Raw genomic sequence first — 53373 nt, forward strand, 5'->3', positions numbered from 1 at the left:
TTGATTATTAATGATGATGGTGATGATGATGATGATGATGATGATGATGATAGTTGTTGTTGTGATGGCAGTTAAAAACAGGAAAAGATAAAAGTGACAGGTATCCTGTGAGACGGAGAGAGAGAGAGAGAGAGAGAGAGAGAGAAGTGTGAGAGTGAGAGTGAGAGCGGGACAGAGACAGATAGAAAGAGACAAGACAGAGAGGGAAGATTCGGTGGAAACCGCATTTACATACAGTCGGGGTTTCATGCTCCACGTGTGTGAAAACCCCACTGACCCAATTTGTAAGATTTTATTACTCCTGCTTTGATGTCCTGGTCGCACACGCTTTGATATGCGCGCGCGCTTTCCGATGTAAATAACTGGCGTCACTAAGAATGTGACACGGCCGACCCCTCCTCTCAAGTCCGGCCTGTCAGCCCACCGACATGTCTGAGGAAAGGCTTTGAAGTGCTAGGAACTGGAAATAAAAGACAAAAGGGCGGACACTTCAGTGAGCGGCGCATTTTCTGTGTGAAACTTCTTCGGACTGAGGCTGAAGAATCTAGACCTGCAGCTTCCCAAAGCGCAAAGCCTACTACTGTACTAAACCCTGGGTACATCAGATCACACACCCTACTACTGTACTAAACCCTGGGTACATCACACACCCTACTACTGTACTAAACCCTGTGTACATCAGATCACACACCCTACTACTGTACTAAACCCTGTGTACATCAGATCACACACCCTACTACTGTACTAAACCCTGTGTAGATCAGATCACACACCCTACTACTGTACTAAACCCTGTGTACATCAGATCACACACCCTACTACTGTACTAAACCCTGGGTACATCAGATCACACACCCTACTACTGTACTAAACCCTGGGTACATCAGATCACACACCCTACTACTGTACTAAACCCTGGGTACATCAGATCACACACCCTACTACTGTACTAAACCCTGGGTACATCAGATCACACACCCTACTACTGTACTAAACCCTGGGTACATCAGATCACACACCCTACTACTGTACTAAACCCTGTGTAGATCAGATCACACACCCTACTACTGTACTAAACCCTGGGTACATCAGATCACACCCTACTACTGTACTAAACCCTGTGTATATCAGATCACACACCCTACTACTGTACTAAACCCTGGGTACATCAGATCACACCCTACTACTGTACTAAACCCTGTGTAGATCAGATCACACACCCTACTACTGTACTAAACCCTGTGTAGATCAGATCACACCCTACTACTGTACTAAACCCTGTGTACATCAGATCACACACCCTACTACTGTACTAACCCCTGTGTACATCAGATCACACACCCTATTACTGTACTAAACCCTTTGTACATCAGATCACACACCCTACTACTGTACTAAATCCTGTGTAGATCAGATCACACACCCTACTACTGTACTAAATCCTGTGTAGATCAGATCACACACCCTACTACTGTACTAAACCCTGTGTAGATCAGATCACACCCTACTACTGTACTAAACCCTGTGTAGATCAGATCACACCCTACTACTGTACTAAACCCTGTGTACATCAGATCACACCCTACTACTGTACTAAACCCTGTGTACATCAGATCACACACCCTACTACTGTACTAAACCCTGTGTAGATCAGATCACACACCCTACTACTGTACTAAACCTTGTGTAGATCAGATCACACACCCTACTACTGTACTAAACCCTGTGTACATCAGATCACACACCCTACTACTGTACTAAACCCTGTGTACATCAGATCACACACCCTACTACTATACTAAACCCTGGGTACATCAGATCACACACCCTACTACTGTACTAAACCCTGGGTACATCAGATCACACACCCTACAACTGTACTAAACCCTGTGTAGATCAGATCACACACCCTACTACTGTACTAAACCCTGTGTACATCAGATCACACACCCTACTACTGTACTAAACCCTGTGTAAATCAGATCACACACCCTACTACTGTACTAAACCCTTTGTACATCAGATCACACACCCTACTACTGTACTAAACCCTGTGTATATCAGATCACACACCCTACTACTGTACTAAACCCTGTTTATATCAGATCACACACCCTACTACTGTACTAAACCCTGTGTAGATAATAATCATTATTATACAATTAACAGTTTACCGAAATATCATTATTAAAAAACATTATTTTTGTATTTTATATATAATTGCATGGGTGAAAGTTTCAAGTGCTTTCCAGTAATAGCTTATTTATTTATTTGTCTGTTTGTTTGTTTAACAACCAGAATAGAATATGCTAGAACATCTGTATATTTAAGGGTTAGAAACATTATTCTATTTTATACTGCCCTATTCTATTCTTTATTGTTTTTATTCTATTATTTAATAATATTCTAATATTCTAATAATTGAATAAAAACATTAAAGTCTAAAAAGGTACATATACAAATAATATAAAATAAATATATATATTATTTGTATATGTACCTTTTTACTGATAATAAAGTCTACTAAAAAATTTACTCTGTGTCTGATCTTTGGCCATTGTCCTGTTGGCCACCCCAACAATAAAACCCCCTCTTATGTGGACGGAGGTGTCGGGCCCTGTGCCGGGGCTGTAAAATCATACGCTACTGTAGTATTGCCCACACTCCAACACCCCCCCCCCCCAGGTACTTAGCAAACACGACGTCATCAGCCGTGTGGCCGACAGGTGAGCTTTACCAGGAAGGTGAGTGTTTAGTTAAAGTAAAACTCGCCTTTGCCCCGCGGCAGCTGACAGCAGGCTCCGGGGGCCATTATGTACCAGGCAGTCAGCTCGCCAGGATGTCCGTGAGCTACCTGTTGGAAAGGGACGGCGGCGCGATGTACAGCAACCCCACGCGGCACGTCAACCTCGGCTACAGCCACCAGAACGTGTACCCGTCTCCGCCGTACTCGGACTATGCCAGCTACCACCATGTCTCAGCAGTGGGCAACGAGCACCATCACGGAGCCCAGAGCGGCGGCGCGTGGAATCCCATGTACGCGCCTGCGCACGACGAGTGGCCGCTGTACACGCACGGCGCCACTCACGCGCCATTCCCGAGCCTCGGGCCGGTGAACGCGGGGAACGTCAGCGGCTTGGTGGCGCCGCAGGAGCAGCGCAGCATACCCAGTATCCCCGGTCCTCCTCAACTGTCCCCCCTGTCTGAGAGGGAACAGGCAGAGTGGGCAAGACGTACTGGACCTCCCGTGAGCAAAGGCGAGTTTTCCATGCGCTTTATGCAGCAATATTAAATTCTTATACTTATTTATGAAACTTTTTTTTTTAAAAAGTTAATACATAAATCTCTACACCAAACACTTTCCATGTCAAAAAAAAAAACAAACAAAAAAATTCCACCATATCTTATCTCTCTAATTATATTTCAATGTTTCCAATTACCTTTGACCCCATCACCCTAATATTCTTGGGACTTTTTCAAGACACTAAGCCAAAGGATATGAAAAGACCAAGAGTTATTATAATAATATTAATTTAGGACCTATTTATATTTCAAAAAACCTTTGCAAAGTTTCCTAGAGAATTTAATTTGCTTCAAAAAGAAATGCCCTAAAATATCTTCCAGGAAGCTTTTGTTACTAGAGTGCAGTTGTGTAGAAATTCACATTCAGGTATTTTCCTGAAATAAAAATTGAATATTGCACTGCTTTCACAGCACAGCGCTGCTTTAACAACAACGACTTTCACCTTGGACTGGACTGAAACTGAAATCCACTCACCTGACCACCTGCTAACGAAAATAAAAAATCTGAACAATAGGTGTATTAAATCACTCAAGCAATTAATGGTATCTTGAGTCACCATGTAGCATATAATTTAGACGTTATTAGCAATTTTCCACAGCCTTATAAGTGTTTCAGGGTTTATGAGGTTTATTTGAGGGTTTATAAGGCTCAGGGTTTATGAGGTGATAAGAAAGTGCTCCTCTTCGATCTAGCGTGTGTGTTGGTGTCTATGTGGCTCCCAGAGGCCTCATTATTTGTGAAATAACTTGTTATTTGTGTCATTTACTAAAAAACTTAAGAATGATCATTTTATAGTCCATTTAATGACGTTATTATCAGTTTAACAAAATATCAATTACCAAATAACAAAGAGAAATTCTTTTCAAAGTTTGTCCAAGGTCAGAAACAACAAACTTGAAAGAGTTGCGGTTTACATAACTGATCCTATGGCTAATTTAATATGTATAAAATGTTTCAAAATTGAGGTTATAGTGCAGTATTTATATTTGTGTTTATTTAACCTAATTGGTTTATTTGTTTATGCATTTATTCATTTATTAGAGGCTACCGAAGTGTGTCTCTATGACCTTAAGTATCCATATAGCCTACTTTATAACACCTGTTATGGGGTTATCTTTTGAGTAGTATATGAGTTTTGAGACCTCATATAGCAAGTGTTACCAATTAACCTCACAACTAAGGCTTTACTACTGTATTTTATCATTTTATTGACATGCACTATTTTACTCTATCCATGAACCACAGATTGTGTTAATGAGCCATTAGGCTACTGGTAAAATAATAGTAAAACATTTCTGGACATGAGTATTAGGCCATAGGAAGATAATGCATACTGTTAGACTAGTATTCAGTATATAGAAACCTGGTTTCTGGTCAAATTTAACATACTGTTTGCGTTTAACTAAGTACTATCTTCTTCTTCTTTCGGCTTTACCCTTCAGGGGTCGCCACAGCGAATCATCTCTCTAACTAAGTAATATCTTGATTTTTTTTTAAAAATCAGGGTTGAGGTTAAAAATCTGGGATCTTTAGGGAAAAAGTTTACATCCCACCTACTTCACTTCCTATTACACCTCACACCACCTGACTACAGTGTTTGTGGTCTTCTTTCTGGCTTTGGACTCACAAATCTTTAGAGCTCCCCCTTTTACAACAACACTGTGCTAGTCTAACTCCATGGAAATAGTGCTAAATAGTCTGTTGTGAAAAGGATCCACATGTCTGTAAACTACTTAGCTCATACAAAGTGAATCCCTCCAAAGTGAGCAAAGCTCCTTTATTTTGCTTACAAGTGCATAAAATAGGAACTCTATATAATGGCTTCACCTACATGTATGGTATCTGAAACACGTCGGCTACGTGTGCTCAACAAACACTAATTTTACTAACTATCTCATCAGAGCTCTGCCTCATTTCACTATGTATCTTTCTCAGGCTCAATTTACCTCATGTCTGTTTGAACCTCGTAGTCAGGAAGTGTTATGCTTGCTAGGAGAAACATGCTGGCGTCCCAGAGTCGCTGCTCTAACAGCCATACAATATTATTATGTTGCTAAGAAGTATAACTATGGTAGCTGGTCAATCTCTAGGTTAGTGGAACTCTAAAGCAGAAAATTTGACATTTGATGGTGATGTGGAGCATCCTAAAATTTGGAGACAAAATGCTCTAAATAAAAATAATAATAATAAGTAATCAGAAACAGAAGTGTTGAATAATTAGGAAAAGAATCATGAACATGATTCAAAACTACTGATATGTATGAACAAAGAAATCATTAACCCTCACATCCTGGGCCAAAACATTTTTACCACCCTCTTAAGACCTTCATAGAAAAAAATAATAATAAGCAGAGGAAGAGGAAGAAGAAGCAGAAGAAGAAGGAAAAAAAAAATTTCAATAGTAATTTATTTAATTTTTTTTTGCCTACTTTTATCAGATTATCAGTCCAGATCAAGCTATAGGAAGAGGCTGTGAGTCAGTGTTTCCTCATAGGTTATGGTGAAAGATGAACGCATGTAAACCACACTACAGTCAAGTTGCGTGTCCAAAGGTGGTGCAGTGTTGCCCAACATTAGTGTATTATCCATCACTGGGTCAAAGCACAAGGCGTCCTTGAACGCAGCAGCCTGTCTCCTGGTGAAAGATTTTCTGAAAAGCTAACAGGAGAAGCCAGGCTGTCTGATGACATGCAGGCCGCACCCTGCTGTGTCCACTTCAGGAGGAACCCACGAACGCTGATAACACTGACAGGGGTGCATGTGTGTAGGTGTGTGCGTGTGTCCGAAGACAGATAGCCAAAGTGTGTGTGTGTGTGTGTGTGTAGAGAGAGAGAGAGAGAGAGAGAGAGATATGGCAAACGGCTACCTGATAGATCAAGAAACTCAAGGTAAATGAGGAAATAAGATATGAAATTCATATGGCGTCAAAATTCACGTTTCAACTTTGGAACATTAGTCACTGAACATTTAGGAAATAGTGATTTTCCATGCACTATACAGTTCAATACAAGTTATCGGGCCAAGTTATGAGTTACGAATAAAAAAAAAAATGTCCAAGCCTTCAATCTAGTGTCCATAATCAGCTCGCTGTGTCTAGGAATAAATGTCACTCATACTACACATGTTTATATAACACATACACAAGTGTCTAAGTGTGTGTTTCCTGTATACATGTTTGCTTCAGCCCATGTGCTTGGATTAACATGCCGGTAATAGCATGTCTTATCTAACAGGTTAGACTTATATCAATATATCATCAGCTCAGCTTCACGTCGGGACACATTCAAGATCAATTCCATTAGTGACTAAACCAGCTTAAGCACTGGGTGTATATATTTGTTTTTGGCCTGTTTTTCCACAGTGCAAACAAGATTTGATAAGATTTACCACAAAACGTGAGCTGGTATTTGTGGAGCCTGTGAAATATTTAAAGAGTACAACTTATAATGTAAGGTATATATTATATAAATACAGACATTACATAAAGAAAAAACTTACACATAGGAACATTATACTAATATTGGGTAAAGCCTCAGTTTGCTCTCAAAATAGCCTCAGTTCTTCATGGCATGGATTCCACAAGATGCAGGAGAAATTACTTTAAGATTCTGGTCCATGTTGACCTCAGAGAGTTTTTCTGGTGCACTTTCATGCCATAAACTTCCCGTTCTGCCGCATCATGAAGATGTTCAATTTGATTCGGATCCGTTTACTAGGAAGGTCACTAAAGGACGCTGAACTCGTTGTCATGTTCATGGAACCAGTTTGAGATAACTTTTGCTTTGTGACGTGGAGGATTATCCTGGAAGTAGCCATTAGAAAATGCTAAATTGTGGTCATGAAGTGATGCATATGGTCCACATCAATACTCAAATAGGCTGTGGAAATTCCAGCAATGATTGATTGGCATTAAAGAGCCGAAATTTTGGCAAGAAAACATTTCCCACACCATTACACCACCACTACCATCCTGGACTGTTGAGGCAGGTTGGGTTCATATAGTTTCATGATGTATGTACCAAATTCTGACCCGATTATCTCTGTGCCTCAGCAAGAATTAAGACTCATCAGATTTCTGTCTAGTTTTTAAAATGACAAAAATTACAATTATACATAAATGATAAAAATGTAAAATACATAATACTGAAGTAAATAAAACATACATGTAATATATTGGATCCTTTTAAAAATGGTTAAAGACAAGCAGGAAACTGTTGTCTACCAGGACAATCATTTAAAAATATAATATGATGAAAACATTGCACATTATTTACACATTCATTAAATAGGACTTTCCGTGGTCTGATTAATTTTTTATCAGAATGACGTAGTTAATAATTGTGGCACATAGGCTTGCTCTTGCAGGCAAACAGAGGCTTTTTGTATTTCGTGTTATTACTCTGTGTCATAAGCAAATATTAATAGACAATGTGATGTCAGTCATTGGAAACTGATACTTCAATGTGGAGGCATGTACAGTAGTTTATATGGTCTCTTACCTGTATTGAGGCATCTGATGTTCTGTAAATTGCCAAGCTGACATTTCATATCAAATCGTTTGATCTGCATGTGAATGGGAAGTGTTAAAAGTACACAAAATCTTGAAATGGAAGTAAATGTAATGCAGCATAAATGTTGCAGCATATTCACTCAAGCTTTTAAATTGACTTAATTTATGAAAACTTAGATCAAAAATATAAAGATTCACGGAAAATGCATGCACCTTAGATCCCACACTAAATTTTGTTATCAGCGATTAATAATTTAACAACAACTTTCATATTTTAAACATTTCACTTTAGCTAGCCTAACTCAGACGATACAACTGAATGCAAGTAGTTAACTTTCAGAATACATACAATTGTTTTGATTACTACAAAGTGTTTAGATAGATTACAGTGATGGGTTTTGGGTCTCATCCTCGCTGTTTCATCTGTTCAAAATTTAGATTTGTTATGAATTTAGATCAGTTTCTTGAAGTTCTTGAACATCTAAAGAAAAAATGTAATAGATTAAAATATAAAAAAATATATAAATATAGAAGTGTAGTGATGAAGTGTTTGAACGTGTATTGAGTAGAGTTTAGATATTGTTCTTCTGAAATGTGACAAATGGTAATATTTCAATTTTTATATTTTAATAAGATTCTCAAAAAGTGAGATTTTCTCTTTATGATATTTTGCTGACGTTAATTTTTTTTGCATTATAGGAGGGAAGACAAGGACAAAGGACAAATACAGAGTGGTGTACAGCGACCACCAGCGCTTGGAGCTTGAGAAGGAATTCCACTTCAGCCGCTACATCACCATCAGACGGAAGGCTGAGCTCGCCGTGGCTCTCAACCTCTCCGAACGCCAGGTGCATGAGACCTCACTACTTACAGAGAGCAGAAAAAGGATTTTTATTGATAAATTAATTCAAGCTGTAGACATAACACTGTCTGGACTGGCATTCAAACTGGTAAACATGTTAACTGCTGCAGTGAATGTCTTTGTCTAAAGGTAACTCTAAAGTGACAAGTTGACAAAAAAAAAATCTAGATTTGGATTAACCTATGAGATTAATGTAGCTAATGAGACATGAAATATATTAATCATGGCAGTTTGATTTTTAGGATCAGCTTTTTAAAATGATTTTTGGATTTAAAAATCGTCAATTCAATTTAGTTACTAATTGTAGGCTATAATGTGAGCATATTCGTTTCTTTTTATTCTTTCAAATATTTATTCATTAATTTTTTTATTTAATTGTTTAATTGTAATTAGTTTTTCATTTTTAGGAATTTTAGTTCTAGGTTCAAATTGAAAGGTCTGATACAGGCAAAACATGTTTAATGCTTTATTCAAGATTATCAATTAAAAAAGTCAGTCATTATATCTGGACAAATATGCCAGATATATAAAATGGGACTAATGTAAACAGAAAGATAAGTAAGTCTTCTTTTTTAAAATTTTCTTTTCTTTTCTTTTCTTTTCTTTTCTTTTCTTTTCTTTTCTTTCTTTCTTTCTTTCTTTCTTTCTTTCTTTCTTTCTTTCTTTCTTTCTTTCTTTCTTTCTTTCTTTCTTTATTTATTTATTTATTATAATTAGGTTCAGAGCCATGTGCTTCCTTTAGTTTACTTGTTCATTTTAATAAAAGAATGCACTTGAACATTGTAAATTTTCATTTTCATGTATGTCTTTTTTTTAATGAATGAACACAGATTTTATTTTTGGTTGATGTTTCAAGGCTTTTAATATTAAATGGATTAATGGACTAATGTCTTTATCTGATCTGACACTGGTAAATATCTACTTTTGTACTGTTCTCTACCTACTAACAGGAACTTGATTTCTGTTCCTCTTGATATTTTATGTTAAACAGGTAAAGATCTGGTTTCAGAACAGACGTGCCAAAGAGAGGAAGCTGAACAGGAAGAAGATCCAGCAGTCACAGCAGGCCTCCACCACTACAGCCACTCCACCGACCATCGATATCCACACAAGCGCTGCTATAGTCGCGAGCACTAGCGGCAGCTTGCTGACAGAGACGTTATCTACGGCTATTAAAGAAGAATACTAAAAACTGCTGATAGCAAGAGGTGGAACATGCAATGTGGACGTTAAACTAAAGAAACCAAACGTTTACACTACACTCTCAGTGATATCACTAAGAGCACACATGAAAATTTACCACTACACAAGAAATAACAAACGAATGAAGCACAATATTTTAATTGCTTTTCAGTTATTACAGAAATTGCCATCATGATTAAACGGGAAGCATAAGCTCCAGGGAAATGCAGCTGTTTTGAAACCTTTGACAATTATTAATGATGTACCTTTTTAGACAGACTTTTGGTCTATATTTGATGTTGTTTGAACTGTATGTGTGAAGTGTTTTGTACTGTGTGCCAAACCAATTAGACTATTAACTATTTGGAACAAGTAAATAAACTATAAATAAGATGCATTAATCTTTGTACACAGAATAAAATTTAATATTGTAAAACATCAGAATTCTGTAATCCTTAAAAACAACAAGGAAAGGAAAGGCAGAGGAGGGGACGTGTCTTGCGTTTTATGGCTGTAAGTCATGTCATTTGGTAACGCTAAGATGGTAAATAAATGCACGGCTGTCATGTGAAAAAGATTGGCTGCTGAACACCTGCCGTGTGGATAACGAGGATATGGAGGAATGTTCCTTCAGCAAAAGGAGTTACTTTGACCTGTTGGTCGTTAAGTGCTGGGTGTGGCGTGGCCAAAGTTGCTCGCATCGTTTCATATGATTCATCTCATTTAGAGATACAAGATACGTGATAGTTTTCCACATTTGGCTCCACGCGATGCCACGTCTACAAACACAACCTTTGCTTTGGAAATACAAGATTGTTTTTTTTTTTAATGACACAAATTCAGTGCATACTCTGCGTTATGTGGTCTTGTGTGTAATAGATTTTAAAGAGTACAGACTTAAAAGTTCAGTCGAATGAATGCAGGAACAGGAATTACAATGTATATGGCAATTTGAAACATTGCATGAAAAATTTTTATATTAAATCAAGATAACCAAGATGACATGATATTGCTTATGTTATGATAATTCATCAGTTAATTCCATTTATATTGTACAATGCCTCGTCAAAGATGTGAAAATCCAGATATAGGTTTACAGTTGAGGTTAAAAGTTTACATACCCCTAGGCTAAAGATATTCGGCCTCTGTTTTCTACCACTCCATGCATTTTGTGTTTTTTTTTTTTTTTTGGCGTCCTACAGAGTAGTTTAGAGTCCTACACTGCTAAGCCCTGCAAAAGGCTATCGTACAAGGAAGAAGCTCCACTTTTTTTTTTTTTACTACCAAAATAATTACAGCCAGATAGTAAGTGTATATGTGTTCAGCAGCCATTTGGAAGTGTGGACTCTGGTCAGATGAGACACACATTCAACTGTTTGGAACTGTTAATGATCAGCACTATGCACAAAGGAAAATGTGATGGGCCACATTTATTTTAAACCAGAAAGGGTGAATAAAATTCTAATAAGATCTGAAATAGTTAATCAAATGATGTGAAAGGAAGGTCAGTCATAGATAAATGTCAACTCCATGACTTACTCGGGATGTTCTCCTTAACGACGGAGCAAAATAATAAATAAACAGCACCGGGGCTGACCTACATATAGTTTATAACTGCTCAGAGCGGATACGGTGTGCTGTACAGATTATCCAATACAGCACACCCTTACAGAAAAGCCACATTAACATTTCACTGTCATTCCACAGAAAGGGTGTGGTCTGACCTTTTATGATGGGGTTAGATGCGATGACTTAATCGAGATACTAATCTGTGTCCAAAAAAAGCGAGCGTTTGCATTTGTAATAAGTTCCACTCTTCTAGGAAGGCTTTTCCAATAAATTTTGATGCGTCACTGTCGGGCATAAGTGAGATCAGATACTGATGATGTAAGAGTGAGGAGGTCTGGGGTGCAGTCTGTGCTCCAGTTCATCAGAAAGGTGTTCAGTGGGATTGAGTCAGAGTCAGAGCTCTGTGCAAGAGTTCCTCCACTCCAGCTTTGGCAAACCAAGCCATCATGGAGCTCATTTTGTGCACATGCTGGAACATTGTTCCTCAAAGTTCCAGCGAGAAGAAATCGTATTGCTACGGCATAACTCTGTGAGAGAACTCTGTGACAACACCATCAGGATAATCAGGTGTCCACATACTTTTGGCCACACAGAATATAAGTGTACAGGTGTTACAGATTTGATCCCATTAGCTAATAGTAACTTATAACAAACTGAAGAAGTCTACTATTATGCCTCTAAATCAGGGGTGTCCAATCTTATCCAGGTGTGGGTGCAGGTTTTCATTCCAACTGAGCAGAAGCTACACCTGAGTTTACTGAAAGCCCAGATCTACTGATTAGCCAGTTGGAATCAGGTGTAGCTTTTGCTCGGTTGGAACCCACACCGGCCCTTTCTGGATAAGTTTGGACACCCCTGCTCTAAATAATGAATACCGTTGGCATGATGGAAAACGTTTGCTCATCTGTTTGTTTATTGTGGGGGCAGGGAATAGTTCACTTCTTTGTTAGCTTTTTTCCGTATGTAAATTTCTTACAGGACTATTGCTTTTCAGATATTGTCCACATGTATGTACCATGCAGGTGAAATGCATTTTACGCAAATGCAATTTTATGTTCACCCATACTATATGCAGATGTTCACATAAACACTTATAAAACATGTCTCACATCCTATATATCAAAGCTGTACATTGCAGTTGAGGTAGACTTGACTCATCTGTGTCAGTGCTTCGGTGCTTGCGTGTTCACCTTCACACTGCTCGTTGTATCTGCTTTCTTTTTCCTTAATGATATGCAATGGCTGTTTACAGGAACAATGTCGAAAACAGAAAGGCTTAGTTGTGAGGTTTGGTAATGCATCAAACATTAACCATGCGGAAGCTGTAAAGAGCTGCTCTGGATGAGGTGATAATGGGCTGTAAAGATAATGTACCTCTGCATTCTGATACTTTTGACCTTAGACCCTATTTTCTAATCCTGTCGGCCACTTTAAAGAATTAAAGATAAATTGAAACTTTGAGGACCTTAAAAAAATGAATTCCCTTTCAAGTATTTTTTGTGATATTAGGATCACTGAGCTGAGTAAAAAGCTAGAACGTAGATTGTATTTTTACATGTAGGCTTCTATAGCAGGAAGAGAGAACTCTTCCAGCTACAGTATCTTTTTCTTGCACATGTGTACACACTCGTACACAGCAGCTCACACAAGACTCAGTTCTAGTTTGTGACAGCTCCACACGCTTCATGTTATCTCATAACGTGAATCATGGCATGTCAACTCGCTCTCTGTCCTCTATAACCTTAGTTTACCTTCGCAAAATCAAGCCTGGCCTTGGTGATTATCTGCTATGTGGTTTGTTATCAGTAATAATAATAAAAAAAACCCTGATACATATTCATCCCGTGTTGTCCTGTGTTTTGTTTATTGGCATTTTCACACGGAAAGAGGAATATTCATCGAACTACAGGACATCGAGCTGTACGCTGTGTGTTAGGTTGCTGAAAGGATCGACTAATCGTGACTCTCTTCATGGAAATTTACAGAGAGCTAAATCTGTGCTATGTCCTTAAGCTGAATTATTTATCTGAGAGACATCACGTAGACACAGTATAATGAACTTTCATGTCACAGGGTGCAGGATAAAAGAAAAATACTTTCAGTTAAAGCCCATATTTATGAATTATTCTAAATCTTTAATGTTTGTAATGATCTTGCATTTTACTATAATAATGCTTCATAAACTTCTAATGAAGTTACTTACTTACACTATAAGTAAGTTAATATAGTTAATATAAAATATATTTTATATAGTTAATATAAAATAAATAAACCTGTAAATAATTATAAAGCAGTTGTTAATAATATTATATATCTGTTAAGTTACTACCAATTAAAAAAGCATTATAAATATTTTAAATCTCATCAATGAGATTCCAGTTGCTTTACAATGAAGAAGTATACCACATTCATTACCAACTTACAAATTATTAGAACATGCATTGCATCCTGGTTAAAGATGATCTGAAGTCTATCCAGGGAACACCGGGTGTAAGACGGGAATACACAGTGGAGTATGGGGAGTATGGACACCAGCCCATCACACCATGTGCACACATTCACACCTAGCAGTGAATGTTTTTTTGGAGGACTGAACATAACAAAGAACCTGGAGGAAACCCATGCTGACAGAAACTCCTAACAGAGAGTAAACAGGATCGAACCGGAGACCATGGAGTTTTGATGTGAAGCAACGAAAAGGTGTGTTGTGGTTTTTTTTTTTATTTGGGGGTGGGGGGGGGGCACTCTTATAGAAGCACATATATAAATAAATAGTCACATGATGCCTAAACCTATACTACTTAAATGTATAGCATCAAACTTTTCTCTCAATGTTGACAATCTTCTGTATAATATACACCCATCAGCCATAATATTAAAACCACTGACAGATGATATGAATAAAATGGATTATCTTGTTACAGTGACACCTTTCCAGCAGTGGGAAATACACTATAGACCTTTGTATCAGAGCCAGCAACTATTTCAGCTTTACAGCTTCAGAGTCTGACTGATCCTGGTTTACTGTCTGTCGAGTTTCACATGTTCTTCCTGTGTATGTGTGGGATTCCTCCAAGTTTCCTACCACCTCATGAACATGTTCCTTAGGAGTGAATGAGTGTGTGACTATGTATGTCCACCTTATAACATTATGACCACCTGCTTAATATTGTGTTGGTTCCCCTTTTGCTGTCAAAACAGCCCTGACCCGTCAAGGCATGGACTCCACTAGATCCCTGAAGGTGTGCTGTGGTATCTGGCACCACGATGCTAGCAGTAAATTACAGCACTTACAGGAATTGAGGGAAACTTTTGATAGATACTGACCACTGCAGACCGGGAACAAACCACAAGAGCTGTAGTTTTGGAGATGCTCTGATCCAGTCGTCTAGCCATCACAATTTGGCCCTTCATCAAACTCGCTCAAATCCTTACACTTGCCCATTTTCTCTGCTTCCAACACATCAACTTTAAGGACAGAATGTTAATTTGCTGCCTAATATATCCCATGATGGGGAGATAATCAGTGTTATTCACTTCACCTGTTAGTGCTCATAATGTTATGTCTGATCGGTGTATATAATGCACTGTAACAGACTGGTGCCATTCAGGGTGTGTTCCTTCTTAGCCTCTGGATTCACCAGGTCTCTTTTAAGGTCTTTTTAAGAGGAAAAGTCTCAATCTGTAATGTGTCAATTCTGTGTGTATAAATGAACCCTGAACACTCTCCTAACCTTAAATGTTAGGTAAAATCTGTCAAGATTATAGTTAAACATGTACATAAAGCTTTGCCTCCAGAACCTACAGTAGCTCAGAGTTGAACTACATTTAGCTTGGCAATGACCGCTATGACCTCAGTTTTTAAATGTGCTCGGCCATTCAGTTGCCTATAAACCAAGATATAACACAATAAACACAGAATTTGGTTCATACTCAATTGTGAGTATAGTCAAGAGTGCATGTGCCGTCATGTTTTTTTCTGTAGCATGCATGAAGCTAAAAAAAAGAAAAAACACAAACATGCAGTCTGTTCTGTGTTCCAAATGGTCAGCTATATAATATATTCGTACTGAGGCTGTACCTTAAACAATATTTTATCATGTTCTACTCCTGACCATCTTTTATGAGTTAGAAATAAAATAAAACCTGACTCTTGCACCTTTAACCTTTGTAACTTTTCATGCAACCTGAGTCATGCGAATTGTTATGAATTTGCAATGAGTTTTTTTTTTTTTTATGTAGAGCTCTAACCACAAGGGAGCTGGAAGACTTCACAAATAAAAAGCATATTTATTTATACAAAATATATTGAATTAAGGAAGCAGTAGAAATAAAACATCTGTTAAGATAGAAATAATGACTTCGAGCTGCTGAGGCTGCATCTAAAACCGCTGCTCAAACATTACAGTCCATCCACATTTATCTCACACTCTCACAGTACAATGTACTAAAAGTTCAAATTCAAGCCTCCGAGCCGTCAGGAATTGTGTGTCTTCCTGTGAGCCACATTTAGCCTTCTGCTGATCTGGTCTATGAGGAATTGCCATGGAAAGCAGCACTTAGTACGTTCACTAGAGGGCGCCCTCTGCTACCCTCTTGAACAGAGCCCTTCTCTGCTGCGCCGTCATGTTCTCACAGCTCTCCAGAAGATTAGCGATGATCAGGGTCTGCTGCACGCTCTTAGCCTTTACCCACACCCTGCCGTTTAAACCCACCACCATCTCGAAGGGGAAGATCTTCTCAAGGTCTTTCACCATCTCGCTCTGAGGTGCGAGAAGCCTGGGAAAAGAAAAGCAGAAAGTCAGGGTGTAAATTAAAAGGTTCTGGATGGAAGCAACTAAAATGGAAACAATGCTTTTAATATTGCAGCAAAACACCACAGTGCGGGTTACCGGCTTATACGAAACGAGACACTCAGAGCTTTAGGGAATTTGTAGTTTTTCATAAGTATTTCTGTTTTTATGTAGCCTACTAAAACTGTTTTTTATCTTTAAAGTAAAACGTGATATCAAATCTATTTCTGCTCTCGTAGATGCCCCGAGTGCTTGTTCAAAAGCCTATAAAATATGAAGGTGTTATCTTTAACCACTAAAATTCTGTGTAAGGTTATGCAACAGAGGGAAAAACACACGTCTAACACTGAAAGCTAACACTTAAAAAGTCCTCACTTATTTTATATCAAACTTGTGAGGGGAAAATAATTCATTTGTTTATGCAGATAGCAAATGTCGTCTTCTTTTTCCGGCTTTTCCCTTCAGGGGTCACCACAGCGAATCATCTCTCTCCACCTATCCCTATCTTCTGCATCCTCAACACTTATACCCACTAGCTTCATATCCTCATTTATTTCATCCATATACCTCCTCTTTGGCCTTCCTCTTTTCCTCCTTCCTGGCAGCTCCATGTCCAACATTCTCCTATCAATATACTCACTCTCCCTCCTCTGGACATGTCCAAACCATCTTAACCTGGCCTCTCTAACTTTGTCCCCCAAACGTCCAACATGAACTGTCCCTCTGATGTACTCGTTCCTAATCCTGTCCAACCTTGTCACTCCCAAAGAGAACCTCAACATCTTCAGCTCTGCTACCTCCAGCTCTGACTCCTGTCTCTGTCTCAGTGATACTGTCTCTAAACCATACAGCATGGCCGGTCTCACCACTGTCCTGCACACCTTCCCCTTGATTCTTGCTGAAATTTTTCTATCACAGCAGATAGAAAATGTCTGATAAGTCTATTCCCATTCTGCTGGTGTACTGGAACACCAGTGTACTGGTAAAAAGGGTTAAAAAACCGACATGAAAGCAAGGAAAAGAAAGCAAGAGATAGAAAGAACGGGCCTATAATCAGACCCCAGGGTTTATTAAAAGTTGGCTTAAGTGGAAATGTGTGTATTGTCATGACTAATTTCTTACACACACACCCTCAACCAACATAAACTTAAATAAATAAATAAAGTTATTAGTTACCAGGAAAGTTAGCAGCAGGGTTAATCGATTAATCTTACTTTTTAGGGGTTGAGATAAAGTTAAAGTTGCAAATTACCAGATGAAATTTTTATACAAACTTGCTTTAAATCTCCCAATCTTGCTTAAACTCAGGTGACAAAAAGCAGAAAGTGTGTTTTAGGGAATGTGGATTGAATAAACTAGTAATTTGGTGCAACTGAGTTATTCAAGATATCTTGTGTGCATGAAGATGAGAGTTTCTTTTTCCCTTAATAAATGAAATCATCATTTATAAACTGCATTTTGTATTTACTTGCATTATCTTTGTGTAATATTAAAATTTGTTTGATGATCTGAATCTTTTAAGTGTGACAAATATGCAAAAAAAAAAAAACAGGAAGGGGGCAAAAACCTTTTCACAGCACTTAGGATTTAAAAAAAATCCATATTCCAGATGTTGCATTACTATTTAAATTGAAGAAAATTTGTGATCTTGTCTGTTCTAACTGCTTTGTACAAAAGGTTAGATTTTCTACAAGTTTTATCCCTTCTACTGAAGCAGGTGTTTAGATGACACAGATGGAGCTGATCTAAGGTGAATACAGTAATCCACCGTTTATGGCGGGGTTTATGTTCCAAACCCACCCGCGATAAACGATAATCCGCGATACACGGACGCCACCCCCAATTATTATTATTTTTTTTGTTTAAGCCGTAAATGAACCTCCCACACTCTTTAAACACACACAGAAAACATTTGCCAACATATAGAGAGATGAATTTTGGGTAAATTCGTAGAAATATGACATTTATAGTGAGTACTATATGTATGTACAGTATGTTTCTTGCCAGAAGCCTTAGAAGGTGCAGAGCGTTTGAGCGACATAATAGGGCTTGGAGAAAACTCGTAAAAATACAGCGTACACAGAACAAAACCAAACACTCGGGACGGTGACACGTGAAGAACTGGGATGCTGGAGAATTCTGCTTTCGTTTCACCAACTGCACGCATAGCCAGCAGCCAATCACAATCTTGATTAAATGAATGGTGCATTCCAATTGGCCGGACTCGTTCCTCCAGCCGTACTGTATTTAGATTTTCAGCATCCCCGCACCGCGCTTTCCTAAACAACGCTACGTGTTCTTATTAACATTTTACTTCATTTTAATTAATGTTTATATTTTGTAATTAACAATTATATTTTTTATTAATAAATTACCTTATTTCAGCATAAAAACAATTCACTATAAGATGTGGATACCGCGATATACCGGGAAAATCCGTAAAAATCTGCGATATACCGGGACCGCGATAATACAGGGGGATTACTGTAATCAGATTTTAGACATAAGAATAACTTGAATAATCCGAAGTTGCAGAGTCTGTTTCGGGCTTGAGTGGTCGCTGACATTATTAAAGTAAATACTGGACATTCCTAATTCTAAACATCTCTGATATATGTGGAAAGATTCTACTCAAGTTGTTGTCAATAATTTGTAATAAAACCCAAATTTAAGTAGCCTTATTTGTCACATATACATTACTGCTCAGTGAAATTCTTCTGGAGGTTGAGGGCCTTGTTCGGTGGCACCTCTCCGGCACTGGGGCTTGAACCCCAATCTTCCGATCAACAACCTAGAACCTTAACCACTTGAGCAACCACCATGCTCTTTTTTTGCATTAAATTGAAAGACTGCCACTAGCGCTCTCGGACTTCTGGACCCCTCTGTATTAATATTCAGCATGGTGCTACTAAAAGATCTCTGCACACCTTCGAACTAATCCCAGAGACACCTTGAAGAGAAAGCCGCCTGCTCCGAACACTCCCATCCCGTTGGCCCGGCCACAGCTGTCTATACACACCAGCTCCGGCTCCATGTCCTTGTTTGCGATGATGAACTGGGCGTACACCAGATCCCCCACCTGTATAGTGGTAAAATTAAAAATTGTACTTAATTTCAGTGCCATTGTTCTGAAAAGACAATCAGGACTTTCAGTGATGTGAACTGTACCTGCACATTAGGTCTGTTCCTTTTAGTCGCTCCTTCAAAGGCTAAGTAGGACAACGAGGCCTGCTCACTGCCTCCCACGTCCACTTTAAAGATGTCGCCGGACTTCGCCGTCACTATGCCGATCACACTCTCGCCTTTAACTGGAACATACTGGAGAGAAATTGTTCACAATATATACTACCAATCAAAAGTTTGGACACACCTTCTAATTCCATAGTTTTTCCTGATGTTTATTTCTTTCTACATTGTAAAACAATGCTGAAGGCGGCCGAAATACACAATAATCTCATTTGAACAGTTGATATTGAGATATGTCGGCTACTGATGCTCTGTAAAGCCTTCATAACGGCTCTAATCTGAGGTGCTGTTCATTGGTGATTTCTGAGGCTGGTAACTCTAAATGAACTTCTCCTCTGCAGCAGAGGTAAGTTTTGGTCTTGCTTTACTGGGTTGGTCTTCATGTGAGCCAGTTTCATCATGGTGCTTGATGGGTTTTGCAAATACACTTGACAATACTGTTCTTGCAAGAACTATTCCAGAACACCTGACCTTCGTGTCTTAAAATAACAACTGACTGTTTTTTGTTGTCATTACATATGGATTACTGAAGTCCATGTGTGTTATTTAATAGTTCTGAAATCTCCAGTATTGTTCTAGAATGTAGAAAATAAATCCCTAAACAAAAAACATTGAATTAAAAGGTGTGTCCAAACCAAGCCATTTTATATAAAGCAACATGCTGTTTGCTATTCAGCATGGAAAAATGTTCATTAAGGGAGTTCATTAGCATGGCTAGCTCGTGATCTATGAGATGATGAGCACGACAGTGTATTGGTATTAAAATGGAAGCTCTAGAAAAGTGTCTGTTTAAGCAGAGTGTAAAGATGAGGAGGTGGACAGACTCGAAGATTAATAAAGCGCTGCTGCATCACACTCCTAAGTTTTCCACCCCGCACCACTGATACAGTACATATGATCACCGTGTGGCCTGCAGGTTCTTACGCGTTTCTGCTGGGAGTCTATCCAGTACATACTGGGCTGTTTATGGCGCAGGATGCCGCTTTTATACACCAGGATCTCGTCTCCGTTTCGGCGCAGTCCCGGTCCACAAACGATCTTTTCAGATTTAATGTTGCTGTCCTCCTCTACAGAGGACACATCAAACTGGAAAACATCTCCAGGTAAAACCACCTCACCTATCTGAGCCTTAAAACAAGAGTGTATGGCGTTCATGATCAGATATTTATATTATACACCATACACATGCTACAATATGCACTTTCAACATTCCCACGTGAAGCGGGTAGTGTGAAAACAAACGTAGATAGATTTCCGGTTTTTGGAACAGTCTTTCAAAATAAAAGGCCTAGATATGCAGCCAGAAAGTTCATTGATTGATTCATTCATTCATTCATTCATTCATTCATTCATTCGTTCATTTATTCATTCTAGTCAGGAACCTCCTTAACCTTATAAATGAAAGAAAAACCTCGAAAAACATTTAAATGACTATATTGGCAAAATGTTTTTATTTTAAATGTGTAAAATTATAAGGGTTATATAAGGAATTTTCTGAGCTCACAGAATCCTTTCTATTTAAATTGTTGTTTTTTACTTTTTACGTATTATTATTATTATTGTTATTGTTGTTGTTGTTATTATTATTATTATTATTATTATTATTATTATTGTTGTTGTTGTTGTTGTTGTTGTTCTTCTTCTTCTTCTTCTTCTTCTTCTTATTGTTATTGTTGTTGTTCTTGTTATTATTATTATTATTATTATTATTATTATTGTTATTGTTGTTGTTGTTGTTGTTCTTCTTCTTATTATTATTATTATTATTGTTCTTGTTCTTGTTCTTCTTCTTATTATTATTATTGTTGTTGTTCTTGTTCTTGTTGTTGTTGTTGCTGCTGCTATAAAAGCTGGGTGGAGTGGATAAAGAATTATTTTACACATTAAACAAAAAAAAACAACAACTTGAATTATAATTCATTTTGACGTATTATGTGTAGGCATAATAAAAATTAGAATAGTGGGGTGTGATTTCAATGCAATAAAAACAAACAAGCAAAAACCAACAAAAACACCTGACTTTACTTCACTGGGTTAGATTATGTAGGCTCTGTGCTGACCACTATACTGATATATCTTTGTTATGTTACTGCAATATTTGTATGCAATATTTATTTTTTTTATGCAACGTTATTGCAATATTTTGTTATGTTATTGCCATTATTAAAATCAACATGTAACCTTTTACATACTGTAAGCCCACGTTGAGAAGCAAGGCTCGACATCCTTGGAAATTGTATGATTTAATTGATTGGTTTTATTTTGAAGGAAAACAAAATACATAACTTCCTGTTTGTACTGCCGGTATCGTAAAAAAAAACATTAGTGAGATGAATTTTCACAGTATATGTATGCATATTTTTTATTAAAAATAAATAAAATAAAAATAAATAAAGAGTGTGATTCACACAGCAAAACAAATGGCTGTAGTGATACAAAGGAGAAGGTGTCGTTTTTAAGTGTCGTAACCGGAAGTGACGGAGATACAGAAAAGTTTGGAGGTCAGGAAGTTGTGTAGCTGCTTTGGGTTTGTAGACTTGTAAGATTAGCTCAGCAGTAGTTGTTTTGCTAGCTGAATGAAAGTAGCTTTGTATCAGTGTGTAAAGGGTAGATGTGATTAGTAACACTGACTAGCTCCACCCATGGTTCTGCTTTCTGACAGTCCTTTAGTTTTGAAGAAGAAGGCTGAGAAATTGTAAAGCACCATCAAATGGACTCTGAGGTGTCTGTGATGCTTCACTGTGCTCCAGCTCAGGGCTTTGAAGAGCATCAAGTACAAGCAGAGATATCCAGCAGGTACAGACGTTCATTCCTCCTGTGTTCGAAAGTTAATAAGCCATCGTGGATATGGTGTGTTCATTTTACACTCTTCGTGCAGGTTCAACCGCAGAAGTCTTCCTGAGATCGAGAAACATATAGAGGCGGTGTGGAAGGAGCGAGTGACCAGAGAACCGTGGCTTTTCAACGGGGCAAAATTCAGACTGCACTCAGCAGAACTTTTCACAACACCTCCTCAGATATGTACAGATCCTCCCTCACCGTCCGAAACAGCCCAGGCTGACAAACAGTTTCCTTCCTGCGGCGAAGGAGAGCACGCCTCTCAGACGGAAAGGCAAACCTCGTCGGTTAACACAAATAGTGAGAAGAGCAGCTGCTGTAGAGAAGCCGCAGGAGAACCCCCGAAAGACGTGAGACCTTCAGAGGCGGATAAAGCGATCCTCCGATTACAGCTGGGTTTGACGTGTTATAAAGACTTCCTAGGGACCAACTGGTCAGAAGAGGCCGTGAACCTGCAGCAGCGAGGACGGCTGGAGGTGGGAGATCCTCAGGCTCTTCTGGCGCAGCCTCTCGGGGTCGGTGCTGTCCTGGTTACCTCCGATGGACAGGTGGTGATGCTGAGAAGGAGTCAGAGAGTCGCAGAGGCAGCTGGGCTCTTAGACATACCCGGTGGGCATCCTGAGCCTAAGGTGATGTAAGGACTGTGAGAAAACTATAGATTTAAGTGACATGAAATTTGGAATACATGACTCACATGTTTTTAGAAGTAAATCAGATGATCATGGGTTCAAGGGAGTAGGAAGAATGAGCTGTGTTTCATTATATATGGACAGAAAGAGCTATCAAGCTCCTCTTCTTTCTTTTATTACAGCCACTAATAATTCAGTTCAATTCAATTTATTTGCATAGCGCTTTTAACAATGGACATTGTCTCAAAGCAGCTTTACAGAAGTATAGGGGGATATAAATTGTATTTATCCCTAATGAGCAAGCTTGAGGCGACGGTGGCAAAGGGAAAAGTCCCTGAGATGATATGAGAATAATATGGCTTTGTGCTGTGGACAATGAATGCATTTCAGTGGTACACGACTGCAATAGACAGATAGATAGATAGATACTTTATTGATCCTGAAGGAAATTCCATTCATTAATAGAGACTTCAATGCACTTGTGTATGTCACTCTGGATAAGGGCATGTGCCAAATGCACTGTCTCTGGGAATAACATTCCCTTCTAAAATCGAATTAGCATTAAAAAAATACTAAGAGGTTGTTAGAGATCACCAGTCTTTCCTTTTCCCTTGAGGTTAACAAAACAAAAAATTTCAATATGTAAAAAAAAAAAATAAGCACAAAGTCCTTTAACCTAAAGAAAACAGCGTAAAGGAACAGCTTTGCCTCTGATCATTAAGGTTATAGCCTGCAATTATCTTGTTATCGAAAATTCTCATCAGCAATTCCGCACATTACATTCCTTTTCAAATTGTTACTATAGAAACAATAACCCAATCGAACAAGCGATTTGTCTTGCAGCCAGAATTTCGGTCAGAGCTGCTGTTATAGAAAACACGAAACAACACCTTCGATCCAGTCTGGTTAAAGAAGTTCAACAGCGCTGTTGTGTAACAGTCTTGGACACTTCTGCTAGATTACAGCATGCAGTTTCCAAATCAGCGGCCGTGTCACGTGTTCGTTTCTTTCCTCAGGCTGTGTGCCAGGGGGTGAGTGAGGAGGACATCAGCGTGGACCTCATGCAGGGCTGCCAGAGAGCCGTCGTGGCAGAGATCTTCTCCTCCGTGTGCGCCGAGGTCAGGGATGAGGTGTGTGCAGTTTATACAAAACAATTCAACAACTCGGTATTGGAGAAGGATTTGGATGCCTGAGACAGGGATTAGAGGCGTGTGCAGGTTTGAGAGATCCACTCATTTTTGCACTCACAATCAGTTCTAAAGGGTTCTGTTTATTAAAATATGAACAAATAATAATAATCTAATACTTTATAATAATTAAAGTCAAAATTTACGTATTGAATAGAATACGCATAAATTAGTTAATTACAGAAGAAAATAAGTCTAAAGACCACGGATGTAGGAGCATAACTTTCTCTTTCTCTCTCTCTCTCTCTCTCTCTCTCTCTCTCTCTCTCTCTCTCTCATACATGTTTTGAAATAAACTCCATACCTGTCAAGACCTATGCAAAAAGTCCTGCATCTGTGTGCTGACCTCTTTAACATTTCCACCTCCACTTCTCCATCTCAAGCCCTCATGCCCTTTTTGACCCCCATTATTTCATTCAGGAAAGGACTGAAAAGATTTGTAACATGCCTCACATTTCTACAGGTGAATATTCCACTCGATTCTCTCAGCGCACCGGTTCTGATGGGAATAGCACTGAACCACACCAGCGCAGGACGACCCAGTGCAGAGTTTTACATCAGGTAAAAAAAAACAAAAAAAACAATATAAAGGCAAGATGATGTCTAGTACGAACCATTACAGGAACAGTAAGGACTTCAGATTAACACAATTTTTCACTTGCACTACGAGGCTAATGTTAATCTTAAAAAGCCATCTTGGGTAAAGTCACATAGACTTGCCAATGAGGTTTACAAGTGATTTATAGAATACATTATAATCTAGAAGTGTTGCACATAACTAGATCGTTATGGGGCGGCCGTTTCCAACAATCAGTTTAAGTGTAATGTTATTTAGACTTCTCTTATTTGGCTTACATCTTTTAGCTTAGTGATGCCGTCTGTAGCAAGTAGAATGTCATTGCTGTGTATCGATGGAACTTCTTCCGATCTTTGGGGGGAAATAGACTTCCATAGCTCTAGTACCGGACTAAATAAGCAAACATCAGACACCAAGCATGAATCCTTCAGGGAGCACAGTGGATTAGTTTGCCTCACACCTCTGGGGTTGGGTTTCGAAGCACCAAGCATGTGCTTCAGGGGTTTCCTCCTCCAGTCCATGTGTTGTAGGCAGACTGCCATCTCTGAATTGTTCCTAGTGTGTGAATGAGTATGTTTGTGCTTTGTAATGTGTCCCTCACCTTGTGTCTTGAGTCCCATTTGATAGACTCCAAGCTCCCTGTGTAGGATAAGCGCTGCAGGAGATGGCTGGGTGGATATCGAAATCTTTAAAATGAACTGATTTTACATTATGTTTGCGCACAGGTGTTCTTTGACGACGGAAGACGTAAAGGATTTTTATCAGCGCGGAGGCCCTGAAGCTCACGAGTCTACAGATATAGTGTTCCTGAGTAAAGCGGTAAGGCCATTCACTTATATACTTAACACTATAACATAATTAACCTGAAGCAGCAGTAAATGCGACACGCTCAAATCTCTGTGCCGATTATAGGAGATGCTGCAGTTGGATGTGAAGGCGCCATTGTGGTCAGAACTGTGTCCGTCAGCCAAAGGAGCCGTGCTGCTGTACCAACTAGTGAGACCCGATCAATCTTAAAAACAACACGACACACAAGCGTTTCCACGTCTCTAATAATCATTAGCCATTTCAAAGATATCTTAGAAAACTGTGATTGCCATCGAGATGGAACTAGAAAGGTTTCATGCTCCTGTTTACATGTTTGCCAGTTAGCCCCGCCCCCTCCCACAGTCTGAGCTGGAGGGAAAGGGAAGGCTTGATATTTTTATAACAATTGTTATTCACCTCTCAGGCAGAAGAGTGCTTTAAAATGACCAACTATTCCTTTATTTTTATGACTGTAAAATGTCTGAGGTCTGTACAATGGTTTTTAAAATCTTTTCTATTTTTGAAAGCTTAATATATTTCGCATAAAGTGCACTGTCCTGGAAATCAATAAAACACATTTTGTACAAACGAGTCAAACGGATTTGTATAGATTTTGAAGCATTTTTGTGTTCAGTGTTCAAAAAAATTTCCAAAACGTTCAGCATTTTGATTCACAAAAGGAAATGCTTTTCAGAATACTGCAGTAGCATTTGTATTATTTTTCTTGTACAAAATACATAGAAATCACGCACTCTTTAAAACGACAGCGTCAGAGCCACAATTCTTCTTTACATCTCTGAGGAATAAAAGTTCTAAAGCAGTTCTTCGACTCCAGTCTGACAGCAACTGAATGAAAAATATCTTTCAACTGGCTTGATAATTTACCAAAAAGTCTGGTTGCCAAAATAATAGCTTTGGTTGGCATAGTAGCTCTGATTTTGGTTACCCAGGTTCCACTGCGGGAGACAGGAAAGGGAAAAACGTGATTAAAATATGAATCGGAATTACAAAGAATTCAGTTGAGACTTACTAAATTGTGTGAGTGTTCATTACTAGGGCTACCATTCCTTAAATATACCCTTAAATGACATTTTACATGGCTAGAAAGTGACCCAGATGCTACCCACATGTCTAGACAACATTGTTATCGATCAGTGTATGATGTAGGACCTAAATATTCAGATTTTTATAGTTTGAAATGGTGAGATGTTTTACTCAGATTTTGTTGTAAAGATTTAGTGTTTTAGTAGTCTACACACGAGTACACCGATCAGGCATAACATTATGAGCAGTGACAGGTGAAGTGAATAGCACTGATGATCTCCTCATCATGGCACCTGTTGCTGTGATAGAAGCAGGAAAAACGGGCAAGCGTAAGGATTTGAGCGAGTTTGACGACGGGCCAATTAGTGATGGCTAGACGACTGGATCAGAGCATCTCCAAAACTGCAGCTCTGCGGATGATCTATTAAAAGTATTCTTTAAGTTGTGTAGGACATAAAGGATCTGCTGCTAACATCTTAGTGCCAGATACCACAGCATACCTTCAAGGATCTAGTGGAGTGTTTTGGCAGCAAAATGGGGAACCAACAAAATATTAGGCGGGTGGTCATAATGTTATGCTTGATCGGTATACAGCTGACTATTAGTTAAAGAAAGAAAGAAAAAAAAGAAGGTGAGGAGGTCATCCAAATGATTTACTGCATGTAAACAGTGTGAACCCTTTCAGTTATTCACCTGGTCAGTACAGGGCTGATAGTAATCTCTGTATGTCTGGGGATCACTGTTATAGCCATAAGGCTGAGAGAAAGCAGAATAGTTCCAGCCCTGAAGACGAGAAAATACGCTTTTACTACATGTCATTCATAACGTAAACAGCACAAGATTTCAGTTTAATGCAAAAAAATAAATAAAATAAATAAATTCATTAATAATGTGGAAAATCCACTCACATTTTGTTTATGGCATCCCCACAGTGGCTGCTGCACGTACTGACTGCAGCCTTGGCTTAATCCTGGCAGATGGAACAGCAGAATTAAACACAACCTTCTAAGTATAAAGACCTAATTACAGGAAAGCAGATGCTACTTTCTGGCCATCTGCGTCATAGTTATCTAAGCACAGCAACATTTCTAGGTTTCACCCTCATCGTTACTGATTATCACGTGATCGGTCCTGTGCAGTTTTCCTCACCGTGTGAATCGCCGTGACGTTTATGAAGACGTTTTTTTTGCCTCTTGCGTTTAGCGGGTGTAGGTAGGAGACGTGTGGCTTCTTCTTTATAGCTTGTGAGGAGTTTCTGCGCTTCTTCACGGCAGAGCTCGACAAACAGGATGTCCTCCAGGAGATTTCCCTGCTCTGGGAGGGTGAAACTCGCTGCAGGACCATACACATGAAATATCTTTTGAGATCTCAACAGTACAGTATGTTCTATCCTAGGTTGCCTAATTGACCCTTGTGGTAAAAAAAAGGCTCTAAATAGGACATGGAAGAAAGAAAGAGAGAGAGAGAGAGAATCTTGACTATTAATAATATTCAAGAATTTGCACTTCCAGGTCCCTATTCAAATGTGAGCAAACGTGTGAAATTGATCATGTTAACTGCTTTGTACAAAATGCCAGATGTCTAATCTCTTCTATAGAAGCACGTATTATAAAGTTTATCATAAAGTCATAAAGATCATAAAGTTTTGCACCGATATGTTTGGTCCGTTCACGCTGTCCACCAAACACTAAGAAATTCTGAAATTTCATGTTAATATGTTAAATTTTTCACTCAAGGTCACTGTCAATGATGTAATCTGTAATGAAATCTGTTGTATTAAATTAGAAAAAAAACGCATTTTCCTGTTTCAGATCATTGTACCCTAATATCTGTGTGTGTGTGTGTGTGTGTGTGTGTGTGTGTGTGTGTGTGTGTGTGTGGGGATGATACACATTACATTACTGTGATCTTCATGTATCGCTGCTATTACTTCAATTAATATATTACACTCGTCCAGTTAAATATACAGTTTTACTATTCATTTCTTTACTCCATGTTTTACTCTGTCTTCTAACTTTATTCTTATTTACTTTTATTTTATTTTCACTTGGGTGCAAGAACTTTTATACCTTTAATCCCTGTGTAAACTGTGATGCGAAACGAATGTTTGTTCTATATTTGTCAACATCACATTACAGGACCGTGACTACCTGAATGAATCGATCAAAATTCTAAAATCCTATAGAATTACGTTTCGAATGCAGGTTTTAAAGGGCTACATGAGTTTAGAGTCATACGAAGTATTTCACAGAGCAAGAGGCAGTAGTACTATATCATAGCACAGGTGAGTATTTTTCTACTTGAGTTAAATAAAAAAACACACACACACAGGTAATAAACAAGAACATGGCTTTAAGAGTTGGACTAAAATAAGATTAAATGGTAAAGGGTAGGTATGAGCTGACCTTTGCTTTTTAGCAGCGATATTTCAGGCAGCACTGCACCCTCACTCTGCTCTTTCTGCTGGAGTCGTCTCTTCCACTCCTCATCCGAGGGGACGAGCACCACCGCTTTTCTCTGATAACCGGAAAATCTTAGCAGCTTGTGCCTCTGAGCAGACGGGTAAATATTTGCCTAGGTAATGAGGAAATAAAGCAGAAGGACAGGATTGTGTACATCGTTCCAATACAACACAGCATCTGCGATTACTGTAGTATACAGCAGTCAGGGTTATGTGCACACTGGGATTAGGTTTCTTATATTATTCATTTCATTTCATTTTCTGTACCGCTTATCCGATCTATCATCGGGTCACGGGGAGCCTGTGCCTATCTCAGGCGTCATCGGGCATCAAGGCAGGATACACCCTGGACGAAGTGCTCACACTCGCACACTACGGGCAATTTAGAGACTCCTATCAGCCTAGAAGCATGTCTTTGGACTGTGGGAGGAAACCAGAGCACCCGCAGGAAACCCACCAAGCACAGGGAGAACATGCAAACTCCACACACACAGTGAGCGGGAGCTCATATTATATTATACTTCTTTTGAAAGAGTCTCTTTTTGCAGGCATGGACACGCTCAAAGACTGTGATTTGGTCTACGCTGAGGAAATTCTAAGATACAGGACATTAAAATTGACCTAAAATATCATCAGTTCTAACGTGTTTAAAACGTTTGCATTTGTGGTGTACAGCAACAGAAAACTAATGCTATAACTAACACACACACACACACACACACACGTTACCTGGTCCAGGATGAAGTTCCTCCTCTTGGTTGCTGCTATTCTGATGAGGTGTGTGAGACACTGCGTTGCCTGCTGTAGGATCAGATTCTTGTGTTCTGGGCTCGGCAGCTAAACACACAAAAATCACCAAAAGATATTGAATTATTATTTGTATACTGTATAGTTGTACTAGAAATGTATAAGTTTAATAGAAATAGAAGACTTTTACGTGTGATCAAGGGTGTTTACTCAATAATAATCCTGTATTTGACAAGTGAGTGTCTGTGTATGTGACCTTGTGCAGGCTGCACCTCTTAGAGATTACTCTCAGAACATAATGTCCTGCTCAGCTTTTGCAAAAACACAGAGTAAGAGCAACAAACTCTGTGAATGTTATCAGCAATAACTGAAAGTAGAAGTTGTCTCTTCTGAAAGAGCTGTGCTTTTTCTGCTCACTGTGTCTGTAAAGAGGGATTATTTGATTTTCTGTAGCCTTTCTGTCAGCTATGAACCAGTCTGGTCATTCTCCTTTGACCCTTTAACATCAACAAGGGTGTTTCCACTGCCTCTCATTGAAAGTTGTTGTTTTTTTCCCCCATACCATTCTGTATAATTGTGAAAATCCCAGGAGATCATCAGTTTCTGAGAGCACAGGTTCAGATTTTTTACTGAAGCCTCTTGAATCTGTATCCAGTGAGTGTTTTATTTACTAAACTAATTACAGGGATGAGATTCACTATTGTGTATTAGTCCATGAGTGCAATCTCCAACGTATTACTTAAACAATCTGATAAAAACTGGATATCCACTCTACCTCTAAACCCTCGTGGTTTCAACAGACAATACAAAATAGTAAAGTTTTCTTTTCTGTTTTGTGCTTACCCTCATGCTGTGAAGGACAGAGTTTGTGCTTAACACATTGTAACGCTTCTCTGGATTCTTGGCCACGTGGCTCTCTGCCCAGTGGCTCTTTCCAGAACCTGGCATGCCTACCATCATCAGCACCTGGAAAAGTGAAGGAGTGAAAAATTGAAAAGCAACAAATCATCTGAAATACACCAATGGTCCACTTTGTTAAAGGCTTTCAGTGTGTCAGCTAAAGCGTGTTTAATCAGGATCATACCTCGCAGTCTTTCCTGTGTGATGGAGGAAGCGGCGATTGAGCCCGATGTGCAGATGGAAGCATCGGTAAAGAGCAGTACCCAGGAGGTCCAGGATACCACGTCACACCCTGAGGGTCCAGGTTCAGGGAAACTGAACAGTTTTTGCATAAGATGTGTGGGTAGAGCGCACGACCTGACAGGACGGAGCCAGCGAGACGAAACGCCACCCCGAGAAAGAGCCCGTTTTTAGAAAACGATAGTTCTGTCTCTCCACCATCACTGATGGACTGGATAAAGAAGGAACACATGTGAGTCAGTAATTGATCAGTGATCGCTTAGGACTGAATTCACATACACAGATTATGCCTTGTATCCGATTTTATATGCATACATAAAGGATTCCAAAATTTTTAACACTAGTAAGTCATTAATGAAAGTCTAGACCAGATCCAGTATGTAAACCAACTTTTGGAAGATTGGAAATCATCAGTACTACAAACTGTTTACTCTGGATAGTTTGACATACAATACGTGTGTATGTATATGGAATTTTAGCACCAAGGCATCACATATAATTATAGGTTTAAGGAAATATACATGCATATATGTTTGGCCACCTGGGAAAAACCTTTATATATTATAACATTCATGGATATACTTTCAAGCAATTTTTTTTACATCATTTTTGGGGAAATATATTCATGAAGTAAATATAAATGTAAAAAGTTGAAATATATTTATGAATTATGATATTTATGACAATAAAAGGAGTGTCATTGTATGCTACTGGCAAAAATAAATAAGTATTTTTTGTCCTTGCCAAGGATTACGCTGATGGAATTTCCCAGTCTCACGCAATTTATTGCCACATGAGATCCAGTTCCAGTTCTCTGTATTACTCTATACACCTTACCGCATAGCAGCCGATGACATCATCCTCTGAAAATGGCTCGCCGAAATCCTCCATCTTTCCTCCGGTCACTGCTTTGCCTGCTCCATCAAATCCGAACGACAGCTCCTCCTCTCCTGAGACGAACAAAAACAACTCCAAAAATGACAGGCTAAAGAAATAAACATTTCTAAATACATATTTTAGGCATCATCTCCCACTTGCCTCTGAAATTTCCGTTACACACAAGTGAAAAAGTGAAAGTTGTTTTTTTTACCTAGCTGAAGGCTGGATCCATCCACAGACCAGCCCACTCTGAGGACATGAGGCTCAGGGCTGATACACGTCACTGAAGCTGCTGACAATCTCTTCACATACTAACAGAGTAAAAGATAAAATCAACTTGTGGAAATATTGTTACTTTCTCCCATATTTCTCTTGGGTTTTTTTTTTATTCAAATCCAAATTGTCACAGCCATACACAGTATGATATAAAATCAGCAGCAGCATCATAAAATTCTAATTAAAATAGAAGACAAAGGGATTAATATTAGAATGATAAAAATAGAAGTACAATGATTTTCAAAAATAGAAATAAAATAAATTAAAAAAACAGAAATAAAATAGACTTTCAAAAAATTGAAAGATTCCCCCCCAAAATAGAAATAATAGATTTTCAAAAATAGAAATAAAATAGATTTAAAAAAAACAGAAATAAAAATAGATTTTCAAAAAAGTGAAGGAATCCCCCCCAAAAATAGAAATAAAATAGATGTTCAAAATAGAAATAAAACAGATTTTCAAAAAACAGAAATAAAATATTTTCAAAAATAGAAATAAAATAGATTTGCAAAAATAGAAATAAAATAGATTTGCAAAAAATGAAAGAATTTCTTTTCAAAAATAGAAATAAAATATATTTTAAAAAAACAGAAATAAAATAGATTTGCAAAAATAGAAATAAAACAGATTTTCAAAAAACAGAAAGAAATTTTTTTCTTCAAAAAATAGAAATAAAATAGATTTTCAAAAATAGAAAAAATAGATTTTCAAAAAACAGAAATAAAATAGATTTTCAAAAAATAGAAATAAAATAGATTTTCAAAAAAATAGAAATAAAATAGATTTTCAAAAAAACAGAAATAAAACAGATTTTCAAAAAAAAAATAGAGAAATAAAATAGATATTCTGACAGCAGGTCTGCAAAACAGCAGCAGAAAACAATTAAATTTGACAGTGAATTTGATTTGTGAATATTTGCAAAAATATTATATTATTTAAGTTGGAAATAAATAATCAGTTTAAACATCCAATGAAAGATCAGCTATTATCGGGTTATAGCTAGGAAATTACTTATAATGCATAAATTATCCATCATAATTGCACATTTCCACAATATTAATGTGATCATTTCCATAATTATTGCCCAATCAACTACTACTTAACAATATGTACTGTATTATTATAGTGTATGATTATATACATAACTGGAAGTCCATTTTATTTTACTTTATCAATTTCTTAATTCCTACCTTGACTTCGAATCCCACTTTTCCTCGAATGAAGCCGTGGGTCAGTCTGCACCCTGAATGCAGCAGAGGGAACTTCTCCCAGAGTAATGGCTGACCGCTGCTCCCGTCCGCACTCACTTCAAAATGCAGATCGCTGTTGTCTGTAAAGTGGTACAGTTTACGAGGACATAAATACAAACAAAGCATACAGATCACATATAAAAGACACCCAAAAGCTGCATCCCAAATTGCAAATGTAGGCGCTTTTCTGTGCCGCTGTGTAATATAAATAGTGAGAAAGTAGGTTTGGACGCAGGAAGTAGGTTCTAGATTGGACATTTCTTCCACTTAACACTCACACCTTTGCTAAAGTAGAGGAAGAGGGGCGGGGCTACCAGGCGCTGACACTGGTAGACAAGATGTCTTATGAATGTCTTAAATTAGCTCTCGTTATGCAATTTATTTAAACAATTTAAAAATTCATCGTATTCTGCTAAAGCTAGACATGCCTTGTCGTTGTTTGCCATCGACTGGGAAACGGCTTATACTGTCGTTTAGTAAAAAACCGTAGAGACGATACTACCCTCCTAAAACTCACCCTTTTTTATGTTGCTGCCGAGCTACTATCAAATTTATAGTCATTTTAGCTGTTATAGTTAGAGTCCTGACTGACTGGACACTGTAATTAAATGGCTCAATAGATGATTAGAGCAATACAGAAGAAATAATAGATAATATAAATCCTCACTCACAGGGATCTAGTCGAACATTGTCATCATCAATGTCCATCTCATCCTCACTTGCAGGATTCGGCTCTGGAGTTTTGGCTCTGATGGCACAAATAATACAGTGGTGAATTCCAACACATATTACAGAAATAAAGACTGCTCTGAAGATCTCTGCTGTTATACCTCATATACTGGATCTCTTCTTTAAACTCGTAATAATCCCGGCCCCGCTCTTCTTCAGGTCTGCTGACATTCCAGGACTCGTCCTGCTTTTCCGTCCCGTTCGCCGCCATGACAGGAGCCACGTGGGGCACTGTGGGAAATGAGAAATCAGGTCCAGTTAATATCTAGGCCACTCTGTAAATGTGGTGGTATTAGTGATCACTGTTTGTACAGCGTGTCGGCACCACTTTACCCTGTCCATCAGCTGAACTGAACCACCGTTGTTTGGAGCAACACTGCATTGCATGCTCCTAATACACACTTTATCACACACATCTACCTCTACGGCCCACTTTGTAGGTTCAGATTTAGAGACCATGGTTTACAGGACTGCTGTTGACTGGTTTGTTTAGTTGTCAGAGGTGTTTTGTTCATTGAGGATGCTCACTGTGGTCTGTGATTGTACCCCCTGTACTTCCTGGTCCACATGACAACTTTCACATTACCAAACTTTCATGCAAAGAGTCAATGTAAAAGCCTTTAATCACTAAAGCCATTGCACTAAGGACGTAATGGCTCATTGGTTATCGTGTTAGATTAGAGATTCGGTTTGAATCCCAGGAACACCAAGCTGGCCGTCCATGAACCTGTTACCGGTTCACCACTGTTCCTTCCTTGGACCACTTTTGATAGATACTGACCACTGCAGACCAGGAACACTCCACAAGAGCTGCAGTTTTGGAGATGCTCTGATCCAGTGGTCTAGCCATCACAATTTGGCCCTTCATCAAACTCGCTCAAATCCTTACGCTTGTCCATTTTTCCTGCTTCTAACACATCAACTTTGAGGACAAAATGTTGACTTGCTGCCTAATATATCCCACCCACTAACAGGTGCCATGATGAGGAGATCATCAGTGTTATTCACTTATTCACCTGTCAGTGGTTATAATGTTATGCATGATCGGTGTACACTTGTGTGTGTGAAGTGTTGTGTAGAAGTGACTTACACTGATGACCGTCCAGTGGTGTAGACTGGACTTCCTCCTGATGGACATCAGAGCTCACACTGCTGCTGCTGGGGACACACTGGGGTTTACACTGCTCTTCTTCTTTTTCTTCTTCTTCTCCTCTCCTGTTAGAGCAACTGCAGACTGACTGTGAGACACTGCCTGTAGGGTCATTCTCTGTCTGTGTGCTCTGATCGACACAAGACCGTGTTTTTCTCCAGATCTCCTCTACACGTGATTGATTTTGCTCCCAAGTTTGCTGTTTGTCTCCTGAAGCTGTGACAGATGTAGGTCCGGTCGATGTGGCGTCAGTCTGAGATGTTAGTTCAGGAGTCTCCTGTGCAGTTTGGACAGATTCCGTGTGTGAAAGGTTTAAATCTAGACTTTGTTCAGGTTCTGTAGTCTGGATCGCTGACACAAGACGAGCCACGAGCTCAGCCTTCAGCCCTTTTGGGTCGAGCCCTCGATCCCGCAGCTCGGCCCGCAACTCGGACACTTTCAGCTTCTTCACGTCCTCCAACAACATCGCGGATGAACTGGTGTTTACAATAAAACTACAAAAACGCAACTCGTCGCATTTAAAATAAACTTCTAAAAAACGTGCTTTGGAGCTGCTTAGTTGACAAAATGAAATAAAACACAACACAATACGTAGCAGCTGCTCACTCAGGAAAATTCAAGAACGCTTCCTGGTTGCTCATTGGCCAGTAACATAGATTCCCCCGCCCACTTGAGGCATTCTGACAAACCCTGACACGCCCCTCCTCATATACTGGTATTTACCGTGAATGTAATTTAATTTTCAAGAAGCAAAATGCATGGCTTTTAATTATAAAAGCATAATTAAAAAAGTAGTTACACGTATTTACGTCTTATTTACTCCTAAAAAAATAAAATAAAACGTGCGTATGTATTTATGTTTGACGTCAACGCGCATCTAAGAAGAAGACGTCCAATTGGATAACCTCACAGAGGTCGAAGGTGACACGCATTTTGCAACATGGCGGCCCCCTTGGATGACATGTTTTCGCGGTGCGTTGATCCCGGGAAAACTGCAAACTGCGTGGAAGTCCGATTTATCGACAACGTCAAGGTGTGTATCTGTTAAAAAATCACTTAATATCAACATTCCCGACTTTTTGCCATGCGGTTCATTTTAAAAGAACTATCTGTCTGCTCCTAGATCTCTCATACCGGAGGTCTCTAGTTACTTTTCTAAATATAACGCTGCATTTTGTGTGAGAATGTGACCCTAATCTCGTGCCAAACAACGATATTAATATTAAAGTGGTAGTTTTGTGTTTGTATTGTTTCTAAATTCAATCGGTGGGTGATGTAAGGCAGCTGGTTGCATTTGGTTGAGGTGGCACTTGGTTGAGACGCCAAAAAAGGAGGCCTGAGATACACAACATGAAATGTTAACACTCTTTCTGTGTTCATCTTTCAGGGTAAAGGACTGTTCGCCAAGAGACCTTTGAAAAAAGGCGAGACAATCTTTATCGAGCGTCCCCTTGTCTCTGCTCAGTTCTTGTGGAATGCCTTGTACAAGTATAAAGGTGAGCAGTTTTGTGGTTTTCAGCATCTATTCAGTTGCCTCAGGAAGTCCCATACACATATATCAGTGTGGTGTTCTTTCTTGTTGTAGTTTTTTCCTTGATAGTGATTTTGTACATGTACTACTGATCCAACATCTAATACACCAGCAGTTAGTTGTCCAGCCCAGAAACCAGTATTCAGCATTAGCGATATGAGTCATGTTTAATTATATTAATGATCTTGTGTCTTGCACAAGTGTTGCATCTTTAAATGTAAGATGTATTGTGTAAATCAATTTATTTCTTATTTAAATTAAAGGATTACGTTCATTTCATTTCAGCACTATAAAATATGGAAATGTTTCGGAGGGCAAATACTTATGCAAAGCATATAAGTAAGAATTCTGTGTGCTGGAGTTTTGTTAATCAGTTTTTTTTTCTGTAGCGTGTGAGTACTGTTTGCGTGCTCTGGAGACGGCAGAGGAAAATGCACGCAGACTCAGCGCTCTGCCTGCCCTCAGCCTTCCCCACACTGAGCTTTGTAAAGTCCGGCCCGAGCTGCACCAGGCCTGCCCTCACTGCCAGGTACCGCATGCCTCACCCTCGCTCATCTAAATGCCATCATCATTCAGTTCTCTCTCTGTGTTTTGTACTCAGTCTTGGCCTCTCTTTTTAGATCCAGGTCATGTAGGACATCTTTCTTTAACTATCACTTCTCAAGAAAAGGCAGTGAGACTTGTTTTAATCTTGTTAGACTGCTCAGTTCTCCTCAGATGTGGTCCAAGTTTGATTACTCTGTTTTAAGAAGTTGTTACATGTGCAGTCTGTTATGAGATTATTCTGTTCAATTCATTTTATTTATATAACGCTTTTAACAATGGACATTCTCTCAAAGCAGCTTTAAAGAAGTATAGAAGGATAGAAAAAATATTATAAAGTTTAAATTAAGTTACTATTTATTGTCTGCTTGCTGCAATGAGTTGTCCATCACCTAGGGTTCACAACATTGAGACTGTCTGCTAAACAAAAATGTGTAAATAATCAGAAAATTTGTTTAAGTTACCTGATTAGCATAAAATTAGATCAGTGATTGCACACCCATGACCTTTGATCTGAAGCTAGTACTGTTAAATATAACATCTCTTTCATCGAAAGCACTTATTGTTGATGAAATGATTACTGATCAGGAGTTTAGCATTCCATGTTTAACAGAAACATGGATTAAACCAAACGAGTACGTAGGATTAAATGGAAAAAGAAAATAAATTTAAATCTGTGTTTCTTTCAGCCATGGTCATGTGTAACTCCGGTCAAAGATGTAAAAGTAATGAGGGAGTGATGTTTTTTTTTTTCTTCTGAATATAAAAAGTAACATCACCAAATAGCAGAGAGATTTGAACCGGTTTATCCTGGTCAGGGTCACTGTGATGTTTAATGCCACATTTCGCTGTTTAAATCAGTCAAGAAGTGCTTTTGTTTCGTCATACGACTGAAAAGAGACAGAATTCCTGTTACTATTAGATATAGCTGCATACAGAGCTAAAACATGGGATTTATGGGAATCTCCTACATCATTAGTTTACCCTTCCCTGATCCTTAGCTTTAAGGACATACAAACCTCGGCGAGCCGTAAAAAACCTTTTTTTAAGGTTTACTCATCATTTATTTTTTAATTTACATTATCCAGATTGAAGTAGAACAGCTGGAAGGGAAGCCCCATTCAGTTTTGTGTGCATGTCGTAGAACTGGCATACCGCAGGAACTAAATAGACTAAATACTCTTGCATTTATGGATCCTTTTGGTCATCACTGTGTTGTGTTAGGTGATGTACTGTAGCAGCGAGTGCAGGCAGAATGCATGGGATCAATATCACCAGGTCCTGTGTCTGGGACCTTCACATCAAGATCCTGATCATCCAATCAACAAGCTGCAGGATGCATGGAGGTGAGCCATAAAAGACTCTCATGTGTCTGCTTTATTCCTATCCATTAAGGTATTTAGGTGGTCATTTTGTCTCTTGGTTGTAAATCCCCTGGAAGTAAGTTAAAAAATGAAGATGTAAATAAGTAGGTTGCAATACTGTGAACTAATGAAGCCTCTCAAATAATGAATCTTTTAATAATCAAATTAAAATAATCCAGATGCATAGATTTTAATCAATTAATCTGTTTTTATTTCTCCCTCATTTAAACATAATCTGCTGCATTAGATATTTGAATAATGTTACACGTTGGTGATTATTAATCTGATGTGTAGATCGAATTTCTGTCCAAGTGGTTTTTACCTGCAAGATCAGCCCAGTTAATTGAAGCATTAAAGAATTTTTATATTGGAAAATATATATTTATATTTACTGTATAAATAATGTAGTCTGTTAATACATAGACAAAAATAATGAATGTAATTATTTTAATTGATTGAAATCTTTTATCATATGTTGACTGAACAAACACTATCAAATAAATGAATTGAAATTTAGCCATTTAAATATTTGTGTGTGTGTGTAGGAATGTACACTATCCTCCAGAAACCTCTAGCATCATGCTAATGGCCAAAATGGTTGCGGTTGTCAAGCAGGTATTTGTCCTTCTGTCTTCACTTCATCTCTAAAACCTAACTCAGAGTAATATCTCTGATTGGGGAAGGATTTGGAGAAGTTTTATTTTGGCTGTGTGTAGAGAATGGGTTTTGCTAAATGATTAATCTGTTTGTTAGTTAACTGGCTGAGTGCTGAGAATGGCTTTGGTTAGAAGATTAGTCCATTTGCTGCCTAATTTTAACCTTTTGCTTCCTTCAGTACTTCTTTTGTGTTGCCTGTTTATTAGGCTCAAGATAAGGGGCGCTGGCAGAGGCTGTTTTCCCACTTTTGCAGCCGTGCAGCTAACGAGCAGGAGGAAATAGCACACAAACTGCTAGGAGAGAAGTTTCAGGTATAAATAAACAGTCTGCCAACTAGAGAGAGGGTGTGTGGGAGTGCATGTGTCACTTTTCACTCCTTATTGTATCCTCCAGGGCCAGCTTGCTTTGCTGCGTAACCTATTTACTACAGCACTCTATGACGATCACCTCAGTCAGGTCAGTAAATACCTGAGTCTTATTCACATCAGTAGATAACCAGCTCATAAACAAATGTGCAGAATCTCCTTTTCAGTGCTTAATGAACTCATTTACAGCCAATATCTCACATCTGCTTTGAGTGCAAACAATTTAACCTTGGATAAATCATTTTAAAAGTCTAAAGAATGCATTTACCATGGATAAAAGACTTGTCTTATTCTTGATCTTGGAAAAGTAATAAAATTCTAAAATGACTAGCTGATGATGTGGGAAAATATCCAATTATCCTTTTTCTTTTTTTTTCTTTTTTTATTTACAGCAGTTGCATTTAAACACTTCAACATTTTTAATATGAACAGCTGTAACTTGAATGACATGGCGAATATAAGGGACATGAGCAACACAGCAGATATGAAGGTCTCTAATGTTAATGACGGTGTAAAAAGTGTGAATGTCTGTAACGTTAATATATCAGCATAACTATTAAAATCAGCGTAATAATTATAAAGGATGCACAAAAAACAACGTAATGGTTATAAAAGGATATAACTCTACTGGCATAACGGTTATAAAAGGATGTAATGATATTAGTGTAAAGGTTATAAAAGAATGTAATAATACCAATGTGACAGTTATAAAAAAGATATAACGGTTAAAAAAGGATGTAATAATACCAGCCTAAGTTATAAAAGGATGTAATAAGACCAGCATAAACAGTTTTAAAAGAATGTAACCATACCAGTATAACAGTTCTAAAAGGATGTAACAATACCAGCATAACAGTTACTAAAAGGATGTAACAATACCGGCATTAGTTATAAAAGAATGTAACAATATCAGCATAACGGATATAAAAGGACGTAACAATATTGGCGTAATGGATATAAAAGGATGTAACAATATTGGCGTAACGGTTATAAAAGGATGTAACAATATTGGCGTAACGGTTATAAAAGGATGTAACAATACCGGCATTAATTATAAAAGGATGTAACAGTACCAGCATAACAGTTAATAAAAGGATATAACATCAGTGTAACAGTTACTAAAAGGATGTAACAATATCAGCGTAACAGTTACTAAAAGGATGTAACAATACCGGCATTAGTTATAAAAGGATGTAACAATACCAGCATAACAGTTACTAAAAGGATGTAACAATATCAGCATAACGGATATAAAAGGATGTAACAATATCAGCGTAATGGATATAAAAGGATGTAACAATATTGGCGTAACGGTTATAAAAGGATGTAACAATACCGGCATTAGTTATAAAAGGATGTAACAGTACCAGCATAACAGTTACTAAAAGGATATAACATCAGTGTAACAGTTACTAAAAGGATATAACATCAGTGTAACAGTTACTAAAAGGATGTAACAATATCAGCGTAACAGTTACTAAAAGGATGTAACAATATCAGCATAACGGATATAAAAGTATGTAACAATATCAGCGTAATGGATATAAAAGGATGTAACAATATTGGCGTAACGGTTATAAAAGGATGTAACAATATTGGCGTAACGGTTATAAAAGGATGTAACAATATTGGCGTAACGGTTATAAAAGGATGTAACAATACCGGCATTAGTTATAAAAGGATGTAACAATACCAGCATAACAGTTACTAAAAGGATATAACAATATCAGCGTAACAGTTACTAAAAGGATGTAACAATACCAGCATAACAGTTACTAAAAGGATGTAACACTATCGGCGTAACAGTTACTAAAACGATGTAACACTATCGGCATAACGGTAATAAAAGGATGTAACAATACCAGCATAACAGTTACTAAAAGGATGTAACACTATCGGCATAACGGTAATAAAAGGATGTAACACTATCGGCATAACGGTAATAAAAGGATGTAACAATATTGGCGTAACAGTTATTCAAGAATGTAACAATACCGGTGTAACAGTTATAAAAGGATGTAGCAATACTGGTGTAACAGTTATAAAAGGATGTAACAATACCGGTGTAACAGTTATAAAAGGATGTAACAATACCGGTGTAACAGTTATAAAAGGATGTAACAATACTGGTGTAACAGTTATAAAAGGATGTAACAATACCGGTGTAACAGTTATAAAAGGATGTAACAATACCGGTGTAACAGTTATAAAAGGATGTAACAATACCGGTGTAACAGTTATTAAAGGATGTAACAATACTGGTGTAACAGTTATTAAAGGATGTAACAATACTGGTGTAACAGTTATAAAAGTATTTTAACAATACCAGCGTACAGCTGACAAAAGGATGTAACATTTATGCCTGTGTATAACAGTAATAAGAGTGTAATTCCTATAAAAGGCTCTAATGTTAATACCAGTGGAACGAATATAAAAGACTGTAAGTGTAATAACGTTAATAACATGAAGAATGAATTGTTTGAATGAACAAGAATTCATTAATGCATTCATTGATAATTAATGGAGATGTACAGTAATTAGTCCTCTGCTTTTCAGTGGTTCACTCCAGACGGATTTCGCTCTCTCTTCGCACTTGTCGGGACCAACGGGCAGGGCGTCGGCACCAGGTTAGAACCATGTTGTTAAATCTTTATTTTGTCTAAAATTCTCATTTGAGAAGCAAATTAAATTCCCTTCAGGTTATTTTTCTAACACGTAGTGGCCTCACAGTTCCTGGAAATCTTTAATCCTGCACTGGGGGCATGTGATGACGTACTGGGATAAATACTGTAACTGCTTCACAAAAACTTAAGTTATACCCTGGTGATACAAACAATGATGCACATCATGCACAAAGAGAGATCTTATGAACCATGCAAAAAAAATTTACATTTAGAAGAAAAAGAAGGAACAGGAAATTGAAGAGGATTACTTTCCTTATACCTTGGTGATAGTACAAGGATTTGTATTTTTCTTATCATATTACTTAGAACAATAACGTTCATGTTATTCTAATAGGATAAATGTTGAACACCGGAAATTTAGAATATCAAAAGATTTCTTTTTAGATAGCAATCATACCTGTAGCCACAATTCAGACCAGTTTCATTTACACTAGGAATAAAAATCTGTACACATGCCATGGTTCATATTATTCTGTCTGTATAATATTTTCCCTGGGAGCATGTTGGAAGCAAAAAGAAAATAAAGTTAATCAAAAGAAATGGCACAATCCTGCAGGCTGATTAAATGCAGGTCTATTTTGTTGAAAACAATATTCCGAAAAAAAAAAAATTAACCCCACCATATTTTCGCTTCGTCCAAGCAGAATGCTAATGTAGGAATAAAACACTTAGGGTGTGTGCTATGCTAGGAAAATAATCAGCAACAGCCTGGTTACAGGTACAGCACTACCAAGCCAATAATAAAAATGCTGTACATTCTATGCATTTATAGTTTCATTTAATGTTGTAGAATATCCGCAAGCACTTGTGCATTACAGGCATTTTAGTTTTTCCTCTCACAAGCCTCTCATTTCTCCTCTAAGATAATTAGAGAAAAAATGTTCATCACGTTAAAACTCTCCTTAAGACATAGCCGTCTGGGAAAACCTGTAGCTTTACCTCTGGAGACTCCTTCCATAAGTGCTAAATAAACCAATGGAAATAAATATGAATAAATCTTCTATGAGAAAACTTCAATATATCCTCAATTATACACGTTTTATTTAATAGTAAATTCATTTCTATGGAGCATCTTGCATTTAATATAAACCTTGGAGATGTGGTTTGTTTCATTGCAGAAATTAGAGAATTATGCTGAGACATAATGAAAATAAAATCAGAATCATACTGAAATTAGAAAAAAAAAAATAATAATAATAATAATTATATATATATATATATATAATTTTTATTTTTTTGCTTATGCATCTTAGCATAATGAATGATTGGGATATTTAAACACTTTCATAATAATCAGCATCATTGAGAGAGAACTGTGAATAAAATTAAATTAAAAGTATCTACTCTACTTATAAGTGTCCCTCTATAAGGAAGCCAATCGAAAATGAGTATTTACTCTCACCATGGTATAGTGTGACAAGGAAAACTCTGTTTGCATTTCTAATTGCTGGTTGTTGTTGTTGGTTCAGTTCCCTTAGCCAGTGGGTTCATGCTTGTGATGCATTGGAGCTTCCTCACCAGCAGAGGGAGCAGCTGGATGCCTTTATTGACCAGTTATACAAGGACATTGATAAAGGTCACTTTTCCTTCAAATACATTGAAACACACACACACACCCCGCTGCGTTGTAAATGTGCAAGGATCGAAGCACTCACTACTTGTGATTCTTATACTACGTTTGAAATATATGTATTGATCTAGTGGAATGTGAAATAGGTTTGATGGATGAAAGGTTTTCCACAGACTGTCATTTTCTTTTTGCTCGTCTTACAGAAACGGGCGACTTCCTCAACTGTGAAGGATCCGGTCTCTTCCTTCTCCAGAGCTCATGTGAGAATAACGTCGGACGTTTTTTGCAGTTTACGCCTCTTTACCTTATACAAACATTTACCGTGAGCGTAAATACACGGAAAGGTCACTTCCAGTTAAATGCTTTGTCGTCAAGGTAACCACAGCTGCATACCGAACGCGGAGGCATCCTTCCCTGACAACAACTTCCTGCTTCACCTGAGCGCCCTGAGTGACATCAGCCCTGGCGAGGTCAGAGGGGGAAGGGGTGTGGCTTAACTCCACTGTAAGAGAGGTATTCGTTTTCAAACGCTTCGGTTCTTGTGTTGTCAGGATGACAATGCGGCTATCGGACAAACCCGAAGAGGCGTACTCCAGCGTTTGTTGTGCCAGATGTAATGGGGAGTGGATATTTCTATCATAGGTGTTCTATTTTTGTGCATCCAAGTGCAGGTTTATCTAAAATATTGTAGGAAACATTATGTGTATTTATTAAAATCTCGCGTTACTGTAGCTCCTATTTCCAAGTGGATGTTTGTCAAGGATGACTTTTCTGCGTTTTGAATTACTGGTACATTTGTACATCAATAGCTGAAATCCTGAGCAAAAACCTATTATTAGTATAAAATCATATTAGTGTCAAGGAAGCCATCAATATAAACGACTGGTTGTATTATGAATGGTTCTTTCTATTCTTGATGCTTCTCTGGTGCTTGTGGGTGAAAATCGTTCTTGATAAACGCGCTCTATGTGTAATGTGTCACTGGCAGTGTCTGAGCACGATGCTTCATGTAGCCTTGACTCACATGACCCATGAATTCATTTCACACGTTTACTCATCGTTCATGTAGTCGTAGGGAAATGGATATTTAGTACGTAGCATTAAACACCTAGGTCCAATTTCACAGCTTTCCGTCCTTGTCTCCCTTTTCTCTCTTCCGTTGACCCGTCATGCTTCAATTGTGTGTGTGTGTGAGGTCATGTGGTACGTCTCTGGTTATCGGTATAAATGAGGAGGATAGTCTGGTTGCCTGGGTGCAAATGTCTTTGAGTGAAATTAAATCGGGAATGAGATGATCGCAGTTTTAATACCTAAAAAGTGAGTTAGGAGTATGAATATTGAGACACTTTGGTTGGGTTCAACACAATGAATTCTGGACCTTTAACAGTTATGATATTTTATGTTTTAGATTAATTGTTATTTAAAAGCTTTCTGTGATCACCTTTTTAATACAAGCCTAATGATTAATGACCACTTTATTTAAAAAAATAAAATGTGCATGGAAAAAATTCAACTTGCTGAGGCTAGTGCGCAATAAATAAATCATTTCATGGTTTTATGAAAAAAATTATATCTTGGTATGGGATTCATGGGCATAAAAGCATTCTTTTACCAGGGGTACCAATGTTTTTGCTGTACAAAAAAAAATGGCTGATAGTTTAATAGTACTGTACGAAGAATGATGCATTAAATTGCTGTTTTTTTGTTTATAGACTCGTTGTAAATGAACCTCATGTTGGGCAAATGTTTGACTAATTGCATTTAAAATTTTTATCTAGAAAGGTAATGGTGCTTCATTTGTTTTCTTGGACAGTAAATAATTGCTAACAAAAAAAACCCTAAAGAAAAACGTTTAATGAAGCAGATGTTTGCTGTTAATGTGTTCATGTTTTTTTTTTTTTTTTTTTAAATATCTAAATTTTGAGTATTATTCCCTGATAAAGAGAGATTTTTTTCCACTGATTACATGTCGCATGTCAAACAGATGTGCTGTGGTGATTTTTTTTTTCTTTTTTCCCCCCACCTCGCATCCTCCACCTTACATGATTAAATCCATCCATTCATTGTGAGTCAGGTCAGATCAGCTCACAGTCAAATAAATACGTCTGTGTTCTCGGCTTTATAACTGAGCCGTAACCGAAGGCGGATGGCTGTGGAAATGTCTTTATGGCTACTCACCACCTGAGTTAACTTTGACTTTGAGTTCCAGACCTAGTAAGTAATTGACTGGAACTTTGTTCTCATTTGAAGTTTTTTATTTTTGGCTCTCTGTAGGAAATCTGCATCAGCTACTTGGACTGTTGCCAACGAGACAGGAGTCGTCATAGCCGGCACAAGATCCTGAGGTAATGAATGTTTACAGCTTGTTTAAGAATTCATACGTCCCTCCAGAAGGGATCAATTCCGGTGCGGCGGCTTTGTGCTAGTGAGAGCACAGGAACAGGGATTAGTCCTGGACCTCTGCTCTTTATTGATCACCTGCCTATTTATTGACTGTTTATGTGATGGAAGAAACTGAAGCAGGTTTGCTTGGAAATTCCACTTTATTAAAGGCATACTCAGTTTGCCCCCCCCTGCAAGGTGTCTCGCTTTGACTTCAAACACCGCTGCCGCCGACTCCAGCTGAGGGGCTGAGGCAAATCTGACTGCTTTATTACTGATGCTTCTTGTGTTTGCAGGTTTTGTGAGACCTTCAGGAAGTATGAAGTTGCACTAAATTAGAAATGCATTCTTGCTCGTGTGATGTTTCTTAATTGAATAACCTGTGTAGCAGTGGATACAAGAAAGCAGCACTGTGCTCTCATTGAGTGCCTGAATGTAGCCAGTGTAACCAGTGTCCCCATTATATCTATGTTCTTATAGAACATATTATAGATATACAGATGTTAGATATCTGGCTAGCGTCTTTTTCTCTTGTGTCTACCATGTGGTGATGGTTACTTCTACCAGTATAGTTTTGTTATATTTTTATTATAACAAAATCCATACTCGTTTTGTTTCTTTGTCATATGCTTTTGCTAAAAATCTTTATACGATCAGCCAACTTGTGCCTCAGCTGATGTGTGTAGTGCAGCAGGTTGTGCGATTAGGAACCGGTAGCACGCAATATATTTACAGCAGTGGGGACGTGCTTACTGAACATCACGTTCCAGATTTAGTCCCTATTTCCTGTTATAATAAGCTCCACTTTTCTGGGAAGGCTTTGCTATAGATGTTGGAGCAGTGACTGTGGGGATTTGTGTTCATTCAACCACAAGAGCATTAGTGAGATCAGGCACTGATGTAGGGTGAGGAGGTCTGGGGTGTTTCAGTTCATCCCAAAGGTGTTCAGTGGGGTTGAGTCAGAGTTCTGTGCAAGGTCTTTAACTGCAGTCTTAACAAATCATGCTTTAAAGGAGTTAGCTTTGTGCACAGGGGCATCGTCATGCTAGAACAGGTTTAAGCCTCTTGGTTTTAATGAAGAGAAATTGTCGTGCTACAGCATACAGATGATGCATTTAATTGTATGTTTCAGCTAACAGTTTAGAGAAGTGCCAAGTGTATTTCTGGTCAACTTTTGGCCAGATTCTCTAGAATTTTTTACCCACAAAAATATAATTTGGAGTAGTGTTTGTCTCTGCTTAAAATAATGAACAAAGCAACTGATATGTCCATTTCTGTTCTCCACACGTACATTAAAATGGATATTTTTGGGCATTCGTATCTCTAGAAGTTCAAATCCCAGCGATGCCACAAGCATCCATTGCTTTAAAAGTGACCTAGTGTTTTTGTTTTTTGGAACGATTTCTTGTGTTGTCTCAGTGAGAAGTATTGCATTCCTCTCTCCTGTCAATTAGAGTAACTCGAGGCAATCAGTGGCATCTGTCAGGTGTATGGTAGAAGGCAATTGGCTGAGCTGTGACCGTACATGAGCAGCACTTTGAGAAGATGTGAAAACAGAGCTGCACATGTCTAAGAAGAAGCATGTTCTAGTCCTCATTCTTCTCAGTTGGTAGCTGCAATACAAGACAGAAGAACTAGCTAGCTGGCTGGAATTCACAATGACTGAAGTTGGTTTAAAAATTGTTAAGAATAATAGAAAAGCCGGTACTTCCTGGTTCAAGATAGAGATGCTTTTTGCAGACTCCACATGAATATTTTTCTGTGTTTGAAAAGTGTGTGATAGGGAAAGAAAGAAAGAATGTGTGCAGACACATAATTTGACATTCGCTTTTAGTTAATGTAGAGATGGAAGACGTAAATTATAGTCGTAGCCACTTAACTTTTGCACAAAAAGATATAAATATTGACTTAAAATATGAAAGAAGAAATCTGTCCATGGGTCATAAAATGTCAACCATGAGTCCTCTGTTTTCAGAGCAGTAGTGCTGATAGTATCAATTAATACATCTAGCTAAACCTACCATTTTATTTCAAGAGTTCCAACGTCAGGCTTCTTATGTTAAGTTATCAAGAGAGCTATTTTTTTTCCCCGAAAACTTTAGACATGTCGTCTTTTCTCGTATCGCTTTTTTTCAGAGAAAACTACCTGTTCGTGTGCTCGTGTCAGAAGTGCATGGCCCAGATGGATGACACCGACGTGACCTCGGAGGACGAGGACGAAGGGGAAGGAGAGACGGAGGGGGACGAAATGGAGGACGAGATGACGGATGTGTGATGACGTTTCGGGTTTCACCATTTCACCCCCTCATTTCATACCTGTCTTTTTGTGGACATTACTCTTTCATATCATAAAGAAAGCATGCGGGTCACCATAACGAAACCTGCTGCTCTGTTCATGCAATAGGAGAGTAAGCTCTTGGCTATGCAAAGTGTTTTGTCTCACTTTTACACCTTTAATTACCATCACATTAGTGGTGCCAAGAATGCTTCCATTTCCATTTTTTTTTCAGACTGATCCATTTCACCTTGATATATATATATATATATATATATAGAGATATATATATATATATATATATATATAAAAAAAAATCAGACGATAAAACATTTCATCTATGCACTTACATTTTTGATACATGATGATGATCTAACAGCATGAAGTCTTTGAAAGACAAAATAATCCACATATCATCAGCCTTTCTGGACTGTAGACATAACAAACAGCCATGTGATGTCTCCACCAATATTTTCGTTTACTTGGCCAAAAAAAAATAGTGTCTGCTTTTGCTGGGAGGAAGTAGAGTGTCCTTAACCTCCTTAAACTCGCTGAATCTGTCAGCTGCTTCAGACTTGTATTGCTCAATCTCATTACTACAGTGCCCTCCAGTATTATTGGCATCCTTCGTAAAAATGAGCAAAAAAATGTACAGAAAAACAGTGAAAACTTTTTCACTCAAACAAAAGAAGGAAACATTTGCCTTGGTTCTGACACTAAGGATTCTTTTGAATAAATGCCAACCAGTTATCATTCTTCATTTTTTTCCTCTCATTTCATCTCCCAGGAAATACTTTTGTTGCCTTTAACCATGTCTGGTTTTCCTGGGGTATGGTTATTATTGCACACAATAGCGCAATGTTGTTAACCCCCTAATCTAAAATCTCCAACACTTACCATTAGGAAGAAACCAGAAGATCTTGAACACAAAGGCAACAGTTGGTTGCTCGCCTGCACAAGTCATGTAACAGGTGTAAAACAATTAAGCGGAATTAAGGTGATAAGAAAAAGTTTAATGCGTGCTAGACATTCCACGTACGCATTATCACACCACACAGTGATTAGGATGGTGAAGAGAAAAAAAAAAAGCCCAACAATCACAGTAATATAATTGCGTTGCCTAGTTTATTTTTGTGCTTCGAAGTGTTATGAAGAAAAAGAAAGCCTTCTACAAGTGTTTCCAAACTTGTTAGATACTGTATTGCAGCAAGCGTCTCAGTACTGGTATTGTCTTTAGGGTAAGAGGCACGTATTAATTGTATTTTTTTTTTTAATGTTTTGTTGACTAAAATGGCACTACTTTAATCTAGGTATTACATTTGCCATGCTGTCTATGTATAAATCTCGTTTTTTAAAATGGAGGGTGCCAATAATTATGGACAACACCGTACGTACCTGTCCTGTTTTTCATTGTCTTGAGTCACAGATTACTAATTGAATTTCCGCCGAATGCTATAAAAGTAAATGTAAGCGAGTAACTCATTATAATATCCAGATAGTATGCCTTAAGGTAAATAGCTGAACAGTAAACGGAGACATTAAGGAGTTTATCAATTAGACGTAACAGTAAATAACTGCAGCTCTGCCAATGCTGACAATCTGGATGAAGTCTGTAGTTAACAGCAGGTTGTAGCTGATCTACAGTTATGTTTCAGGTATGCAGCATTAGTTTCACTACATTAACTGCCAAGCAGATGCATTTTGCCTCAGGATTCTGTTTTTTTTTTTGATGTTGAGCATGGAGTCACCGCAGCGTCGCAGGAGGTAGGAAAACACCTCCGATCGCGTTTTTCCACCACTTGTCATAATCCCCCAGCACTTAATACAGTCATCCAGTGTTTATGAAATTCGCTTTGGGAACTTTCGCACTTTCTCCCTATCGTGCAGAGTGTTCTTGACAAATCCTGTCAGCTTCATCAACATCATGCCAAAACAATTCAACATCGAAAGCGGCAGATGCTGAATTATCATAACTGGATATCTTCGAAATGCAATAATAATCGTGTGACGGTTTAAGCGTACAAGAAATGAAACGTTTCTTGAATAATCTGGGAGCACCAGTGCTTTTTATCTTGCTGAAACCACAGACCAAATAATGAGTAGATTAGCATTCATTAGTGCAACATCCACCTCCTTTATTTATATATATATATATATATATATATATATATATATATATATATATATATATATAATATAATATATATATATATACACACACACACACACACACATGCACGCACGCACGCACACACTTTCTATTTGTTCTGCCATCAGGACTCGAGCAGATAAATTCTCAGAGTCTGAGCGCTGGACTGCGATCAGGTTTTGCTTCAGCTATCATAATGAATACGGTTTCTATGGACACATCCCTAAGACATTCAGGATGATGACACTTAAGGACAAAGACTCGGCTTATGTGATGCATACATATGCTCTTCGTAACAGATGACAATAAACTTACAGTAGCACTTATAAATTTGTCAGCCTGTCATGTAAAGTTGACATAGCACCTGAGTTAAGTGAATTAAGATTGACACAAGGTTACATTGTATGATAATATTGGAGGTGACATTCTGCCCAGTGAGTTTAATTGGAAGTATTATAAACACGAATTGATTTAGGTGTTGACACAGTGGCATCTTGTTCTTATGGTCCATCCGTCATACCATACCATTTATATCAGCTGTTCATCAAATATTGATCTTCATAAATTCCTCATTCACAACTCAATTTAAAGTACACTGAAATACTAAGTACCTTTATTTGGAGTCACTGAGTTTTATAAAATTGTTGCAATTTGATAGATATAAACCAAAGTTTCCTTATTTTGTGCACCTTTTTAGACGTTGTGCAATTCCATTGTGCTGAGCTTTTGCACCTAGTGGTTTCAAAAATGGGAAGTCCAACAAGCACTAATAGATGCCCAATGGGGCAGGAACCATTCTGCCCCATGCTAGCTTTATGAACATTGTTTTGTTTTTTTTATAGAGGAGGAGCAGTGGACAGGGCAGTTAACCGTCTCACAAAAAAATTGACCCCCAAGATGTTTTACAGTAAGTAATAATGCAGACAGTGTGTCTATTATGTAGCGTAGTGGTTAAGGTGTTGGACTACTGATCAGATGGTTGTGAGTCTGAGGCTCCTTCACTACTGGGCCCCTGAGCAAGACACTTAACCCTCAATTGCTCAGTTGTATAATAAAAAAAGTAAGTTGCTTTGGATAAGAGTGTCCGCCAAATACCTGGAATGTAAATTAAATGCATATAAAGTGGCTTAAGTGAGTGGAATAATTCACTGGAATAAACGATGGATGCAGTCATAAAGTGACATAGTGAGAGATTGCACAAGCAAGAGTGCAGTGATACTGAATCCCCATAGATAATCACAGCTGTGCTGATATTCTGTACAATAGCGAGTACAATATTGCTTTTATATAACATCAAGTTGAGTCAGTGAAATGTTAGACACAATATGGCCAAAAATATTCTGTTTATTAGAAATACTTATCAAAGAAGCCACACTCACTATACCGCATATCATCTATCTGGCTAAATTCCCATTAAATGTGCTTCCTGTAGAATTTCCGTCCATTCTTTATCCTCTTTAACTTTTTTTTTTTTTTAATTTTTCAATTCATCACTTACATTTCTGAAAAATAGCTTGCCATATCTGTTAATGATATCCTTCACACTACCATAGCAACAGTTTTGAACTAGAAAGTGAAATTCTACATGGTGCTCAGTTTTTTTGGGGTTTTTTTTTTTTTTTTTTACAGTAAAATGCCCCGTTGTGGTTATAAGAAATACAGGCACTCTTGAAAGACACTCAACCAATCTAATTAGTGAGCCAGGGTTAACTGTTGTATAAGGCATATTGCATATTAGATGATGGCCATACATCAGAAATCTGTGTGACCTTGTTTCTGATGTGAAAGCCGAGAAAAGAATAAGAAAAACATGTCTCGATGTTCTCCGTCTTTCTCATTTTCACCTTTTCGAGATGTAGTTTTGAAATTTTCTGATTAGTGAAAGAAAGCCCACCTGCTGTATTAAACCCTGTTAGAGGAAGATACACCTAAAAACCACTGAAAACAAGCTGCTAGACCGTATGCTGAATGACTCTATGTTGTCATGTGTCTGCTGCCTATTACATAGCGTGATGTTGCTCAAATAATTCACTGGGTAGTAGCCTGTAGCACAGATCATGTGTAATAGACTCTTGACTTCATTTTGTTCGAGGCTGTATTGTTGTTAATGTCGTCCTGCCCCATTAAAAATATGCGGTCATGAGCCTTTGCTGACTTGACATCAAAACGGACAGATGGTGTCTGATGAAATAAGCTTTGAAGAAGCTTTAAACAGGCTTCTATTAGATGTCATGAACTGTTTACAGAGGAACAAGTGCAACTTTAGCCATTTGACACCTGATCTTTACATATCAATCTTCATCTAAAAAATAAAAACAAATGATCCTTTTGATCCATTGATCATTTTTTCAAAATAATCACACTCTATTAAACCAGCAGTGAGAAGAAATGAAAAGAAAGGTGCACAATATTGTAGTTTGGGTTCCAAGGATTAAGAATATGTACCCCTCTGTAAGGAAAAAAAACAAAAAAAAAAGTTAGAGAATTTTTGGCACTCCATGTACATATTCAGTACATGCTGCATCTGCAAACAACGTCTTGGCTGAAAGCCGCTGATTGTTATTTCTGGCGAATGGGGTGTAATGTGAGCCCCACATCCTGTAAGAGGACAAAATTGGAAGAGATATGAAGGAGGAAGTATGGACACCTGGGGCCGTGTCTGAGAGGAATAAC

The 53373-nt window shown here is 38.0% G+C and overlaps 5 protein-coding genes across 7 annotated transcripts; 3 read left to right on the forward strand and 2 right to left on the reverse strand.

Moving 5' to 3' along the window:
- Window positions 1–2753: 2753 nt before the first annotated feature.
- On the forward strand, window positions 2754–10335 carry cdx1a (caudal type homeobox 1a). The gene is made up of 3 exons (XM_058408291.1): window positions 2754–3257; window positions 8514–8662; window positions 9668–10335. Exons 1-3 carry the CDS (start codon window positions 2840–2842, stop codon window positions 9863–9865), a joined length of 765 nt encoding a protein of 254 aa, XP_058264274.1. The 5' UTR covers window positions 2754–2839; the 3' UTR covers window positions 9866–10335.
- A 5391-nt stretch (window positions 10336–15726) lies between these two features.
- Window positions 15727–20705, reverse strand: LOC131364857 (exosome complex component RRP40-like). Its single transcript, XM_058408292.1, has 4 exons — window positions 20391–20705; window positions 19389–19538; window positions 19148–19299; window positions 15727–16206 (listed from the first exon to the last, which is right to left on the reverse strand). The coding sequence occupies exons 1-4, from the start codon at window positions 20619–20621 to the stop codon at window positions 15999–16001; spliced, it is 741 nt and encodes a 246-aa protein (XP_058264275.1). The 5' UTR covers window positions 20622–20705; the 3' UTR covers window positions 15727–15998.
- A 1231-nt stretch (window positions 20706–21936) lies between these two features.
- nudt22 (nudix (nucleoside diphosphate linked moiety X)-type motif 22) lies at window positions 21937–28235 on the forward strand. Its single transcript, XM_058408715.1, has 6 exons — window positions 21937–22262; window positions 22345–22933; window positions 23950–24063; window positions 24584–24681; window positions 25423–25516; window positions 25610–28235. Exons 1-6 carry the CDS (start codon window positions 22177–22179, stop codon window positions 25712–25714), a joined length of 1086 nt encoding a protein of 361 aa, XP_058264698.1. The 5' UTR covers window positions 21937–22176; the 3' UTR covers window positions 25715–28235.
- si:ch211-107m4.1 (heterogeneous nuclear ribonucleoprotein U-like protein 1) lies at window positions 26145–35814 on the reverse strand. Its single transcript, XM_058408714.1, has 14 exons — window positions 35121–35814; window positions 34132–34261; window positions 33973–34049; window positions 33242–33381; window positions 31987–32086; window positions 31734–31846; window positions 30841–31107; window positions 30600–30722; window positions 29739–29846; window positions 28954–29122; window positions 27698–27880; window positions 27457–27518; window positions 27242–27331; window positions 26145–26460 (listed from the first exon to the last, which is right to left on the reverse strand). The coding sequence occupies exons 1-14, from the start codon at window positions 35644–35646 to the stop codon at window positions 26386–26388; spliced, it is 2163 nt and encodes a 720-aa protein (XP_058264697.1). The 5' UTR covers window positions 35647–35814; the 3' UTR covers window positions 26145–26385.
- Window positions 35815–36069: 255 nt separating this feature from the next.
- smyd5 (SMYD family member 5) lies at window positions 36070–52357 on the forward strand. 3 transcript variants are annotated; one of them, XM_058408399.1, is made up of 13 exons: window positions 36070–36213; window positions 36568–36676; window positions 37101–37240; window positions 38479–38600; window positions 39164–39233; window positions 39482–39586; window positions 39669–39731; window positions 42197–42267; window positions 43794–43900; window positions 44098–44154; window positions 44270–44364; window positions 46169–46239; window positions 48413–52357. In XM_058408399.1, exons 1-13 carry the CDS (start codon window positions 36121–36123, stop codon window positions 48549–48551), a joined length of 1242 nt encoding a protein of 413 aa, XP_058264382.1. In that variant the 5' UTR covers window positions 36070–36120; the 3' UTR covers window positions 48552–52357. The 3 variants fall into 3 exon arrangements, with proteins under 3 accessions (XP_058264382.1, XP_058264384.1, XP_058264385.1); XM_058408401.1 differs by lacking the exon at window positions 48413–52357 and having other exon boundaries at window positions 44270–44407; XM_058408402.1 differs by lacking the exon at window positions 48413–52357 and having other exon boundaries at window positions 44270–44398.
- Window positions 52358–53373: the final 1016 nt, after the last annotated feature.

This window comes from Hemibagrus wyckioides, linkage group LG14 (genome assembly GCF_019097595.1).
Source record: "Hemibagrus wyckioides isolate EC202008001 linkage group LG14, SWU_Hwy_1.0, whole genome shotgun sequence".
NCBI classification, from domain to species: Eukaryota; Metazoa; Chordata; class Actinopteri; order Siluriformes; family Bagridae; genus Hemibagrus; species Hemibagrus wyckioides.

Coding starts and splice junctions, on each gene's coding strand:
- smyd5 (XM_058408399.1), top strand. CDS start 36,121: ATGGCGGCCCCCTTGGATGACATGTTTTCGCGGTGCGTTGATCCCGGG. Junction 36,214..36,567: donor GATTTATCGACAACGTCAAG/GTGTGTATCTGT, acceptor TTCATCTTTCAG/GGTAAAGGACTGTTCGCCAA. Junction 39,732..42,196: donor ATGACGATCACCTCAGTCAG/GTCAGTAAATAC, acceptor TCTGCTTTTCAG/TGGTTCACTCCAGACGGATT.
- nudt22 (XM_058408715.1), top strand. CDS start 22,177: ATGGACTCTGAGGTGTCTGTGATGCTTCACTGTGCTCCAGCTCAGGGC. Junction 22,263..22,344: donor CAAGCAGAGATATCCAGCAG/GTACAGACGTTC, acceptor CTCTTCGTGCAG/GTTCAACCGCAGAAGTCTTC. Junction 25,517..25,609: donor TAGTGTTCCTGAGTAAAGCG/GTAAGGCCATTC, acceptor TGCCGATTATAG/GAGATGCTGCAGTTGGATGT.
- cdx1a (XM_058408291.1), top strand. CDS start 2,840: ATGTCCGTGAGCTACCTGTTGGAAAGGGACGGCGGCGCGATGTACAGC. Junction 3,258..8,513: donor TGGACCTCCCGTGAGCAAAG/GCGAGTTTTCCA, acceptor TTTGCATTATAG/GAGGGAAGACAAGGACAAAG. Junction 8,663..9,667: donor TCAACCTCTCCGAACGCCAG/GTGCATGAGACC, acceptor TATGTTAAACAG/GTAAAGATCTGGTTTCAGAA.
- si:ch211-107m4.1 (XM_058408714.1), bottom strand. CDS start 35,646: ATGTTGTTGGAGGACGTGAAGAAGCTGAAAGTGTCCGAGTTGCGGGCC. Junction 29,847..30,599: donor CTGTCCTTCACAGCATGAGG/GTAAGCACAAAA, acceptor TTGTGTGTTTAG/CTGCCGAGCCCAGAACACAA. Junction 27,881..28,953: donor ATCGCTGCTAAAAAGCAAAG/GTCAGCTCATAC, acceptor ATGGTCCTGCAG/CGAGTTTCACCCTCCCAGAG.
- LOC131364857 (XM_058408292.1), bottom strand. CDS start 20,621: ATGAACGCCATACACTCTTGTTTTAAGGCTCAGATAGGTGAGGTGGTT. Junction 19,300..19,388: donor GGAACAGACCTAATGTGCAG/GTACAGTTCACA, acceptor ACCACTATACAG/GTGGGGGATCTGGTGTACGC. Junction 16,207..19,147: donor TCTCTGGGATTAGTTCGAAG/GTGTGCAGAGAT, acceptor TTCTTTTCCCAG/GCTTCTCGCACCTCAGAGCG.